Source organism: Myotis myotis, unplaced genomic scaffold (assembly GCF_014108235.1).
Source record: "Myotis myotis isolate mMyoMyo1 unplaced genomic scaffold, mMyoMyo1.p scaffold_m19_p_17, whole genome shotgun sequence".
NCBI lineage: Eukaryota > Metazoa > Chordata > Mammalia > Chiroptera > Vespertilionidae > Myotis > Myotis myotis.
In genome coordinates, this window is record NW_023416321.1 from 39,196,539 (window position 1) to 39,267,959 (window position 71,421).

At 42.9% G+C, this 71,421-nt stretch overlaps 5 protein-coding genes, 1 non-coding gene and 3 pseudogenes across 6 annotated transcripts; 6 read left to right on the forward strand and 3 right to left on the reverse strand.

Moving 5' to 3' along the window:
* Positions 1-2,933: 2,933 nt before the first annotated feature.
* Positions 2,934-3,878, forward strand: LOC118672384 (olfactory receptor-like protein DTMT). Its single transcript, XM_036342035.1, has one exon. It carries the CDS (start codon positions 2,934-2,936, stop codon positions 3,876-3,878), a length of 945 nt encoding a protein of 314 aa, XP_036197928.1.
* An 11,188-nt stretch (positions 3,879-15,066) lies between these two features.
* LOC118671983 (olfactory receptor-like protein DTMT) lies at positions 15,067-16,011 on the forward strand. Its single transcript, XM_036341221.1, has one exon. The coding sequence runs from the start codon at positions 15,067-15,069 to the stop codon at positions 16,009-16,011; it is 945 nt and encodes a 314-aa protein (XP_036197114.1).
* A 4,304-nt stretch (positions 16,012-20,315) lies between these two features.
* Positions 20,316-21,014, forward strand: LOC118671538 (annotated as a pseudogene).
* Positions 21,015-23,258: 2,244 nt separating this feature from the next.
* On the forward strand, positions 23,259-24,209 carry LOC118671539 (olfactory receptor-like protein DTMT). Its single transcript, XM_036339820.1, has one exon. The coding sequence runs from the start codon at positions 23,259-23,261 to the stop codon at positions 24,207-24,209; it is 951 nt and encodes a 316-aa protein (XP_036195713.1).
* A 2,625-nt stretch (positions 24,210-26,834) lies between these two features.
* On the reverse strand, positions 26,835-27,405 carry LOC118672220 (annotated as a pseudogene).
* Positions 27,406-32,931: 5,526 nt separating this feature from the next.
* LOC118671540 (olfactory receptor 1E5-like) lies at positions 32,932-33,867 on the reverse strand. The gene has a single exon (XM_036339821.1). The coding sequence runs from the start codon at positions 33,865-33,867 to the stop codon at positions 32,932-32,934; it is 936 nt and encodes a 311-aa protein (XP_036195714.1).
* Positions 33,868-44,828: 10,961 nt separating this feature from the next.
* LOC118672609 lies at positions 44,829-44,935 on the forward strand. The gene has a single exon (XR_004973151.1). It is a non-coding gene; the product is annotated as a U6 spliceosomal RNA (small nuclear RNA).
* Positions 44,936-58,144: 13,209 nt separating this feature from the next.
* Positions 58,145-64,796, reverse strand: LOC118671541 (annotated as a pseudogene).
* Positions 64,797-67,212: 2,416 nt separating this feature from the next.
* Positions 67,213-68,172, forward strand: LOC118672339 (olfactory receptor 3A1-like). Its single transcript, XM_036341966.1, has one exon. It carries the CDS (start codon positions 67,225-67,227, stop codon positions 68,170-68,172), a length of 948 nt encoding a protein of 315 aa, XP_036197859.1. The 5' UTR covers positions 67,213-67,224.
* Positions 68,173-71,421: the final 3,249 nt, after the last annotated feature.

The following is a 71,421-nucleotide window of genomic DNA, read 5'->3' on the forward strand; positions in this document are numbered from 1 at the left end:
CCTGGGTAATTGCTTTGCCTTTAATGAATTCCTCCAGGATCTAGCTTCCTTTGGGATCCAAAGTTCCTTAGACCCAAGGATGTGTAGAATGGGAGATGTGAGAAGGGATGTTGCAGACACAGTGATGAGTACAGAGACTGTTACTCACATGCCTTAGTGAATAAAGAGGAGCAGGATCTCAAACAAGAGGCCTGGAATCACCCTCAGACAGACTGAGTAAGTTGGACAAATGACCCTTCTAACTGGAAGGTCTTGACTTCTCAGGTTGTGTGATGTTCTGCTGGAGAGTTTACAGGTATGATGACCTTCCTCTTTTCTATTTCTCAGCCTCCCTTGACTTTCCCAAGTTCTAGGAATATTTTGAATAATATTCATCAATGCAATTCTTTAGTTAATGGCAGCATTCATAAATATTACCTATTGCATAAATTTATTCCCACAAGATTATATTATTCCAATATAATGGCAGCTTTTAAAAAATGTATTTTATTGATTTTTTTACAGAGAGGAAGGGAGAGGGATAGAGGGTTAGAAACATTGATGAGAGAGAAACATCGATCAGCTGCCTCCTGCACACCTCCTACTGGGGATGTCCCCACAACCAAGGTACATGCCCTTGACCAGAATCGAACCTGGGACCTTTCAGTCCACAGGTCAATGCTCTATCCACTGAGCCAAACTGGCTAGGTGATAATGGCAACTTTTGAGATAGACTTTAATGCAATAGTTCTGATCCCTTGCTTTATTTTAGAACCACATAGAAGCTTTATAGAATTTTGCACAGGCTCCCTCTCAGAGATTGTGATTAATTTATATGAGGGCATCAGTAATCCATATTTTTAAAAGCATTATATCCTTGCAACCCCTTGTATAGTTTATGGACAATAGCATTGGTATTAGCTGGGTACTGAATTAAAAGCCGCTTTCCTACTGAATCATAATAAGTGTTCTCCTTGAACTCCAGGGTAATTGCATAGACATTCATTTCAGAAGGACTGCCCTAGGTTTTTTTTGTGTGTTTTTTTTTTTTTTTTTTAAATGTGAAGTCCAAGCTGAGAACTACAGACTTAATGGGCAAGGAAGTTGAGAGGCTTATTGCATTATCAGTGGTAGCATCTGCAAGTTCTGTCTCCTATTTGTCATCTCCAGCAAATATTGGCACAAGAGTCAGGTCCCACTCATTAACCTGGGAAACAAAATTCAAGGAAACCATGTGTGTGGTTCACCTGAGGTTCCCCCGCACTGTGCTGTCAGTGCAGATGTCCAAGTGTAAAACTGTCTATGTGGCTGGATCAAACAGCATCAGGGGCAACAATCCCAGCAACTGGACTCAGTTATATCTTTATGAAGGAGCTTCCCCTGTCTTAGTTCTTCTTTTCTGCTTTCTTTGTTTGCTTTTAGGCACATTAAGGTGTCTTAGTGAGTGTGCTCCAGAGAAATAGAACCAATAGATTATCTATCTATCTGTCTATCTATCTATCTATCTATCTATCTATCTATCTATCTATCTATCTATCTATCTAAATAGCTATATATCTCTATTATCTTTATAATCTCTATTAGTGACAAGCATAGTGAATCTGAGGTACCCTGACATTTTCCATGGGCACAAAATTATAACCAGCTATTCTGTAAATAATTGTCATATTAATGTGAAAGTGTTGAGGCCAGTGAGTTCTTGTTCTGGGAAAATTTAGGAGTAGTGACAGTCACTTACAAGAACTTCTGCTGACTTTAAAGTTGGAGAAGTGCATGTTTCTGCCTGAAGTACAGCCAATAAATATTTATGAAACATCAGTTTCATTGAGGCACTGTGCTAGCCCTTCGTCAGTCAGGGCCTTTTCTGCATGGACTTTACAATTTAGTAGGAAAGACAGCTGTAAACAAATAATCCCCATGGGACTGAGTGCTGTGGGGATAAGCACAGGATGCTGTGGAAACATAGTATTGGGTTCTCATCTGGTCTGGGGAGAGAGGGACTAAGTGGGGGCAAGCCAGGGGAAGGAGCAGAAGGAGCAAGCTGCCTGGCCAGGTGGAATGAATTGCTTTTTTTAAAAAAGGAAATTTGCCTGTATCTTCAGGGCAATGAAAAATCCAGGAAGACTTAAGGAAGAATGAGGATCTGTTTTTCATTTTAGACTTCCACAGTGTCAAAGAAGGACATCTTTCTTTGACAAAGGAGAGTGTCCAAGCATGGAAGCAGGGAGATGAATTAAGAGGCTGTTCCAATAGTACAGACAAGACATGATGCCTTCCTGGTCTAGGTTAGTGACATTTGAAATAAGGAGTTGAAGAGAAGCAGAAAATCTATAGGACAATTGGCAGATTGTATGATGGTGAGAGTAAGGAATGAAAACTCTCCGGTTTCTGACTGGAGAACCTGGATCTCTCTTACTGGGATATAGGAAATTAGAGGAGGTCAAGATTGGCAGAGGGGCGAGATGAGATCATGAATCCGCTTACTTTAAAATGTGTGTGATACATCCAAGGAAAGATAATCATTAAGCAAATGGGTACACAGTTTTATAAGTTAGAGAGTCATCTACAACTCAATTCTAAGTAGTAATTGAAGCCTTTGGAATGGTTGAGTTTTTCTTGGTGGTATGTGTGGAATTATAAGAGAACAATGTTTATGAAAAGCCCTGGAACCTCAACATGTAAGATATTGACAGGGCAGGAGCCAAGTACAGTTACTGAGGCTTTCTAGGCAGGCAGATACGAGGAAAAGCAATACCTATTGTGTTAAAGGAAATAGAAAAGAGTGTGTTAGAAAGGCTGGAATATTGTTACTTGTTAAAGAGAATTGATGAAAATAAGTGATATACTGCATTTTTGCAGACCATCTAAAAGACCACATAGTAAAAAATATGTTTTACTTAAATTGAGATTTTAATGGACACTGTTGTCTCTACTTAAAGGCATTGAAGAAGTATATGGCAGGAAGGAATCAAACTGCCATCACAGAGTTCCTCCTCCAGGGCCTGCCCGTCCAGTCAGAGCAGAAACACCTGTTCTATGCCCTGTTCCTGGTCATGTACGTTACCACTGTCCTGGGGAACCTCCTCATCATTTTCCTCATTCGCCTGGACTCTCAGCTCCATACGCCCATGTATTTGTTTCTCAGTACCTTGTCTTTCTCTGACCTCTGCTTCTCCTCTGTCACAATGCCCAAGTTGCTGCAGAACATGCAGAGCCAAGTCCCATCCATCCCCTACGCAGGCTGCCTGACCCAGATGTACTTCTTCTTGTTTTTTGCAGACCTGGAGAGCTTCCTCCTTGTGGCCATGGCCTATGACCGCTATGTGGCCATCTGCTTCCCCCTGCACTACACCACCATCATGAGCCCCAAGCTCTGTCTCTCCCTGGTGGCGCTGTCCTGGGGGCTGACAACGTTGCATGCCATGTTACACACTCTGCTCATGGCCAGGTTGAGTTTTTGTGCCGACAATGTGATTCCTCACTTTTTCTGCGACATGTCTGCTCTGCTGAAGCTGTCCTGCTCTGACACTCAAGTTAATGAGTTGGTGATATTTATCATGGGAGGGCTCATTCTTGTCATCCCATTCCTACTCATCATCCTGTCCTATGCACGAATTGTGTCATCCATCCTCAAGGTCCCTTCTGCTAGAGGAATGCGCAAGGCCTTCTCCACCTGTGGCTCCCACCTGGCTGTGGTGTCACTGTTCTATGGGACAGTTATTGTTCTCTATTTATGCCCATCAGCTGATAATTCTACTGTGAAGGAGATGGTCATGGCTATGATGTACACTGTGGTGACACCCATGCTGAACCCGTTCATCTACAGCCTGAGGAACAGAGACATGAAGGGAGCCCTGGGAAGAGTCTTTTGTAGAAAGAAAACTCCCTTTTCTGTATGATGATAAAGCTTATTATTTTTGAATAATTTTATCATGTAGACAAATTCATATTAAAAACCCATGGACACAGACCATAATGGGGTGAAGGACTTGGGAGGGGAAGGAAGTGGGGAGCAGGGGAGTTAATGGAGGAAAAAGAGAGACTTCTGTAATACTTTAAACAATAAAGATAAATTAAAGAAACTAATAGGTCTTTTTTGTAAAAAAATATTGTGATATTAACTTACTCTTTTTTTAGAATTGATGTTTTTAAAAGAAATTACATTCTTAACAATTGTATAGTAAGTAAAAGAGATGATGAGGAGGTGCGTAGTTTAACTCAGAAATGGGATCTCAGTGACTTGTTAGTGAAGTTTTCCTTTTTATTATTGCAGGTGATCCTGAAGAAGCATTATTTAAAAACTTTGAACTGATCTATGTGTCTCCAGTTATTGAAGCAATAATTTATCATGTGTTTTTTTAACCAAAACTCTGCTTTAAAAATATTTGTTCTCCCAACTAAATATTGACTAAAACACAAACTTCTCACTCTCTTGATTACCTCTGCTAAACTGGACTTTTTTGTTGTTGACTACAAATTCTTAACTTACCCTTTCCTCAGCAAGTGTTTACATTACTCTCTCTCCTAGGATTGATTTTGCTGTGTCCCAGTGATTTTGGGTTGTTGTCTGTTCATTTTCATTTGTTTTCAGGAAGGTTTTTATTTCTTTCTTGATCTTGCTTGTAACCTATTCATTGTTTAATAACGTGCTATTTAACCTCCATGTGTTTGAATGTTTTGCGGTGTTTTTACTGTAGTTGATTTCTAATTTCACTCCACTGTAATCTGAGAAGATGCTTGATATGATTTCAATCTTCTTGAACTTGTAGAGACTTGTTTTGTGTTCTAATATGTGGTCTATCTTTGTGAATGATCCATGTGCATTTGAGAAGAATGTACATTCTGCCACTTTGGGGTGAAATGTTCTATAACTGTCAATTAAATCCATCTGATTCAGTGTGTTCTTTAGAGTCATTGTTTCCTTGTTAAGTTTTTGACTGGAAGACCAATCAGTGAAGTCAGTGGGGTGTTAAAGACCTCTATTATGACTGCATTGTTGTTGATCTCTCTTTTAAAATCCTCTAGCATTTTTTTTTATATACTTAGGTGCTCCTGTATTGGATGCATATATGTTTACCAGGGTTATATCCTCTTGTTGGATAGATCCCTTTAGTATTATGTAGTGACCTTTGTTGTGTCTTGTGATGACCTTTATTTTGTAGTCTACTTTGTCAGATATGAGTATTGCTACTCCAGCTTTTTTCTTTTGCATTTGCATGGAAAGTGTTTTTTCAACTCTTCACTCTCATCCTGTGTGTGTCCTTAGTTCTGTGGTGGGTCTCTTGTAGACAGCGTATAGTTGGGTCATGTTTTTGTATCCATTCAGCTACCCTATGCCTTTTAAATGGAGCATTTAATCCATTTACATTTAGGGCAATTATTGATAGGTACTTATTTATTGCCATTTTAATTTTGTATGCCTAGATTTCTCTCTCTGTTTCTTCTTGTCATTACAGCAGTCCCTTTAGCATTTCTTTTTTTTTAATTAAATCTTTATTGTTCAGATTATTACATTTGTTCCTCTTTTTTCCCCCCATAACTCCCCTCCTCCCAGTTCCCGCCCCACCCTCTGCCCTCACTCCCCACCCACTGTCCTCATCCATAGGTGCACGATTTTTGTCCAGTCTCTTCCCGCATCTCCCATACCCCTTTCCCCCGCTCCCCAGGAATAGTCAGTCCATTCCCTTTTTATGTCCCTGATTCTATTATGATTACCAAATTATTTATTCACTTGATTCTTAGATTCACTTGTTGATAGATGCATGTTTGTTGTTCATAATTTGTATCTTTACCTTTTTCTTCTTGTTCCTCTTCTTAAAGGATACCTTTCAGCATTTCATATAATACTGGTTTGGTGGTGATGAACTCCTTTAGCTTTTCCTTATCTGTGAAGCTCTTTATCTGACCTTCAGTTCTGAATGATAGCTTTGCTGGATAAAGTAATCTTGGTTGTAGGTTCTTGGTATTCATCACTTTGAATATTTCTTGCCACTCCCTTCTGGCCTGCAAATTTTCTGTTGAGAAATCAGCTGACAGTCGTATGGGTATTCCCTTGTAGGTAACTGAGTTTCTTTCTCTTGCTGCTTTTAAGATTCTCTCTTTGTCTTTTGCTCTTGGCATTTTAATTATGATGTGTCTTGGTGTGGTCCTCTTTGGATTCCTTGTGTTTGGGGTTCTCTGCGCTTCCTGGACCTGTAAGTCTATTTCTTTCACCAGGTGGGTGAAGTTTTCTTTCATTATTTCTTCAAATAGGTTTTCAATATCTTGCTCTCTCTCATCTTCTGGCACCCCTATAATTCTGATGTTGGTACGCTTGAAGCTGTCCCAGAGGCTCCTTACACTATCTTCGTATTTTCAGATTCTTTTTTCATTTTGCTTTTCTGGTTGGGTGTTTTTTGCTTCTTCGCATTTCAAATCTTTGACTTGATTCTTGCGCTTCTCTGGTCTGCTGTTGGGAGTCTGTATAGTATTCATTATTTCAGTCCGTGTATGCTTAATTTCTAGTTGGTTCTTTATCATAACATCGAGGGTCTCATTAGATTTCTTGAGGATCTCACTACATTTATCGGCGGCTTCTAGACAGTTCTTGAGAGACCTTAAAAGTGTGGTTCTGAACTGAATATCCTCCATTGACAGTTTTGTCCTGTTTCTTTGTCTCCGAATTTTTTATGCTTTCTTGGTGCAACCCCTAGTGGTCTTTGTGCGCAGTCTTGTTGTAGTTAAGCCTTGATTGTTGTCGGCAATACCAGGGGTGATTTGACCTCCAGGCTAACTGGCTATGAGTCCGCTGTGTCTGCAGTGGGAGAGCTTCTGTGCTGGATCTCTAGGGCGGTGCTAATTTAACGTTTGCCTGAGGCTATCCGGCAAATGGCTCTGCGCAGGGTTTGGGCGGGGTGGGTCCCCGGGGATCTACAGGGCGGGCTGGAGCAAGCAGTTATGGCTGCTCTCAGTCCAGTCCCTAGGGGCTCTGCCTCACAGAGTCCCAGCAACTGCTGCAAACCTTGGAGAGAAAGCTGCCTTCGAGTTCCGACCGAAGCCAGACAGTCCCGCTTCTCCCGTTTGAGTCTGGGTCCCTAGAGACTCGCCCGGATCTGGAGCTCAGAATCTGAGACTCCCTCCTGATTGAAAGCACCAACTGCGCCCTCCCCCGCCAGCCTGCTCCGCGCACACTCCGTACCTGAGTATTTCACTTCAGCACTGCGCCTCCTCTGAGTCTGGGTATGATATTCTCTTTCCTCCTAGTTGTAGAACTTCCACTCAGCCAGCCTTCCTGTGGTTCTGGATGATGTCCATTCCGTCTTTTAGTTATTTTTTGAAGTGGTTGTTCGAGGCAGCAATCTCCAGCGTTAACCTATGCTGCTATCTTGGTTCTCCCCTTTAGCATTTCTTATAATGCAGGCCTGGTGGTGATGTAATCCTTTAACTTTTTTTTTTTTTTTTTGTCTTGGAAGCTCTTTATTTGACTATCTATTTTGAATGATAGCCTTGTGGGGGGAGGGAGGAGTAATCTTGGTTTCAGATCCTTGCTTTCCATTACCTTGAGTACTTCATGCCATTCCCTTCTGACCTGATGGGAAATCAGGTGTCAGCCTTATGGGAATTCCTTTGTAGGTACCAGTTTGATTTTCTCTTGCTGCCTTTAAGATTCTCTCTTTGTCTTTAATTTTTGGCATTTTAATTATTATGTGTCTGGGTGTGGCCCTATTTGGGTCCTTCTTTTTTGGAATTTCTCTATACCTCCTGAACTTGTGTGACTTTTTCCTTTACCAAGTTAGGGAAGTTTTCTGCCATTATTTCTTCAAACACGTTCTCTATCCCCTTTTCCTTTCTGCCTCTTCTGGCACACCTGCTATCTTAATATTGTTACATTTCACATTGTCCCACAGTTCCCTTAAGCCAGTGGTTGGCAAACTGCACCTCGGCAAACCATGGCTTGCGAGCCACATGCAGCTCTTTGGCCCCTTGAGTATGGCTTTTCCACAAAATATCGGCTCTTCCACAAAATACCGACTTCTGCACATGAGCCATTAAGTTTTAATCGCACTGTACGTGCATGCCCCCACGTGGTATTTTGTGGAAGAGCCACATTAAAGGGGCCAAAGAGCCACATGTGGCTCGTGAGCCGTGATTTGCCAGTCACGGCCTTAAGCTGTTCTCCTGTTTTTTAATTGTTTTTTTCTTTTTGGTTCTCTGATTGAGTGATTTTTTTCAACTGTGCTTTCTAATTCACTGATCTGATCCTCAGCTTCCCCTAATCTGCTGTATATTCCTTCCAATGTGTTCTTTATTTGTGTTATGTCATTCTTTATTTCGAACTATTTTTTTCATACTTACTATATCTTTTTTCATGTTGTTGAGCATCTTTACCATCATTACTCTGAACTCTGTTTCAGACATTTCTTATCTCTGCTTTATTTATCTCTTCCTCTGGAGAATTCTCTTGTTCTTTCATTTGAAATGTTCTTTCGTTTGTGGGTTGTTTCTTTGTCTCCTCATTTTGGCTGTCTGTTTGGGTTTGTGACTATGTATTAGGTAGATCCTCTGCACCTCTCAATCTTTAGTGCAGGACCGCATCATACTCTGTTTTTTACTAATTAGATCAGGCAAAGACTCAAAGCCTCCAGAGACAGCCTCTGCCTATAGACTGATAGGATTCCAACTTGGATGGCCCCAGGCAGTCATCTTCAAGTATGGCAAGAGTTTTTTTCAACAGGTGCTTCTTCATGGAGGCTAATTGTTATTTTTAGTTTCTTAAGTGGCCTCAGGGCAAGGTGTTTTTCAATAGGGTGGGTCAGCAGTCTTTCCTCCAGGAAAGGGAAATGTCTGTATGGGAAAGATGTCCTCTGCTGTGTGAGGGAATGACTCAGCACAGGAAACTGGGGGTGTCTGCCTAATGAGTTTTAACACCCTAGTCCCCAATCCTGGCTTCTGCTCACACAACTCCAGTACATTCCACACTCCATCTCAGAGCACGGGGATGGGAGGTGGGGGGGTTGGAGAGGACTCCTCAGGGAATTTTGTGTGTTGGCCCTTTAAGAGGGATCCTCAATTTTCCACTGTCATTCCCTGGCAGACAGCAACCCTGCTGCTTTTCACAGCCAGATGTTATGTGGGTACCCTTCTCAGTTGTGGTGCTCTCTGGTGGGGGTCTAACTTGGGGATTAGATCCCAGAGTACTTAGTGGCAACCCCCCACAGCTTAGTTATTTCTCTGAAACTTCAATTGCTGTCTGTGGGTGCCCAGCCAGCCCTTTCATATCTCTGCCCCTCCTACTAGTCACTATGCACTCTCCACTTTTGGTCCTTGGGCATCAGGGTTCTCTCCTCCAAGTCTCCTATTGACTATTCAGGAAGTTTTTCTGTATTTTAATTGTAATTCCAATTTGTTCCTGGGAGCATGTCTATGCAGCATCCACTTACTCTGTGTCATTTTTAAACTCTCCCATATATTTGTTAAGCCCAGATTTCAGGATCCCAAAAAGACCACCAGGGAGTCAGCCAAGTCCGATGCAAAAGCAAAAGAGTCTTTATTCGAGCTAGCTCAAGCTCCCTATCCACCACACTTGCCAATTCAGCCACAGGAGGCAGAGAGAGAGAGCTCTGTGGGGAGAGGGGTTTTATAGGGGGGTTGGAGTAAGTGGAGGAGAGAGGACTGTGGGCCCTGCCGATTGGCCAGGCGCAAGTCGGGGTCTTGTTATACAGGATGTGGTTGTGTCTATGGCATGCACTTCCCTTGATTATCATTGGTTAGTTTAAATAAATCCTAGGTGTGGCTAGCAGAGGCTTGGGCTTCTGGGAAGAAGCTCCTTGCTGAGCACATGGCTAATGGCTGCTGCCCCAAAATGGAGGATATGGTGCAAGATGGAGGGCGTAGCCCTCACCCTTTCAATATTAAGTTTTTATTCTGTATGTAAATAACAAAATATTAACACATTATAATTTATATTAATATCAACTAGTAATCAAGATGTAGAAAGCGAAGAAACACTTTAAAGTACCATTTATTGTAGCACTAAATAATTAACTACTTAGCCTTAAATCTTACATAATATGTGTAAAGATTTATCTTGACACTCTCAAAACACTGATTAAAGAAATCACAGATGATCTGAAGAAATGGATAAATATAATGTGAGATATTGGAAGATTTAATACTATTGTTAAGATATGGCCATTTTTGAAACTAATCTAGAGATTCCACACGTTTCCATTAGCATTCCAATGGGGGTTACAAATAGACAATCTGATTCTAAAATTTATATATGAAGAAACTAAAAATGCAAAGTTTATTTTGGATACAAAGTAGGAGGACTCATATTGCTCTGGTTTCCAGATGTACTATATAGTTAAAATCATCAGGAAATTGTGGTATTAGAGAAAAAATAGATAGGTATAGAGACTATAGAATAGCTTATAGAGTCCAGAAATAGATCCACTCATGTATAATCCATTGATCATTGACAAAAAGCTAAAGACAATTGAATGGGAAATAGTATTTTTAACCATTGGTAATTGAGAGATTGAATTTCCATATGCAAAACAGAGTCAAAATCTATAGGTCACAACTCTATACAATTCACTCAACATGGGGCAGAAACCAAAATATTTTTATGTGAACTTAGGGAGTTCCCCCAGGACATCCTGTGTCATGGAGTCAGAGAAGTTCGAGAGCAGCAAGTCAGGAGCTTGTAGAGCATTAATGAGATGAAGTGGTTTTCGGTTGCATCCCCTAAAGCTAGTCGAAGTCAGTGCAGAGTTGGTTACTGCACCTGTGGCTGGAGGAAGAGATGAGGCTGAGAGAATTAAAAATGGCACACAAGATGTGTTTCATATAGTTCTCAAGGGAAAAGTGCTTATAACAATGGTTTCATTGTTTGAGAAGTTGAGCCTACCACTTGGACATTTTTAAGTTCTTATGTGAACCGATAGACAAAGAGCAATATTGCTATTCTGCTTAGGGTGACAATATTTATTACAGATGGAAAACTAGGATGCTTTAAACAACTGGATCAAAGAAGACCACGTCTGAAATACTGTGAAATTCTATTGTTATAGCTTAGTATTGTGATGTCTAATAATGAATGTTATGAAGATTATAGCAACCAAATAAAAGCAGAATCAATGCGGATGCAGATATCCCAGAAATGAAAGTCTGCATAATATCACTATGTAAAAAAACCCTATCCAGCTAAGATGATGGTCAAGGAGAACATGAAATGTGTGGTGAAAAAAGGAATTATAAGTCAACCATGGTCTTGTGATCAATTGCAACAAAGGGAAGATGTGGAGACTAGGAGTTAATCTGACACACTTGTAGAGTAGTAGAGATAATGATAGCGGCCAGTGTATTAAGGTTTTCTTAAAGAAGTAAGGAGATGCAAGTTCCTCAATGAGATTAAAACTAGTTTTCCTTTTCAACCTTTGATTGAGGAAGATTGAACATGATCTGGGAGAGTTTATCTTTTCTTTTACTCTAAGTTTTCCACATACTTGTATATGGTTGGGTCCTAGAGATCTAATCCTTGTTAGCTGCTGATATATTTTTCCCCTAGGATATGCTTATGAGGTCTTGGGTTGTAGTGAGAGATTCTACCATCTAATAATCTTTCCAAAATATGGATCTTTCATGGCATTTTGCTCAAAGAACATTGATTGCTTCTAATTGGCCACCAGGTAAAGTCTCCTACACTCCTAAGATATTTTAGGAAATTCACACTCTGGTCCCTGATAGTTGGCATCTCCAACCATTTTCCTTCACCTCTGAAAATGTAGGCTCCAGCCCCATAGGCCTAATGTCCATTAAACAGATAGTGTTTAATCATCCATACATGAGCTTCTCTCCTTCTTTTGCTTCCCCCAAAGCATAGTCAGGTGTAATCAGTGACTATAACCAGTCACTGTTGCAGGACTCTGAGATCATCGTCCTAGAGGACCTAGAACCATCCTGGATAATTACTTTGCCTTTAATGAGTTCCGCCAGGATCTAGATTCCTCTGGGATCCAGGGCCCTTTGGTGTAGCGTTGTGTAGAATAGGAGATGTAGAAGGGATGTTGCAGGCACAGGTGATGACTACAGAGGCTGTTACTTGACATGGCTTAGTGTATAAAGGGGAGCAGAATCTCAGACAAGGGTCCAGAAATCACCCTCAGACAGACTAAGTTGGGCAGCAGGTGAATGAGCTAGTCTCTTGGGGCCATTCTAACAGGATGGTCTTGCTTTCTCAGGTTGTGTGATGTTCTGCTGTGGTATATTCAGGTATGATGACCCTCCTCTTCTCCACCTCTCAGCCTCCAGGATTTCCCCAAATCCTAAAACGTTTTGTTGAATGTCCACCAGTTATGATCTTTTCTATTAATAATAGCATCCATAAATATTACTTCTTATGTAATGTATTCCACAGTGTAATATAATTTTAATATAATGACAGATTTTAATGCAATAGCTCTAGCCCTTGTTATATTTTAGAGCACCTTGAGTTTGAAAAACCTTGGCATAGGACCCTTCTCTAAATTTCTCTTAGGGAGACCAGTGATCTTTATTTTCAATAGCATCATAGTTACTAGTACCTGCAGTTCACTGTGTCATTAGTGGACAACGATGGGCATCATCAGAATGATAATTTTAAAAGTAGCTGCTTTCCTACTGAGTCAGAATCAGTGTTTTCCTTGAACGCCAGGTGATTTGCATGGACATTCATTTCGGAAGCACTCCCCTCGGAGATTTTTATGTGAATTCCAGGCTGAGCACTACTGACTTAGTGGGTGAAGAAGATGAGAGGCTTATTGCATCATCAGTGGTAGCATCTGCAAGTTCTGTTTCCTATTTGTCATCTCCAGCACACTATTGGCACAAGAGTGAGGTCCCACTAATTTACCTGAGGAACAAAATTCAGAGAAACCAGGTGTGTGATTCCCCTGATGTTTCCCCCCACTGTATTGTCAGTGCATAGTGTTAAAGTGTAAAATCTATCTATGTGGCTGCATCAAACAGCATCAAATGGTGGAAATCCCAGCAACTGGAGCTTCCCACATCTTTTAGTACTTCCCCTCTGCTTTCTTTGTCTGCTCCGAGGCACAGTAAGGTGTCTTAGTCATGGTGCTCCAGAGAGATAAGACCAAAAGGTGATTATCTGTCTATCTACATATCTACATATCTATCCATCTAGCTATATAGCTCTATTACCTTTATCATTTACATTAATGGCAAGAGTAGTGACTCTGTGGTACCCTAATGTTTTCCATGGGCACAAGATCACATTCACAAATTCTATAATAAAGTGTCATATCCAGTGTTAAATGCTTGAGGCTAGAGGCTTCTTGCTCTGGGAAAATTTAGTAGATGTGGTGACTCTTACTGAAAAGGACTCCTGCTACCTTTAAAGTTGGATACTTGTCTCAGCCTCAGTCAGTCATGAGCAGACATGACCTTTTCTGTATGGATCTTACAGTCTAGTAAGGGTCAGATATAAACCAATAATTCAATGGCTCTGAGGGCTATGGGAGCATGCACAGTGTGATGTGAAACACAGCAGTGGTTCTCATCTGGTCTGGGAGGCAGGAAAGGTTTAGCTGAGTAAGTGACATGTACTATACCTGGAGGGTAAGTAAGGGCTAGCCAGGTGAAGAGAGAACAGGGGGCGGAACAGTTAAGCCAGAGGAACCATAAGTGCAAAAGGCTGGAGGCAAGAAGTTGTGACATTGAGGTTCAGCATTGCTGGAGAGAAGAATGTGAGTACAATTGGGAGGCCAGATGAAACTGTGGTGGCAGAAAGGGTCACTTCTTAATTTAAATATATTTGACATAAAATATTATTTTAGTGTCAGGTGTACAATATAGTGATTTGACATTTATATACCTTACAATGTGATCACCACACTACCTCTAGTTAAGCATCTGTCACCATGCACAGTTATCCCAATATTCCAATATCATTGGCTATATTCTCCTTTACTGGATGGGTGAAAAAGATGAAGCATTATTTGAAAGGAATGTTGCCGTTATCTTAAGAACAATGAGGCTCCATTGTTCTCAGGGTCAGTAGGGAGAATGATGATCAGATTTTCATCTTAGAGTGCCACAGTGAGACTATTTCAGTAATATAAATAAGGCACGAGGTCAGTTGGTGTAGGGTCATGAAAGTGGAGATACGGAATGGATGAATGAGAATTAAGTGGCAGAATCTATCAGACTTGTTGAAGGAGTGGATGTTGATGATGAGAGAAAGGTGGGAATGAAAGAAAGGCCTCGGGTTGATGGCTGGAGATCTTGGAACTATTTTAATGAGATGTGGTAAATCTGAAGAGGTGGAGAGTGGAAGATGAGCAGGGTAAGGTCATGATTTTCTTTTGGGATCTACTGAGCTTAAAATGCTGTGATACAGCCAAGGGAAGAAAATCATTAAGCAACTGTGTATACTCTTATAGATTAGAGGGACATATATATCTAAAGCAGTGGTTCTCAACCTTCTGGCCCTTTAAATAGAGTTCCTCATGTTGTGACCAAAACATAAAATTATTTTTGTTGCTACTTCATAACTGTAATGTTGCTACTGTTATGAATCGTATTGTAAATATCTGATATGCAGGATGGTCTTAGGCAACCCCCCTGTGAAAGGGTAGTTCGACTGCCAGAGGGTTCACGACTCACAGGTTGAGAACCGCTAATAAAGTTTAAATGGTAATCAAAGTCTTTGAAGTAGAAGAGTGTTTAGGAAAAAGCCCTGAGGGAACAGCGTCATATAAGATTTTGACTGAGCAGGAGACAATTATAGTTACTGAGGCTGTTTGGTCCGGCAGGTATGAGGAAAACTGAAACGTTATGTGTCTTAGTAGCTAATGAATGAGAGAATTTCAGAAAGGTTAGAACATTATTATGTATTAAAACAAAGTTAATAAAAAACGAGTCATTTTCAATAAGAGTTTCTGATGATAGAGATTTGAAATCTAGAGATTGTAATGATGGTGAAAGGGTGATGTAAAGTATTTTTGTAGAGTACCTACAACATCATGTCTCATAGAAATGTGTTCATTTTTAAATTCGGGTGTTAATGGACACTATTATTTCTTCCTAAAGATACTGGACACAGATATGACAGGAAGGAATCAGACTGCCATCACAGAGTTCCTCCTCCAGGGCCTGCCCATCGAGCCAGAGCAGAAACACCTGTTCTATGCCCTGTTCCTGGTCATGTATGTTACCACTGTCCTGGGGAACCTCCTCATCATTTTCCTGATTCGCCTGGACTCTCAGCTCCATACGCCCATGTATTTGTTTCTCAGTAACTTGTCCTTCTCTGACCTCTGCTTCTCCTCTGTCACAATGCCCAAGTTGCTGCAGAACATGCAGAGCCAAGTCCCATCCATCCCCTATGCAGGCTGCCTGACCCAGATGTACTTCTTCCTGTTTTTTGCAGGCCTGGAGGACTTCCTCCTTGTGGCTATGGCCTATGACCGCTATGTGGCCATCTGCTTCCCCCTGCACTACACCACCATCATGGGCCCCAAGCTCTGTCTCTCCCTGGTGGCTCTGTCCTGGGGGCTGACCACGTTGTATGCCATGTTACACACTCTGCTCATGGCCAGGTTGTGTTTTTGTGCCGACAATGTGATTCCTCACTTTTTCTGTGACATGTCTGCTCTGCTGAAGCTGTCCTGCTCCGACACCCGAGTTAATGACTTGGTGATATTTACCATGGGAGCGCTCATTGTTGTCATCCCGTTCCTACTCATCGTCACGTCCTATGCACGAATTCTGTCATCCATCCTCAAGGTCCCCTCTGCTAGAGGTATTCGCAAGGCCTTCTCCACTTGTGGCTCCCACCTGGCTGTGGTGTCACTGTTCTATGGGACAGTTATTGCTCTTTATTTATGCCCATCAGCTGATAATTCTACTGTGAAGGAGATGGTCATGGCTATGATGTACACTGTGGTGACACCCATGCTGAACCCGTTCATCTATAGCCTGAGGAACAGAGACATGAAGGGAGCCCTGGGAAGAGTCTTCTGTAGAAAGATATTTTCTCCTTATTTATGATTGTAGCACTTGATATTTTTTCATAATTTTATTCCTCAGATATATTAATGTTGGATTATTATTCCAGATATTTTCCCTCACCATGTTAACTTCAATTAAAATGACATGCTGTACAATTGCTCAGTATGTAAAAGAGATACATTGGAGCTGAACTAGGTAAGTGAGTCTTTGTGACATCTTTGTCTTCCCCATACCCCGGCAACCTTGGCAAAGCACAGCTTAAGAAGTACCATTTTCAGTGATCTTTATGACTTACATTCTTAGCTATTCATTACAGTACATTATTTTTAAAATCAGAACTCTGCTTTGATGGCAGTAGCATTTAAAAATAAATCTCTATACTTTTAGGTCAATACTAAATATTTCAGCTCTCAGTTTCCCTCTAAATGCCTCCTACATACCTCTCCCTGCACAAGTCACATAGTTTATCTGTTAGCCATTTTCCCTCTCTTATTTATTTTCATGTCTACCTTGTGTTTTCCAACCTGAAATTGATTTTTATAACCCTTTTACTGCATGCGTAGATTTTGTCTTTACATGGGAATAATGAATTCTAGGGGCCCTAAAATTTATTTCTCCAGGAATGGGAAAAGATGGTAGAAGCTAGTATACAAATTCAAAGTGGAAGGATGCTTCTCTTCTGTGTGGTAGTTTGGACTTCATAAAAGAACTTTTTATCTATATCTTTATTCTACCCTTATGGCAATTGTACATAAGTATAGATGGTATTATCACTATTTCGCAGATGGAAAAATATGGCATTCAATTACCTGTCAAGTCACACTGTGTGTCAATTGTTGAATGTATGTAAGATCCCAGACTATGTGATTCTATGGGTTCTTCTCATTTTCTTCCACTTCAATGAGAAGGGGAGCAGGACATCTGTAACAGTGTCAACAATTTAAACAAAACAAAACAAAAACCTTAGCTCTGTTTGTGGCACGGACTAGGTTTCCAAACTTGGTCCATTTGTATCCTTAATTGTTCCCACTAAGTGATGGCATCCAAACCTACCACTTTAACCTTTTTGCATATTCTGGCAACCTCCACATCTCCATCTGAAGCCCAGACGGTTCTCCGGAACTCCCAGGTGTTAGTCTCATCTGCTGATGGGTATCCTCACTTGAGGGTCCATGAAAGTTCAATCTCAACATGCACATCATTGAATGCTTTATGTTCCCCCAAGTGTGCTCTTTGTCCTTCATTCTATACTTTGATTTTTTAAAACTGAATTTATTGGGGTGACATTGGTTAATAGGATCATATTTTGATTAATACCTTTGTTGGATTGCATCTTCAAGCCATTTTTTTTCAGTTTATTTTTATTGTTGACACTATTACAGATGTTCCCCTACCCCCCTTTTACTTGCCTCCACCCAGTCCCTAACCCCCTTCCCTCCAGCCATCTTCAAGTCATTTTAAAAATAAGAATGGTACCTGAATACTGTATTTATTAAAGTTTCATGTATTCTAGATTTTTCTTTTGTATTTGTGTTTACATTTGAAGGACAACTTGGCTAGGTATAGACTTTTGAGGACATTTGCTTTCCTGCTTACAATCCATTTTCCAAAGTAACTGTGGAAAAATCTGAGGTAAGGCTGACTACTCCCTCTTCCCCCCACCCCTTACATGGCCATCTTCTTTCCCCTTGAAACTTGTAGGATTATTTCTCCAAACGTGAAGTTTAAGAATTTCATCAGATTTTGTTTTTGTGTCAATTTTCTTTTGTTACAATTTTGTAGTAACACACCAAATGCCTTTTGATTTACAAGTCTTTCATCTTTCTTCATTTCAAAAGAGGTTTCTACTATTATATCTTGGAATATTATTATTGTCCCATTTTTTTTCCATTCTCATTTAAGACCAATAATTTTGTTGTTGTTGTTAATCCTCACCTGAGGATATTTTTTCCGTTGATTTTTAGAGAGAATGGAAGGGAGGGGGAGGGATACAGAGAGACAAACATCTATGTGAGAGAGACACATCTACTGGTTGCCTCCCACAGCTTGCAACCAAGGTACGTGCCCTTGACCGAAATCGAACTTGGGACCCTTCAGTCCACAGACCGATACTCTATCCACTGAGCAAAACTGGCCAGGGCAAGAACAATAACTTTTATAGCCGGTTTGAAATTATGCACTACAATCTATGTATATAAAAATGATAACTTTATTTTATACAAATTAAAAAGTGAAGTAGAATTTATAATATTATGCTTCTATAAATATTATTAGTGCAGAAACAAGATTTATATTTGAATTTATAGACTGAAAAAAGGGAAAAATATCATAACACATACACAAAAATAAAAAATAAAATTCTATATCAATTAACCTGTGACATTCGAAAGAAAAGTTTAATTTCAAATTAGCTTGCCTTTCTTATACTGTATTAATTGCTCAAGTCAGTCCACATTTCATTTGCTCATATTTTTATCACATATCAACCTCTTTCTCTCCCTCCCTCACGGCCTCTCTTCCTCTTTCTTCTATTTTTTCTCCTTTAAAAAAAAATAACTGAGCCATTTGAGATAGTTTTCAAACATCAAGACACATAGCCTCTAAATTCAGCATTCAGAATCTCCTAGAAACAAGAACATTCTCATACATAATTACAGTGTTATTATTGCAACCAAAATTGTAACATTAGTACAAATTTCTCCAATGATAGACTTCTTTATATGAGAGATTTGTTAACATATAGTTTCCCTGCCATACTATTTATTTAAAGTATACAACTAAGTAGATTTTTGTATGTTTACAGAGTTGGGCAACCATCACCATAATCAATGTAAGAACATTTTTTTACTCCCAGAGAAAAACCATGTCCATTAACAATCACTACTCATTTCCCTCTATCAATCACCAATCTATGTCTCTATGGATTTGCCTGTTCTTGAAATGTCATGTAAATAGAATCATATAATAGGTGGGTTTTGTTACTAGCTTTTTTCAATTGGCATAATGTTTTCATTATATGTTGTAATATGTATCATTACTTCATTTATTTTTACTGATGAATAATACTCCATTGTATGGCTACATCAAATTTTATTTTTTATTTTATTTATTTATTTTGAAAAACAATTCTTTATTGTTGAAAGTATTACATATGCCCTCTTTTCCCCCCATTGACCCCTCCAGCCTGCCTCCATCCCCGCCCCAGGCCTTCACCACCCTACTGTTTGTGTCCATGGGTTATGCACATATGCGTATAAGGCCTTTGGTTGATTACTTTCCACCCACCCAACCTCCCCCCCACCCCGGGCCCGTTTCATCCAAGTTTCTGCACTCTGTTTCATGCTTCCATGTCTCTGGATCCATTCCATTCATCAGCTTATTTTGTTACTTAGATTCCACATATGAGTGTGATCATGTGATACTTGTCTTTCTCTGACTGACTTATTTCATTTAGCATGATGCTCTCTAGGTCCTCCATGCAGCCTCAGAGGGTAAGAGATTCTTCTTTTTTACTGCTGCATAGTATTCCAGGGTATAAACGTACCACAGCTTTTTAATCCACTCATCTACTGATGGGCACTTGGGCTGTTTTCAGATCTTAGCTATTGTGAATTGTGCTGCTATGAACATAGGGGCGCATATATTCTTTCTGATTGGTGTTTTGGGTCTCTCAGGATATACTCCTAGAAGTGGAATCACTGGGTCAAATGGCAGATCCATATTTATTTTTTTTGAGGAAACTCCATACTGTTTTCCACAATGGCTGCACCAGTTTGCATTCCCACCAGCAGTGTACCAGGGTTCGCTTTTCTCCACACCCTCTCCAGCACTTGTCATTTGTTGATTTGTTGATGGTAGCGATTCTGACAGTACACCACATTCTATTTAACCAGTCATCAATGAATGTTTATTTGCTCTTTGGGCCTATTCTGATTAGTGCTGCTATGAACATTCATGTACAAATATTTCTTGAGTGCCTCTGTTTTTTTTAGGTGTGTACCTAGGGGTGTAATTGCTGAGCGAAATGGTAATCCTATGTTTACCTTTTTGAGGAATCACTAAACTATATTTTTCACCTTCCCCCCTCTCCCAATAACCATCCCCCCATCCTCTGCCCTCCTTCCGGAACTCGTGAAAAGCTCCAGGCTCCCTCACCTCTGGGCTTTTTCATATACTCTTTCTTCTCTCTGGACACTTTCATTCTTTTTTCCTAGAAGACTCCTTAGATTCCTCTTAAACTTTATTGAGAAAAAAAAGGATGTTTTGCCTTCTACAGCAGGCTTGAGCCCCATGCTCCTCGCCCTCTTTCTGCCACCTTCCTAGTTCCATGTTCTCTGCACGAAATGCCCAGCGAAGCTGCAGAAGCCGGCCCTGCTACAGAGCAGGAGTTGCTGGCCCCAGGCTGAGCCAGGGTCAGGACCAGAATCTGACAGTGAGGAAGCAGCACCAGAGCTGGAGGAACAAGACTCCACACAGGCAACCGCAGCGGGCCCAGCTGCCAGCTGCAGCTGAAATTGACACAGAACCAGTCAGTAAAGCAAAATAGGAGTGAAAAGAGGGCATGGAAGGCTGTGTCCAACTGGGTCTTTGACATTTTATAGGGGTTTTTAGGGTCACTATCCTGAAATTTAAGACTCTTCTCTTTGCCAGCACAAAAGCAGATGTCTACAAGAGCCCAGCTTCAGATACCTACATAGTTTTGGGGGAAGCCAAGATTGAGGCTTTATCTCAGCAAGCACAGTTAGCATCTGCTGAGAAATTCAAAAGTTCAAGGTGAAGCTGTCTCAAACCTTCAAGAAAACACACAGACTCCAACTGTATCAGAGCAGAGTGAAGAGGAAGAGGCTGATGAAACAGGCATGAAAATGAAGGACATAGAATTGGTCAAGGCACAAGCAAATGTGTCAAGAGCAAAGTCAGTCTGAGCCCTGAAGAGCAACAGTAATGATATTATAAATGCTGTTATGAAATTAAAAATGTACAAAAGAGTACTGCAACTTGGTTTGAAATTTGTTCTGTTTATATTATTAATAAAGTTATAGCTTCTTATGGGATAAAAAAATGCCTGACCTGCTGGCTGAGGTTAGGTGTTCTTACTCTTATCACATCCTGCATTTCCCCCCAGACAGCATTTGTGACACTTGGTAGTAGCTTGCCTAGTTGTCATGTGTTCCAGTTAGATTGTAAGCTATCTGAGGGCAGGGACCATATCTACCTAACCACAGTTTTCCCACAGCACATGGTAGTTGCTCATAAAATATTTCTTGAAGGAATGCATTAATGAACTAATGGATTATGTATTTTGGGGGTGAATTGATCAACACATTACTTGCTAACATAGGGCTTGAAGTCCAGGTGAGGAGAGATGATTGGCATATATAGAAGCAATCATTGGACAGCATAAGACAGTGGTGATCCCACTTCTAGGAATATATCCCAAGAAACCAGAAACACCAATCAGAAAGGATATATGCACCCCTATGTTCATAGCAGCACAATTCACCATAGCTAAGATCTGGAAATAGCCTAAGTGCCCATCAGTAGATGAATGGATTAGAAAACTGTGGTACATCTACATGATGGAATACTATGCTGCTGTAAAAAAGAAGGAACTCTTATCATTTGCAACGGCATGGATGGAACTGGAGAGCATTATGCTAAGTGAAATAAGCCAGCCAATGAAGGAAAAATACCACATGATCTCACTCATTCATGGATAATAAAGACCATTATAAACTTTTGAACAATAATAGATACAGAGGCAGAGCCGCCTCAAACAGATTGTCAAACTGCAGCAGGAAGGCCGGGGAGGGTTGGGGGGCAGGAGGGAGGGGGTAAGAGATTAACTGAAGGACTTGTATGCATGCATATAAGCATAACCAATGGACATAAGACACTGGGGGGTAGGGGAGGCCAGGGGATTGTCAAGGGCGGGGGAAAAAAAGGACACATATGTAATACCCTTTGTAATACTTTAAGCAATAAAAAAAAAAAGACAGTGGTGATCAAGTGCAATAGTATTTGGTTCTGATAACTGCACATGGTAGTTGCTCATTAAATATCAAAGGCCAGAGCTGGGCCGGCATGGCTCAGTGGTTGAGCTTCGACCTATGAACCAGGAGGTCACGGTTCAATTCCCAATCAGGGCACATGCCCAGGTTGCTCATTCAATCCCCAGTAGGGGGAATGCAGGAGGCAGCTGATCAATGATTCCCTCTCATCATTGATGTTTCTCTATCTTCCTCTCCCTTCTTCTCTGAAGTCAATAAAAATATATTTATTTAAAAAATATTGAAGGCCAGACACTGCAGAAGATGGGGAAGGGGGATATTAGCATGGGCTGTGATGGTCAGGGAAAGCTTTCCTGTGAAGGTCAGACTTGGGGTGAATCCAGAATTCTGTTTCTGGACACGATTCATTTAGAAACATGCCTGAGGAAGGCAGGGTTGGGGGCAAGCTCCGGGTTTGTACTAATGGGTTTCTTTGGGACCCAGGGATCCCAGGGGGCAGGGAATTGTAGAAGAGAAGAGCCAAAACACAATGGCAGGGACTCCGGCTGGAAATGCAAGACGTGGAAGTAGCAAACAGGAGGCAGGCTCTGAAGCCACGCTCAGACAAGCGAGGTAAGCTGGGAGGGAGTTCAGAAGAGGCAGTTATTCTAAAACCCTCTTTAACAGATATTGGGTTTCCATAATTCTATAGTGCAACTCCGTTAGGATGATTTAGAAGTCCTCATCCTCACTGTTTTCCATTCTCACAGTGATTCCCATCTCCAAATGCAACTGAGTCTCACCCGAGTACTTTATACTTTGTAAATATCAGTCATTCCAAACCCACAATTCTGTGAGGTGTGTAAGATTCTCTGGTAAAGTTGGAAAACGTCAGCAATTTGCCAACATCACAGGCCAGTAAACAATGACACCTGACTCCTCTTGGCTCCTGACTATTTTGCTTGGGGTCGAGGTAAACAGAGACTAAGGGACCACCATCCTGGGAGCCCTTTCCATGAAGCCAGTTTTCCTCACCCTCCATCGAGCTGTTCTAATAATATACATTTCTAGGTAGAGGTTTAACTCATCATAAGTTGAGAGGAGATCCTCACTATGGGGTTCCAGTCTGTTCCTTCAGGGCCAGGAGCTTCTTCCAACCCACAGTGCTCCTTCACACCTTCCCCACTGGCACCAAGTACAGGGCTCATTGAAGGGGAGCGGAGTTGGGCAGGGGTACTTGGGAGAATACTGTAATACAAATTGTTCTTAATTATGAAAAGGTAAACCAGATGCAACATGAAAATGGGAAACCAAAGCATCATTTCAGAATTCCTCCTCCTGGGCCTGCCCATTGAACCAGATCAACGAGACCTGTTCTATGTCCTGTTCCTGGCCATGTATCTTACCACCGTCCTGGGGAACCTCCTCATCATCGTGCTCATTCACCTGGACTCTCACCTCCACACGCCCATGTATTTGTTTCTCAGCAATTTATCTTTCTCTGACCTCGGCTTCTCTTCAGTGACCATTCCCAAATTGTTGCACAACATGCAGAGCCAAGTCCCATCCATCCCCTACGCAGGCTGCCTGACCCAGATGTACTTCTTCCTGCTTTTTGCAGACCTGGAGAGCTTCCTCCTTGTGGCCATGGCCTATGACCGCTATGTGGCCATCTGCTTCCCCCTGCACTACACCACCATCATGAGCCCCAAGCTTTGTTTCTTCCTGGTGGCACTGTCCTGGGTGCTGACAACTTTGATCTCTTTGTTGCACACTTTGCTTATGGCTCGGCTGTCTTTCTGTGGTGACAATGTGATCCCTCACTTTTTCTGTGACATGTCAACTTTACTAAAGTTGGCCTGCTCTGACATTCAGATAAATGAAATGATGATATTTATCTTGGGAGGGCTTGTTATTATTGCTCCATTCCTGTTGATCTTTGCATCCTATGCACGAATTGTGTCATCCATCCTCAAAGTCCCTTCTGCTAGAGGTATGAGGAAGGCTTTCTCCACCTGTGGCTCCCACCTCTCCGTGGTGTCACTGTTCTATGGGACGATCATTGGCCTCTACTTGTGCCCTTCAGCCAGCAATTCTACTGTTAAGGAGACTATCATGGCTGTGATGTACACTGTGGTGACACCCATGCTGAACCCCTTCATCTACAGCCTGAGGAATCAGGACATAAAGGGAGCCTTGCAAAGAATCTTTACTAAGTGGACAATTCAGTTTTCTTTGAGACAGTGACTCTAAAGATTAAAGTATGCTTTCAAACAGGAGGTGTCACAATGATGAGGAGTAGTATTCTAAAGTTCTAGCAGCACTCAAGCGTGGCACCGCTAACGCAACCCCCAGAGCACTTCCAGGGAGGAGTTCCCCCACATGTCACTAGAGGTGGGTCATTGTGCCTCTTGGGTTTATCACTGTGTCTTACTTGTGATGTAGCACAAGGCTTGATGTGTAGCAGATGCTCAGTGATTATTATTCAATCTTGAAGAAATACCACTCAACCTTGGTATTTATTGTACTTAAAAATTGTACAGTGGTTCCTAATTCTCCAATAAATCCAAATGACTCTGCCACTTCAGTACCTTGCTTCTGCCAAACATATCTATTCCATGAAGAATATCTTCCAGCCCTAACCGGTTTGGCTCAGTGGATAGAGCGTCGGCCTGTGGACTCAAGGGTCCCAGGTTCGATTCCGGTCAAGGGCATGTATCTTGGTTGCGGGCACATCCCCAGTAGAGGGTGTGCAGGAGGCAGCTAATCGATGTTTCTCCCTCATCGATGTTTCTAACTCTCTATCCCTCTCTCTTCCTCTCTGTAAAAAATCAATAAAATATATTTTAAAAAAGAGAATATCTTCCAATTTCTTATGTGCATGCTTTTTAGATTTGCAGTCTCCAGGATCATCATTTCTCCTCTTGCTAATCTATTTGGTTCTCAATTTTCTTAATTTACCTAGTTATCGATCACATTCTAAAATTATCTTTTTTCTTTCATTGTACCAATCATTTGCCAGTTAATGACAAATTACTTCTTTTGATAATATATTTTTTGGAAGAGAATTCCTCATTTGAATTAAAATCATATGATATGGGATGGACCATTATGTTTTGTTATGAATTGCTTAAGTTATAGACATTAAATGGTAGCCCCTAAGTTAAAAAAAATAATGACAGAAGGATTAGTATCTCTTTATGACGTCCGGATCGATTATTTTCCCTCTGGAACATGATGCTGAAATTATTTGGTGCCTCCTTTGTTTATTTCCTTTCTTACCAAGTGCTCGCTAATCTCTACAGTGCTTTGTTTAGTACCCTGTGTCAGCTGGATGTAGAATAAATATTTATTGATTTGATTTGAATGCATTTTCAAGTGTTTTGAAATTAATTTATACCTTAAAAAGCTCACCTTTTATAAGGTTTCTTAATAATGACAAAATTGACTTCATTTGTTCTTCAAAAATTATTTCTATTTAAAAAATAATACATTCTCACTGGGAAATATCCAAACAATAAAGAAATAATAATAAGACAGAATGTGAGGATCATTCATGAATTTGAGGACTCTGTTTCCTCTCATGAGGCAGTTAAAAGTTGGGAAATATTTAGTGAACAGACTAACATTGCATATAATAATTAAATAGGGCTAACTTATACATGCTACTTTCTCACTGTTTTCATATAAAATACATTTTGAATTTGTATTCTCATACAAGGTCATGTAACTCTTTTAGAAGCTATGTAGTGTGTTGAGTGGATGCATTAACTATAATTTATTTAAATGATCTGTTCTTGATGCACATTTGGATTGTTTTCAGTTTTTCATCAATGCTTAGATTTTATTTTCTGGTCCATATGTTTTTGGTGGACTTGGGCTGTGTTTCTAGGGACATAATCTTAGAAATGGGTGTACTAGATCAAAGGATATGAACATTCTATAATTGGGTAGAAACTGCCGAATTGCCTCCCTGGAATTCTCCTAAGGTAAACTCCCTCCAAAAGTAAAGGAGAATAGCTGCTTCATTATGATGTTTTCAACACTGGGTACACTTTACTTTCAAAGTATTTATCAACCTGATACCCAAAAAATGAGATTTTACTTTTTAAATGTTTAATATATGTTTTTATTGTATGTTTTTGTTTGTTTTTAAGAAAAAGAAAGGGAGTAGGGAGAGAGAGATAGAAACATTTATGAGAAACATCAGTTGGTTGCCTCCTGCATGCCTCCTACTGGGGATCAAGCCCATAACCCAGGCATGTGCCCTGACCAGGAATCGAACCGGTGACCTCTTGGTTCATAGGTGATGCTCAACCACTGAGCCACATCAGCTGGGTGAGATTTTACTTTTTTCTAAACTGAATTTCTGTATGTGTTAATAAGATCAAACACCTCTTTGTATTGATTAGCCATTTGCCTTTGGTGTGCTATTGTGCATGTTTTTTGCTTTGAGTAGATTTGTTTTTTTGTTTTTTTTAGTCAACAGTGCACTTTATTATACATCTTAGATTTAACATTTCGTATATGGTTTTAAAGCTTCAATCAATATATATATATATATATATATATATATATATATATATATGCAGCAATGGTTCTCAGGCATAAAATTTAGGAGGAGATTGGGGATTTTTCCCCCTAGCATATAGTGAATATTATGAACTATGATAGTAGAATGTTTCCATCTGACTTAGCTGCCTTTCTGATTGAATTTTATTACAGTGGACGGCTTCAGTAGGTATGATGTTGCTACCTGGAAACAATGAAATTTAAAATATTTTCTTGAAGTCTTTAAGATCTAAATGAGTACTTTTCTCTAACAGAACTCTAATGTCATCCAATGAAAATAATATTGTCCATAAAATATCCGGAGCATCAACCTAAGAACCACTGCCCATGGTTATTCAATGTCTTCAGGTCTCACAGGATGAGGTAATGGTATGATGGATTTCTTCCCAGTGTCCCTGGAAAGTGCTCTCCTCATGCCATAAGCATCCTCATCGGGCTCCCCGCTGCTGGCTGAATGGTACTCTATGACCGTCCTGTACACACTGTAGCCCAACTGCTTGTACATGTCAACGGCAACTTGGTTAGATACTCTTACAAAGAGATCAACAACAAAAAAATCCACCTTTTCTTTCTGAAATTTCCTCTAATGACTCCATAAGTTTAGCAGCCAAACCAAGGCGTAGAAATTCTGGGCAACAGACAGAGCTGTGACATGCCCATGCCATTCTTTCCTAGCAACTGAGCCTTCTGCTTTACCCATAACATAGCCCATTAACTCTCCACCAGGTGCCTCTGCAACAATGAAGTACTCTGGCCAATGGGCAAGATACTGTAAATAAAAAGGAATCCCATAAGTTTCTGTAAGTGGATTCAAGTTAATGTTGTTGAAGCGGAACAGGTCAATGCAGGTGAAGGCCTGGAGCGTGGTCATTATGCCGCCGCCACCAAAGCAGGCTCACTGCCCCGCTGGAAGTCCTGAGTAGATTTCTTTTTTCTTATTATGGATAGTCTCACTTCATCTTGTAGGTGACATTTCCCTCAGTTTTCTGTTTATCTTTTGACTTTGGTGGTGGTGTATTTTTTCTATACTGAAGATTGTAAAATTCAAAGTAGATAAGTAAGCTTATTTTTTACTTCAGGATATATCTTTTTTTCTTTGACATGCTTAAAACAGGTTTTTTATCCTGCCGGGGTTCTTGTTCTGGCATTAAGAACGGTTCAGCAGCCCTAACCAGTTTGGCTTAGTATATAGAGCATCGGTCTGCGGACTGAAGGGTCCCAGGTTTGATTCTGGCCAAGGGCATGTATCTTGGTTGCAGGCATATCTCTGGTAGCGGGTGTGTAGGAGGCAGCTGATTGATGTTTCTCTCTCATTCTAACTCTCTATCCCTCTCCCTTCCTCTCTGTAAAAAAACAGTAAAATATATGTTAAAAAAGAAGGCCTCAGCAATCTGGAGAAGGCTGTGTGTAACTTAAAGAGTACAGAGATGAAATATAATTTATTAAGTATTCATATATACTTGAGTCTATTTCTGGACTCTATTATATTGATGTCATCCTATTTATGTACTAGTCTACACTAATAAAAGACAAAGATGCTAACTGACTGTATGTTCACTATGCCCACCAGCCAATCAGAAGAGTATGCAAATTAACCCGACAAAGATGGCTATTAAATTTGCATACTGTAGATGGGGTGGGCAGTGCCAGATGCCGACTACAGGATATGGCTGCATATTAGGGATGGGGAGGCTGGGCGGGCAGCGCCAGAAGCCACCCGTGGGATCCAGGCCACATATCGGGGACCAGAGAGGCAGAGCGGACAGTGCCAGATGCCACCGGGGAGGCGGAGCTGGCGATCGCCTGGACAGAAGCCTAAGGCCTGGGCAGGGGCCAAGCCGGCTATCGCACAGGGCTGGGGGTCCCCTGCCCAGGCCTAATGCCTCAGCCAGAGGCCTGCGGCCTGGGCAGGGGCAGAGCCTGCGATCAGAGCGGGCTGGGCATCTCCTGCCCAGGCCTAATGCCCCAGCCAGAGGCCTGAGGCCTGGGTAGGTGATCAGAGTGAGCTGGAGTTCCCCTGTCCAGGCCTAATGCCCTGGCCAGAGGCCTGAGGCCTGGGCAGGGGCGAAGCCTGCGATCAGAGCGAGCTGCAGGTCCCCTGCCCAGGCCTAAGGCCCTGGCCAGAGGTCTTAGGCCTGGGCAGGCATTGAAACGGACTGGGGGTCCCCTGCCCAGGCCTAACGCCCCTCCTAAGGCCTTAGGCCTGGGCTGGGGCCAAGCCGGGGATCGGTGTGAACTACAGAGGAAACACCTTTTCTGACTGCTCATTGGCTAAGCTCCCTGTATGCCACTGGTAATATTCTTAGTAACTTAGTAAGTAGGGCTTTTCCACCTCACTCCTGGAGAATAAAACGAAGGTCTGCTGCTGGAGGGGCTAAGAAATATCATATTCTGCCCTAGCCGGGTTGGCTCAGTAGATAATGCCTCGGCCTGCCTACCACAGGGTCTGGGTTCAATTCTGACCAAGGGCATGTACCTAGATTTCAGGTTCTTCCCTGGCTGAGGCCCAGGTCAGAGCTCATGCAGGAGGCAACCAATCAAAGTGTTCCTCTCACTTTGATGTTTCTCTCTGTCTTTCCCTCTCTCTTCCACATTCTCTAAAAATCAATGGAAACATTTCCTCAGTTGAGGATAAAAAAATAATAAAGAAAAGTCATATCCTATGAAAGACACATCTTGAAAATGCCTAAAGAAAGTTTTCATCTTTTCATGGTGAAGGGACTGGAGTTCATGTTGATGAAAACACCTTGGTGACTGCAGTGACTGGCAGTGGCTGCAGCAGCGTGGTGATGGGGCTGGTGCCTTCCCCTGATCAGCCTGGTCGACTCCCACAAAGGGAGGCCAGACTGTGGCTTAGGCCCGCTCCCCAAGGGGAGCAGGGAGCGGGCCTAAGCCGTCAGTAGGACATCCCCTGAGGGCTCCCAGTATGTGAGAGGGGGCAGGCTGGGTTGAGGGACCCCCCCCCCCCAATGCACGAATTTCATGCACTGGGCCCCTAGTACTATATAATTATACATTTTAAATATGTTGTTTGACAAGCCCTCCTCAATATACTTATCTTCCAAAACTTTCCCAACACATACATCTTTTCAGATATGTTTCAGATCTATCTTATTAGATACTAACAAAAATATGTTGGGAAATCAATTGGAATGATATTGAATTATTACATTGACTTATGAAGGAGAGTTAGCTATTTATACGGTTGTCTTACAAACTATAAATAAGGACTATCCATTAATTCAAGTTTTTTTTCTTAGTTAAATGCTGTAGATTTCTTAATTTGGTACCTGTATATTCTATATTTAGCCCTAGATATTTAACATCTTCAAAATGTTTGGGGCAGTCACTGTTGTGCTTTTAGAGAGGTAATTATTTTTGCACTTAGAAGAGTTATTAATTGTTTTGTATATGAACTTTACAACAGTCCATCTTATTGAATTCTCTTATTGTTTTCTAAGGATTTTCAGTTGGGTATTGGAGACATACAATCAAAGATAATAAGAATATTGATAAGTATACATACTCCTTTCAAATATTTAGCTCTGTTCTTTCTCTTTTCTAATTGCTTTGAATACTACTTCAAGAATAATGTAAAATGAGCATGTTTCTATTGAGAATTGAAACATTAGTGTGGGGCCCTGCTCTTTGTTCTCCAACAACCAAGGGAGAGAATGCTAGAACCTTTCAAATGGTTTGGGGCACGGTGAACTGGGAAGGCGTCGTGTAATTTCTGTACTTGTTGGCTGGTTCTCTGGGAGGAGGCAGCTTTGCAGAAGAGCCCACCGTTGCATGGGGCAGCCACATCATGGCAGCACTGAGCTAGGTCACAGTGTCTATAATTCCACTCTATTCCACATGCACACTAACATGAATCTTCTCCACCACCTTGGGCCATGAAGATCTGAAAAGTTCTTACATGCACTGGTGGAGCCCAGACAGTCGCTGGGAGGTGAGGGCCAGTGTGTCTCCAGAGGCTACCAGAATAAGGTACGAAGGACCCTGTAGCAGCAGCTGAAGTCAGAGCCCAGAACCAGATGGAAGACATGGCTGAGTTTAAGAGAATCAGCAGAAGCAGAGAGTCCTGAGAAGGCCACCAGCTCCCTTCTCCAAAGAAAACTCACGTGCTGTTAATGCTAAAAGGAGAGATGCCAAGATCCATCAGCAGTGGACATTAGCAGAGACACCCGCCCCCTCCTGAAGTCAGAGGATATATAAGCCTCAAGAATCTAGAAAAATGTAACAAAATCAATACAAGGAAAATAGGAGGAAGGATTTACTAACTATGAAAGTGAAAAATTAGTGTGGAAAATCAAGAAACAATAGAGTAATAATAACAAAGTTAATGTTGGTTCTTTGGAAATACTAATAACAGATAAAGTGTTGGCATCCTATATAATAAAGAGCTAATATGCAAATGGTCATCATGCCCTCGCACCCTCACGTCCTTGCGCCAGGGCCAGGGGACCTGAGGCTGGGCTGGGAGACCTGAAACTGTGGCCCCTGCCTCAGCAATGGGCCGGGGGAACTGAGGCTGAGCCCCCCACACAGCCAGCCTTGACAGGGGGCCTGAGGCTGTGCACCCCCTGGCCCCCCCTTACCCAGCGGGGCTTGACAGGGGACCTGAGGCTGCACCCTCCACCCTGCGGGGTTTGATGGGGGTGGAGCTGGCTGGGTCTGGGTCTTGAGCGATTTCAAGGCACATGCAGGTGGGTGGGGACTTGACTCTGAGTCCCGCAGCACACCCCAGACTCTGACAGGAGGGAGATTTTCATACACATCTTACTAATTTTCTTTCATCTCTGACACTTCTTTATAAAATAGAAAGGGCAAATAGCAATATTTAAATATTTCCTCTATTTAATTCCCTTTTAATGTGCATGAATTTTGTGCATGGAGCCACTAGTATAAAATAAGAAAAAAAGAGAAAAACATAAATACAGAACTCTAGAGGTGGAAAATGAGCAAAAGAACAGCTGGAGAGGCCATTTAAAACCATGAGAACACTATATACAATTTTAAAAGAAAAAATTGAAAATGTGAGGAAAATTACATTTTAAGAATTTAAATATTACTAAAATTTTCTCAGTATCGTGAAAAATTGAATAGACTAAAATCATTGAAGAAGAGGAATGTCTTAGCCTTATGACTTCGGGAAAGCTGCTTGGTTTCTCTAAGCCAGTTCCTCTCTGTGCGATGAGAATAATAATCTCCCCCCGGAATCGTGTGAGGTTTAAACCAGACATGTGTGTAGAGCACTGGGAACAGTGCCTGGCACATGAGCATTCCTCACTAAATGCTTTCTTTTATCATTTTTACTAGAGGCCTCATGCATGAAAATTTGTGCACTGGAGGGGGGAGGGGTGGTCCCTGAGCCCGGCCTGCCCCCTCTCACAGTCCTGGAGCCCTCAACAGATGTCCTCACAGCCGCTGGGCTCACAGCTGCCTGAGCCCATGGCTGCCGTGAGCCCACGGCTCCTGTGAGCCCCTGGCCTAGCAGCCACTGTGGCTTTGTCCAGATGGACGTCTAGAAGACGTCCGCCCTAATTAGCATATTTCCCTTTTATTACTATAGATTATAAGGATATCATTACATTATTGTGAAACATTGGGAAAGCATAAGTATTTATCAATAAGGGAATGGTTAAGCTGTGGAACATTAGAGTATAGGGTGCTATATCGTGAAGTTAAAAATGAAGATATCTTCTTTGTAGTGATATGAGATTTCCAAGACATATTGTTTCATGAAAAAGGGACATTGCAGAATAGTATGTAGAGAATGATATTATTTATGTTTCAAACCTGGGGAGGAAAGATGGAGGCAGAGATGGAGAGAAAGGGAAGGACTGAGCTGATCACTGGGTTGGGAGTGGAGGTTGCATTGGGCAGTAGTCAAGGAGAACTTAATCTTTATCTCTGTCTTATTCTTTACCATGAATATGATGGATATAGTATTTAGGGAATTGAATATTTTTAAAAATACAAAGATAGCTATATCTTTCCTGAAGTTCCCAAAAGAGGAGTGTGCAAGGGTGTGGCTACACTGCAGCACGCCCCATAAAACCTCGTTATAACCTCTCCCTCTCCATGCGCTACAAGGCATGTTCCCGGCTCCCCTATCGGACCCCCCCCCCCTTCACTTCCCCAAAATTTAAAAAGTGGACCCTGTTTCAAACATTCAGGCAAAACAGAAGTGAGTTTAGTTTATAGTTATGCACCCATCCCCATGAACAAACACATTTGCTTCCGATGCAATTTTTGATTTAACAGGAAACAAGACACTGTAGGATCAAATGGATAGCACTTTGGAAAGCTTAAAAAGGAGGGGGAGGGGGAGGGGGCTTTTGTTATTATTATTACCGAAATGCCAGTGAACACAGACCTGCCCTCACACCTCTCAGGGTGCAGCCCTCCGTCTGAGCATCCTTCTAAGGGCGCCCTTGACCTCTTTGTTGCGCAGGCTGTAGATGAAAGGGTTCAGGGTCGGGGTGAGCACCGCGTAGACCACGCTGGCCAGGCGGTTGTAGCGGGCCGAGTAGGCAGCCGATGGCCGGAAATAGACGGAGAGGACAGAGCCGAAGAAGAGCGACACCACCACCAGGTGGGCCCCGCAGGTGGAGAAGGCGCGGCGCCGGCTCCCCGCCGACCGCAATCCCAGCACCGCCACCAGGATGCGCGCGTAGGAGAGAGACACGAGGAGCAGCGGGGTCAGCACCACGGCCAGGCCCTCGGAGAAGATGGCAGCCTTCGGGGCCGTGGTGTCCGAAGTCGCCAAGCTCAGCATCACCGTCATGTCGCAGAAAAAGTGGCGCACAGAAGAGGTGCGCGGGTAGCAGAGCGCAGAGAGGAGCAGCGTGTGCAGCAGCGCGTGCAGCTGGGACAGGGCCCAGGACGCGGCCACCAGCGCCGAGCAGCGCCCGGGCGTCAGGACCGCGGGGTAGTGCAGGGGCTGGCAGACGGCCACCGCGCGGTCATAGGACATGGCTGCCAGGAGGTAGCTCTCGGTGATGCCCAGAGCCAAGAAAAAGTACATCTGGGCAAAGCACTCCCCGAAGGGCACGGGCTGGCCCGGGTGGAGCAGGCTGGCCAGTAGCCTGGGGACCGTGACTGTGGTAAAGCTGATGTCCACGAGGCTCAGGTGACCCAAGAAGTAATACATGGGGGAGCGGAGGGCCCCGTCGGACCGCACCGCCGCCACCATGCCCAGGTTGCCCAGGGCGTTGAGCAGGTAGATGCCAAGGAAGAGCAGGAACAGCAGCGGGTGGGGGTCTGTGCTGTCCATCAGGCCGAGGAGGAGGAACTGGGGGGCGGAGGTGAGGTTGTCCAGGGCCATGCATTGGCCAGGCAGGTGGGGGTTCCGGGGGGACGAGAGGAGGCAGCTGGGCCAAGTTCTCGCACCTCTAGGTAGACTTCCGCTTGTCGGGTTCCATGTAATAGTTTGAACTGTCTGCTTGCTAAGAATGGCTTGAAAACCACATTGCTCTCACCCAGTAATCCTAATTTTCTGCAGAAATTGAACCTCAGAAGGGCGTCCTAAGGCAGTGGGCAGTCTCAGGCTTTGGAGTAGATCAGACCAGGCTGAGTCTGGCTCCACCACTCAAGTGGTGGGACCTCTTTGAGCCTCAGTCTCTTCTTCTTTTCAACGAGAAACGTGCTAGTAGCTATCCTGGAGTTGGTCGTGAGGATAAAGTTGATAATAAATTTAAAATACTTATCATAGTATCGAGTATATAAAAGCACTCAAAAGTGTTTCTATCTATCATCTATCTATCTATCTATCTATCTATCTATCTATCTATCTATCTATCATATATCTATCCATCTGTCATTATCATTTGCTTAATCAAATAAGGAGTTAGGGGCAGAATTGGGCCCCAGGCCACCTGAACACCCTTCGAAGTTTACTCACAGAGCACCTTGCTGAATTCATTTATTCACCACATATTATGAGCTAGCTCGGGAATTGGCAAACCAACTGTAAGGGATCATATAGTAAGTATTTTAGATTTGTGGGTCATATGGTTTCTGTTGCAGCTACTCAACTCTGCTGATGTAGCATGAAAATAGCCATCAAGATATGTAAGGGAATGGCCATGGATGTGTTCCAATAAAACTTTATTCACAAAACATGTGAATGATTTGGCCTTTGTGACATAATTTGGTGACTCCTGCGCTAGGTACTTGGGGAATAGAGATACGAGTGAGTCTTAGTTTCCGCCTGCAAATAGTTTGACCTAGTGTAGCTTACAGAGTATTTCATGCTTTACTAATTTTATGAACTAAGTGAGGGTAAATTATTCTGTCAGGAGGAGTTTGGGAAGAATTCAAAGATTTGAACTGGGTCTTGGAAAACAAACAGGGTTTTACCCAGCAGGCACAGCATGGCGTGGGAGGGGGAGGGCATCCGACCCGGGGAAGGGATTGTGTGCGGTTATTGTTAGAGGCTTGGGATTATTGTTAGAGGCATGGGGTTATTGTTAGAGGCATGGGGTTATTGTTAGAGGCATGGGGTTATTGTTAGAGGCATGGGGTTATTGTTAGAGGCTTGGGGTTATTGTTAGAGGCATGGGATTATTGTTAGAGGCATGGGGTTATTGTTAGAGGCATGGGGTTATTGTTAGAGGCATGGGATGACACAGAAAAGGTTTGACTTTGCTCTGACCTCATTGACAGAAAACTTCAAATTGAGTCAAGTGGCTTCAGTGATCTCAGAAACAATTCATTCATTCAGTCCCCCACTCAATCGCTTCCTTAAAACACACTTTTTTCCCTTCCATTGCTCCAAAACTTCTAGAAATGTTCTCTCACTAGCCTAGCCTGCTTCCGCTTTGCCAGGAAAGAGGGCCAAGTTTTGGTGAAATCCCAGAGATGGACTGTCAGCCCTTAGCAGGGACGCTCTTCAGAAAGGAGCTGCAGCTCACTGTCTTGCCCAGTGATCTGTCCACACAGTTTATCCATAAATATCATTGAGTGAAGCGTTTAAAGAGCAATGAGTGAAAACAGGGGTAAAGGGAGGGTGGAAATGAGGAGATTGTGGGCAAACTGCCGTGTCCTCTCCTGTCACCTTCCAGGAGAAGCCCTGGCTAGTTCCTATTTTTTTCATTTTTCTGCCTCTCTATCTCTACCACCCATTGGCTGATAAGATTTCCTAGAGAAATGATCTGCTTATACCAACCTCATCCTTCCCTCACTCCATCATAGGCAGGAGTGTGGAAAAGCCAGAACCTTGCACATCTCCAATCCATCCTCCTGTGGGGTGCAGGGTTCTCCTCTGCAGAGCCCTGACCCTCACTCCCCACCTCCAATGGGCAGCTTTGTGACAGAGAGGACAGAGCACTGGCTTTGGAGTCAGAGCCATCTGGTTTTAAATCCTGATTGGCTGTGTAAACATGGACCTCCCTTCATTTTTTTTTTTTTTTGAGAGAATGCCTCTTAGTTTATTTATTTATTTATTTATTTTGGACCTCCCTTCATTTTATCTCTGCTCTCCTCATCTAGAAAATGGGGATTATTCCCCTTACATAGTTGCCATCAACATGAAATGAGGTAATGTGTGTATATGCACATAGCGGAGAATGGATGCTCAGTAGACATTTGTCCCCTTTCCCTCAACTTCTGATGGCTTCTCCCTGCTCCCTGAGGCTACCGGAGGCAATCCAGTGCACTGCTGGAAGGCCATAACTATATACCTATTTTTTATGTTTTTATTGACTTCAGAGAGAGGAAGGAAGGGGGAGAGAGAGATCGAAACATCAATGATGAGAGAGAGAATTACTGATTGATCAGCTGCCTCCTACACCTCCCCCCCAATTGGGGATCAAGCCCACCACCCAGGTATGTGCCCTGACCCGAAATTGAACCGTGACCTCATGGGTTGATGCTCAACCATTGAGCTACACTGGCTAAGCTATATACCTATTTTTTCTTAGTCTCAGGTGAAATCTGCTTCCCTGTAACTTCTACAAGTTTTGGCAACTGAGCGCTATATATCAAATCTGTTTTCTCTGCAGCTTTTCACATAGTGCTGGAAAGAATTTATTCTAGGTCTAGGAAGTCTTTTCTCCAACCCAAGCAGCCCTAGTGCCTTACATTCTTTCTTAAAAGACCCAATTACCAGATCCTTTTTCACTGTGGTCACCCTGTGCTTTGTCAGCATTTTTCTTCATTGGACACAGTGCTCCCGCTGGAAAAAGGGCCGTGTGGACTTCCCAGGTGGCAGTATAACCACTCAGCTCTACACCTCACGCTTGTTTATTGAGTGCCTGCTGTGGGTGAGGCGTTGTGTTGGTCTCAGGACCCAAAGGTAGGTCAGCCATTGTCCTTGACCCCCAGCCATGCTCAACGTAATAAACACTACACTACCTGCATGGACAGAGCACCAGCGATTTCCTTTGCTTGGCTCATTGGGAGGGGATTCCCAAGAAGAGGTGAGATTTAAACTGGGGTTAGAAGAATGAGTGGATCACCAGTTAGAGACTTGGGGGTGGGAAGGGCATTTCAGGCAGGGGAGAGAATGTGGAGGCAGAGGATGATGCTTTGTGGGTGGGGAGAGCTAAAATGTGGCCTCTTCTTCTTTACTGCTGTAAGGTGGAGTGTGGTGGGATGGGAGGATGATAGGACCCAGGTGAGAAGACGCAGAGGAATGTTGGGTTTTCTCACCTGAAGGGCAGCATGCCCGGCCTCCAGTCTGTCCGCAGAGTGTGTGGGCTGGTCTCCCTCCAGGCTAGAGGTCCCAGGTCTTAAGGACAGATGCATTGTCTCCACCCAGAGACTTCAGCGTGTTTCCTGTGGGCTGGGGCAGCAGCCTTAGGGAGAGAAAAAGCCAGAGCTGTAAGGCCCTGGGAATTCTGAGACATGTACTTTCTATCTACCGTAACTGCCCTGCCAGGCTCCCGGTGGCCGGCCGGGTACAGTGCAGGCTGCTCAGCCGGGCACCTGAGGCTTTCCACCCTTGCTCCCAGCTTCCTTCTCCAGTCTTAGCGCCAAGGGTTAGCTCCCTCCGTCAGCTGTCTCCTCCCCTCCTCCCCTGCTAGAGAGACTGAGTGGACTAGAGGGAAGGAGGGTGTCTGGGAGCCCAGAATTGGGATGGACAACCCTCAGTGCGGTGACCACCTGTGCTGGCCCACTGTGCTCAGAGAATGCTATCACTCCTCTGCCTCTTTCTGCTGAAAAGGGCAGGGCTGGTGACAGATCACACAGCCAGGGGTCCCTGGCTGGACCCGTGCTGAACTGCAACCATTACCCCTAGAGCTGCGACTTCACTGTGCTTCCTTTGCTCAGGGAAGAGCCCTTTCTTCTGATTCCACTGTGAGCAGAGCAGGGAAGTGAAGCTGGGGACCCAGGTGCCCAGTGTCCCAGCACGGGCCCCCCTCTCCCAAACCCTCCCCTGAGCCCCAGGCCCACCTCAGCCCCAGAGATGTCACCTGACTCAGAAATCAGAGGGAAAAGGGGCTGAAATTGCTGGAAGGTTCACCCCAGGACAGCAGGATCAGGGGACACTTGAGGAGTTATGTTTGATGGATTACAGGGGTGCTGTTCTCCATCTCCCCATGGCCGAGGTCAGAGATGCCAGTATCTCAGCCCTGCCCAGTTGGTGCCAGGGCAAGATGATTACTGCTCCTTGTTCTGAAAGCTTTTGACGGTTCTGTCCCCCTCTCTGGCTTGGCAAAGCAGCCCTCCTGAACCTGGTGGGCAGACCTAATTCCCAAGCTAATCAATGTCTCCTGGCGATAGTCTCCGTCACCCCCCCCGCCCCCCCCCCCCCCCCCCCAACTACCTACTCTCTCTTCCTCTCTCTCTCATCTGCCCTTCTTCTGCCTGGTGTGTCTTTTAATGCTCACAGAACTGGTCGCCACATCCCAGGGGATGAGCCTCTCTTGAAAACATTGTTCAGCAACTTTGGGGCGCCTGGTCCAACTGGGCTTCAAGGGAGTATCAGAGAAGTCATGGAACGAGGGAGGTATCAAGTCCTGACCAGCTGAGGGAGATCAGACCAGTCTCCCTTCCCTTCTGCGTCTGTTTCCTTACTGGTACACGGAGAGGGATGAACTGACCGAGTCTGATGATCCCTTCATGTGGGAGGATGGGACATTCTGAGGATGTACCCTGGATGTTGACATTCTGGTCAGGGAGAGATTTGGGTCTTAGAAGAGAGCTGTGATTTGGGTGTTCAGGGAGCATTTCTGGGAGGAGCTGGGGTTTAAATGGAGAAGGATGGGAAGATTTGGATGTGGGGGAGGGCAGTGTATCTTGGAAGCACGCTCTATGCAGAGGGGGCACCGGGAAGTACAAAGGAAGGGAAAGGCTGCCTGTACACGTTTGCAATAGGAGAGAAGGCCCATCTGTCCACTTCCCTGGGACCCTGGCATCCAGCTCTTACTGGCTGCTGTGAAACCTGGGGGAAGGTGCTCAATTACCTGCACATCAGTGTCTCCCCTGCAAAATGGGAAGATAGCAGAACCTCCTTCACAGGGATGCGGGGAGGACCAGATGGGTTAGCGAATGTGAAGCCCTTACAACAGTACCAGCACACAGCAGGCACGGGCTACAAGTTGGCTGTTACTGTTATTATCTCGGGACGTTTCTACGGTGTGTTTTAGGGTTTGTTCTTTCACCCTCTGGATCTGGATTTTTTTTTAAAGGAACCACTTCGAATCTTTCCATGCCCCTGTAAACATGAAATGAGATTGAGACCCCAGAAAGAAAATCCAGGGCCAAAGAGGTGAACATTTCTGAAACTCCTGATAAATGTGGAGAAGGAATTCATCAAGCAAGACTTTTACTAATTACGCTACCATCAGCAATGTCTGAACATGCCTTCTCCCGACTGTGAAATACTATTATGGTTTTCAATATTAATTTTCTTTTTTTGATTTTTGGCTCTGAGAACACAGGTCTTCCCCATATTGCTTATTGGAGGTGTTTCCAGCCTATTTATATCTCACCACCACCCCATCCCCACTGGGACCCCCCTGAAACTGCACAGAAGCTTAGGGAACTCATGCGTTCTCACTATGCTGCAAGTTAGAACTTTTACAGGAAGGGATCAACAAATGGAGAAGGTGAGTAGACAGCCAGGAGGGAGAGCCCAGCTGAATAATCTGAATAGATGGTTCTCATTGGAACAGTGTTAATAGAGTACACAGGAGAGGCTAAAAAGTTCCAAGGCATATTCTCAGTGAGATCCTGCACAATCTTGTCTTGTTAAACCAAGAGAACTTTGTAAAGAAAGGTGCTCAACAGGAAAGAGTTCTTGGGAAAACCCCCTTCTCAATTTTTAAAATAAAAAATTAGTGTTATCACTGTAGAATATGGAATAAGTCTCTAAAACCAACTTCTATAACTTCTCCAACATCATTATGCACCCACAGTGTGTGGCGATCTTATTTAATGCAGGTGTTGATTTAGAAGGTCTGGGGATGGCTTGTGATTCTGACTTTCCCACAAGCTTCACATAATGCAGATGCTGCTGCGTTGCAGCCATACTTTGAGTAGCAAGGTTCTAGAAAATTTGTAGGAAGGATTCTAGAAAAAAAGAAAAAAAATTAGAAATAATTTATTAAAAATATAAAGAAGACTATAGTGGGCACCCTCCCCCCATATTTACCATTCATTCTCTCTTAATTCTCTACCCATTTCCTTTTTTGGAATTTTTCTCCCTTCCTTTGTGGATAGGTTTGATGGGTCAGAATCCCAGTGCCAGGCTCTCCATGGCTAAGGAGTGAGCCCAGGATCCAAGACAGGCCAGGTGGACACCCTTTCCTGAGGTCCATATGGATATGGAGTTCACATCATCTATATATTCTCTTTTCCTTAAAATTATGTTTTGAGATTCTTCCAAGTATTCAGATGTTGCTTAAGTGCATGCTCATTTCTGTGTCACATTCTCTCATATTAATATACCACAGTATATTTTCATATTTTAATGATGATGGGCATTTGTGTTGTCATGGGCTATTATGAATAATGCTCTATGAATATTCTTGTGTATGTGCCCCTTGGTATTGATTTAAATGAGTTTCTGTGATCCTATTTTACATTCTCAAGCGCTCTTTTCTGATATCTATTCCTTTTTAAGGCCTCTTGTTTTTATTTCATGGGTTCAAAATCTCCTTTGTTTTATAAGGATGTTTATTATAGTTTTCTTTTTCTTCTCCCCCACCCCATGTTACTTCTTTTTGTTTTCCCCCCTTTTGCTCGCACTTTCTGTCTTGTTATTCCTTTCTCACACATGATATTGACTGTCCTCATTACTTAAGGCAGAGGCCCCCAAAAGACAATTGGAAGTTCTGTGACAGGGTGAGGCTGTGGGACAATAGACAGGACTGGACTATTTAATTGGCTGATCTCTAACTATTGGTATAGGAATGCATTTATCTTGTGCTTGTCCTTGGAGCTTCCTGAGAAATAAATCTTCTAATTGAAAGGGCGAGGGCTACGCCCTCCATCTTGCCCCGAATCCTCCATTTTGGGGCAGCAGCCATTAGCCATGTGCTCGGCAAGGAGCTTCTTCCTGGAAGCCCAAGCCTCTGCTCTTTAAACTAACCAATGACAATCAAGGGAAGTAAGTGCGCGCCATAGACACAACCACATCCTGTGTAACAAGACCCCGACTTGCACCTGGCCAATCGGCAGGGCCCACAGTCCTCTCTCCTCCCCTTACTCCAACCCCCCTATAAAAGCCCTCTTCCCACAGGGCTCTGTCTCTCTGCCCACCCCGCTGCTGCGTCGGCGAGTGTGGTCGGGGAGCCCGAGCTAGCTCGAATAAATACTCTTTCTGCTTTTGCATAAACTCAGCTGGCTCCCTGGTGGTCTATTGGGGATCCTGAAATCTGGGCTTAACACTAATGATTTGCCTGGGCCTACATCTTTCCACCGAATTTATCACCCTATTGAGAAAGGAAGTGGTGCTTCAGCTTCTCTGATTCAATCAGTGACCAAGAGAGAATAATGAGCTTTTCTACATTTTCTTACTGAGGCACAAACCATGTCTATCTGCTACAGTTTCAATACTCCAGCTCAGTGATTACAGATAACAGTGCCTGTGTCACTGGTCCAAAGTCTGTTCTCTAAGCTTCAAAAAGGCCCAAACTCAAAATGTCAGAGTTTGGAGTAAGGAAAGGTTTATTGATTGAGAAGGCATCAACAGAGAAGATGGGAGGTCTAGAGGTTTCTCAAATCCATTTTAATAAACTACAGAGCTCAGGCTTATTTTATGCCAAGAGAAGGGGAAATGGGAGGAGCAAAAGGTGATGGACCGCCACAGACATCTGGGTGCTAGCAAGGATCCAGGAAGACTGTGCTAGTCACTGTGAGTCTGAGTCTCAAAGTTCTTGTAAATCTTTGATTAACAACATACTTCCTTTATCTCCTCAAGCCACAAGCAGAATTCCTCTGATGATTAGCATGTCTATATGCAAGACTAAGCAGCAGCCATTAGCCTGAGGCCATGGGAACAAAGCAGGCTTGAACAAGATGGAATCAGAGAACCCAAGCATTTCATTCTGTTACGCCTGTTCTTTCTACATCCTGATAAAAATCACCTCAAAGAGTTTGAAGTAATTTTATTGTTTCCAGACACTAATTAAAATGTTCTAACACCGGGGGTTTGGCAACTCAACTTTATCTTTCTATTCATTCCTTCCATTTGATGTAAAACTCTTCATCACTGAACTGCATGATGGCTGCAGCAACTCTCCCTATTTTGTCTCTTGGGAGACAAGGAACCCTAACTGAAACCGCTAACACACCACCCGGTGTACTTTTTGCTCACCCCTCTGCCTATATAAGCATCCCGTCCCCTTTGTGAAGTTAGAGCCCTGTTTCACAGCGTCTGGAAGCTCTGCTCCCAAGCTAATAGTCCTCAGCAAAGCCCATAAATAAAAATTTTTCTAATATTTTAAAAGATTCAGTTTTTTTTTTCATTGACACTATCTGCATCAACACCATGGCATCTTCCCTCACTCCTTTTCTTCCTTCCTTCCTTCTTTCCTTCCTGGCATCCACCTCTCTACTTGTTGTCTGGATTTCATCCGCCCTTGCCTGCCTTTTAGAGACTGTTCGCTCTTCTTGTGAAGAATGAGGAAATCTCTCTTTTTTTTTAAGTCCATTTGAGGATGAAGCCAAAATAAAAAAAGGCAGAGTTTTTAAAAATATTTTATTTATTTTTTTTACAGAGAGGAAGGGAGAGGGACAGAGAGTTAGAAACATCAATCAGCTGCCTCCTGCACACCCCCTACTGGGGATGCGCCCACAACCAAGGTACATGCCCTTGACTGGAATCGAACCCAGGACCTTTCAGTCCGCAGGCCGATGCTCTATCCACTGAGCCAAACAGGCTAGGGCAGAAAAAGGCAGTTTTAAGACCTAGAGAGAAACTGAGTTCTAGCAACTTTGATCCCTTGGACCTGTGAGAGGCTTTCTCCTCGGGATGGCAAGATGGCTGCAGCAACTCTCCCTATTTTGTCTCTTGGGAGACAAGGAACCTTTCCCTCTGCATGGCTCAGCATGAGGTCTAGGACTCACCCTGGTTGGACCAACCTGGGTCACATGTCCTTCCCTAAACCCATAACCTTGGAGGGTTGAGGACACTGCTTGGCCATATCTAGAGCTGGGATGCAGCCCAACCCAAGACTCATGGATTAGAAATCCGTGGGATATGCATGGTTATTTGGAGGATTTGGGGACTGAGCAAGGGAAAAGATATAACCACAAGGTGGCAGTAGCACACACATGTTCACTTGGGCCAAACTGACAGGTTTGCATGCATGGCCATCCTCACAACAGCAGACTGGACAGAGGCTACAGCCCCCGCCCCAGAGTTACTGCTCAGAAGGGCAGGAGGGCAAGGCCACTCCCAGGGGAGAGAGTCATCTTTATTTTAAAAATAATTGGATGTGTACAAATTTGAGTTTGATGTCAGGGGGCTTTTGAGCGAACAGGTCTCAGCCTGCAGTGAAGGCAGAGCAAACAGCCCAGAAGGCAACACCGACAGGTCACAGTCGTCTCATTTATCTAATAGGTTACCAACAGAAGCCGCCCCAAATCGAGCTGCACATGTGCCGACAGGGCAAGGTCTCCTATGTATTAAGTGGAAAACAAAAGAACAAGGGAAGAAACACTGAGGTGTATTTTAAATCCTGGATAAGGATGAGAAAAGGTCCCTAGACAAAGTAGGATCATAAACCTCTCCTTCTGCTCCTTTGATTATATAGGCTGCCAACGGCGATGGGAGAGAGTTTCAATTGGTGAGTGGTTACCTGGACCAGTCATGAGGTAAGGGGGCTGGGTGGGGCTGGACTCACCTTCTGCCGAAGCATATGGGCTGCATCAGGATGGGTGAGGTATGACGAACGTTAGATTGCTGTGAAGAAAGGGAAAAGGGTGACATGGACACTGAGCAAAAGAACGCTGTAGTATCCAAAACAGTACTGACAACTGGAATACTCTCTCCCCACTTTCTTTATCCCATTTTCCTCACCTTGAACCCGGGTTATTGAGTGCATGTCTTAGTTTTCCTCATGACATGTGATTGGAAGGCAGAGAGGAGCCATAGTTTCTATTTCTTTTTATCTATCATGCATGACAATGAAAGCAAGAAGAAGCACATTAAAAGCTTAGCATTCTTGCCCAGCCAGCATAGCTCAGCATAGCATCATGTAGTATCTGCTGTTTGATCCCCCATCAGGGCACATGCCTGGGTTGTGGGCTTGATCCCCTGCGTGGGACGTGCAGGAGGCAGCTGATCAATGATTCTCTCTCATCATTGATGTTTCTATCTCTCCCTCTCCCTTCCTCTCTGAAATCAATAAAAATGTATTATTTAAAAAGCTTAGCATTCTTCAAAATGAGTCATTGGGTAGGGCATATGGAGTCTATTTTGGTAAGTTAAATTTTTATGGTTTTTGTAACTCTCTTGATCAAAGTAGGTCAGCATTGGCAAGGAGAGTTTTAAAAATTTCTGCTGGAAATATACTGGAGGGCTCTGTGTATTTCAGCAGAGATGGGCAGCGAGTTCATATTTTTCCAGTTGTGAAGGGAGTTGGGTGAGGCCATCTGGGTGGGAATATGGTGACAGTTTAGTGTTGGTTATGCACTGGCCCCTCCGGCAGCTCTTCTGCTGACCTGGCCCCTGACCCATTTGAGAGGTGCAGCAGGAGAGGCAGTGTGGGTGCTCTGGAGGGTGCCTAGTAACATAACTTGGGATTGAGAGAAGCCAGGTGATGTACCCTTAAACAAAATAGAAAAAAAATTAAGACAATAGTACAATGTATTTTCTATCAGAATTAGAATCCCGTGCTCGCTTCGGCAGCACATATACTAAAATTGGAATGATACAGAGAAGATTAGCATGGCCCCTGCGCAAGGATGACACGCAAATTCGTGAAGCGTTCCATATTTAAAAAAAAAAAAAAAAAGAAAAAAAGAATTAGAATCCCCCCCTTCCCCCCCAGCCCCGCTGGGGCTTTTGACATCTGTAAAATAAAAAATTCTAACTATAAGAATTAAATGAGATAATACCTGTAAAGCCTAGTCTCTGGTTAGTTCCTAAATAAATGGAAATAAGTAGAGGTAATTATTATTATTATTATTATTAACAATAATAAAACATACTGAAACTTATTTAGAGACATGCAATTGATGGAGTGGAGGACACAGACCATAATACATTTTTTGGATTTAAATTAATTTAATATGTGCTGAAATTGAGCATTAAAAATCAGTGGGACAGGGGATGGAATATTTAACAGATAGTGTTAAGGCAATTGATTGTTCATTTGAAAAATAAAGACCTCTTAGGCCCTGGCTAGATAGTTCAATTGGTTAGAGCAGTGCTCGGCAAACTCATTAGTCAACAGAGCCAAATACCAACAGTACAACGATTGAAATCTCTTTTGAGAGCCAAATTTTTTAAACATAAACTATATAGGTAGGTACATTGTTATTAACTTAATTAGGGTACTCCTAAGCTGGCCTTTGCGAAAAACGTCCTCAATCTGATTGAGGTACGTTCGCTGAGGTCGACCCCTTCCAACTCTCCCATCCACACTCATCTTTTTTTTTTTTTTTTAATATATTTTATTGGTTTTTTACAGAGAGGAAGGGAGAAGGATAGAGAGCCAGAAACATCGATGAGAGAGAAACATCGATCAGCTGCCTCCTGCACACTCCCCACTGGGAATGTGCCCGCAAATGCCCTTGACCAGAATCGAACCTGGGACCCTTGAGTCCGCAGGCCGACCTCTATCCACTGAGCCAAACCGGTTAGGGCTCACACTCATTTTGTATACTTGTTTCGTCTATCTCCTTTCGTTCATCCTTTCTATATGTCCACCCCCCACTTCTTCTAATGCCACTTCTTCAAAATAGACTTGTCCAGGCCAAAAACCGGCTTCTGCGCATGGGCCACGAAGTTTCAATCCCACTGTATGTGCGCGCCCGCACGTGGTATTTTGTGGAAGAGCCACACTCAAGGGGCCAAAGAGCCACATGTGGCTCTCGAGCCACGGTTTGCCGACCACTGGGTTGGAGCATTGTTCCGATATACCAAAGTTGCGGGTTCAATTCCTGGTCAGGGCACATATAAGATTCAACTAATGAATGCATAAATAAGTGGAACAACAAATCTCTCTCTCTATTCCCCGCCATCATCTCTTTCTAAAAATATGAAAAATTAAAAATTAAAAAAAAAAGAAAAAGAAAGACCTCTTGGATGCGTATGTTACACAATGTGCCAAAACAAATTCAGCGTGAATTTAAGAGTTAAATACAATTGAAAAGACCAAGGGAACATATATGTGAATATTTATCAGAACTATTAATGATGCAGAAAATCTAGGAAAACAATGGAAGGAGGCACAAAGGAAGGGATCAATGGACTGGATCACATAACATTTTAAAAAACACATAAAAAGTTACCCAAATTAAAAGCCAAACAACAAACTTGAAGAAAATTTTCAGAAACTATGAAAAGGTTAATATATTTACCCTGCATTTATTATCTATTAGAAATATATACAAAAAAATTGAAGAAAAAATGAAGTGAAAACATTGAGATCTTGTTGGATAAGTAAACCAAGAACATTAAAGGCAATTTACAAAAGAGAAAAATGCAAACATAGATAACAGACAGGAGAAAATCCTCAGTTTTATTAGCAAACACAAGAAGCAGAGTAAAATGATTACATATGTTTGTCTCTCAAATTAGAAATGATTAAAAATAATTAATATTTGTGATGATATTAAAACAGGAATTTTAGGGGTAAAATAGGACAGGTTTAGGAAATTTTAGAAATTAAGGGGACCATGGAGGAAGCACATGGCTGCAGAGCAGCAGAAGGTATATTTCCATAGAATAGGGGAGCTGAAAAGCTGCAACAGGCACATTTCCATAAAATGCAGGAGCTTGGAACAGCAAAAGGTCTATATTTACAAAATAAAGAGAAGGAAGCCACCATTCAGAAGGAGAGGAGGAAAGCCCAAAGGGAATAGGAAAACAGTAAGGAAGGGGGGGGGGTAGGGGAGAACCTCACATGTCCCACGTGAGGTTCTGAGGTTCGACCTTTGAGCCCAGAAGTTACTACAGTAACCAGTCTAAGGGAATAGTGACCAATCAGAGGGGATATCAAGGCACCAGGATCTGCAGCCTTTATAAGCCATAGGGAAAAGGAACTCAGTGGGACCCTTTCCCCCTCCCTATTTGGGAGTCCATTCTGTGGGACTCTTTCCCTCTCCCCATGCGGGAGCCTGTACAAGTTCTTCAATAATCTCCACCTTTGCCATACCACTTTCTGTCCATGGATTTATTCTTCCATTCCGGTGGACAAAGAATCCAGGTTCCAGTTCAAAAATTCTGTTTCAATATGGTGAAGTGGACATGAGTCATTTTTAAATGGGGACTAAGTTGCCACTTTCTTGTTGCTAGTGCAGACTTACAAAAACTTTAGTATTGTAACTTATGATCCAACATTTGGATTTTTGCAACTTGAACTCTGAAGCTGCTTACAAGACATGATTTCGCCCTTTTGGTCTCCAAAACCACCTGTAGGGCAAGCAACCCCACCCTATGCTGATTGTACTGTTTGAGAAATTGTACTCTTTGTATCCTTGATAAATAACACTTCCTGTACTGTAACTGTTTGATTTAAAAAAAGATTTTAAAAAAAGCATTTTGTAAAGGCCTGGGGTGGGAAGCAGGGGAGGCCTAGAAGAGATCAATGGGGGTGGGGGAGAGGGAGGAAGGGGACATATTCCAGGTATAATACGTTCAACAATAAAGATTAAAAAAGAGAGAGAGAGAGAGAAAAAAAACCTTCGTTCTGCAGGCCTGGGCTGAAACTAGGATGCTGATAAATGCTTAGTCATATGTGTATTACCCATTGTTCTCATCTCATAAACACCACTTGCTTGACCACTGAGTCAGCTGACCATTGCCCCTACCAATCTGAAAACGAACGATCGGTTTGAGATCTTGTTTCTCCTACCAAACCATCTCTTTAGCTCCTTGCAACTTTGCCTTTAAAAACTTTACCTCCCACTCCAGAAAGTGTCTTCAGTTCATACTGAGGGCTACGTCCTTGATTTGCAGATCATATATGAATAAAACTCTTTTAATTTCTTCTGTAATTTTGTTAACAGTAGATAGATTAGCCATATGTATTGTTTTTTATGTATATTTTTTATTGTTGATAGCATTACAGATGCCTCCCATTTATACCACCCCTTTATTCCCCTCCTCTTCGCCCCTCCCCTACCCACCAGGTCTTCACCATCCTATTGCCAGAGTCCATGGGTGATGCATATCTATCTATCTCTATCTATCTATCTATCTATCTATCTATCTATCTATCTATCTATCTATGTATATAAGCCTAAGCCACCGGCTGGTAGGTATGACACACACTGACCACTAGGGGGAAGATGCACAACACAGGAGCTGCTGAGGAACAGCAACTTTGCAGAGTGCCTGCTCACACTCCAGGACCCCTCGGGGGATGTCGGACTGCTGGTTTTGGCCTGATACCCACAGGCCAGGCTGAGGGACCCCACCTGCCAAAGGAACCCCGCTCACTCCGCAGACGCCCGTAGAGCCCTGGCACCACCCCAGGTGCAGCTGGCCAGGGAGGGACCTCAGGAAGTTGTCTGCAGGGCGTGCCCGGACTGTCTTGCTCAGTCTCACCCCACTGGCCACCTTCTAATTAATTTCCTTTCAATGTGCATGAATCCGTGCACCGGGCCTCTAGTAAGTATGTAAGTTCTTTGGTTTATCTCTTCTCATCCTCCCACCCCTACATCAACAATGTGTATTGTTGATGAGTAAAGATTCAACAGAGTACACGGGGGACATAAATGGGGATGGAAAGAGACTTTGCTTTGGGCAATGGGCCTATGATGCAGTGTGCAGATGATATTTTGTTGAGTTGTACACTTGAAATCTGTATGGTTTTGTAAACTAATGTCACCCCAATAAATTCAATTATAAAAAGATTCAACCTAGTAAATTTAAAGACCCAATTGACTTTAATGAATGAATAAAGTCAATTACTAGGCAAGCATCCCACCTAGTAAGTAGAGGTGTTCTGAGAAGCTGTATAAAATGGAAGGTTTTTAAGAGCAGAACTGGGTGGGACAAGAGAGTTATTAGCAAAAAAAGAGAGAGGATTGTTCAGGCAAGGTCACTTCCTTCTGGGGGGAAGGGTGGCAAGGGTCTTGTCACGAAGATTACCTCACCAGAGTTTGATCAGAAAGTTCCAGAATGATTGCTTCAAGTCTCATTCCTGTGAGTGGCTGAAACTGCAATTGTCTTAGTTGGCTGTCCTGGGGCAGTGACTCTGAAGCAGAATTTTTGGACTGGAACCCAGATTCTTTGTCTGCCAGAGTCAAAGAATGAATCCACAGACAGAAGGTGGTATAACAAAGGTGGAGATTTATTGAAGAACAAGTACAGACTCCCATGTGGGGAGGGGGAAAGGGTCCCACTGAGTTCCTTTTCCCTACAGCTTATAAAGGCTGCATATCCTGGAGCCTTGATATCCCCTTTGATTGGTCACTATTCCCTTAGACTAGTAACTCCTGAACTCAAAGGTTGAACCTCACATGGGTTTCCCCCCACCTCCTTCTTATTGTTTTCCTATTCCCTTTGGGCTTTCTTCTTCCCTTTCTGGATGAAGGGCTTTCTTCTCTTTATTTTGTAAATATAGACCTTTTGCTGATCCCAGCTCCCTCATTCTATGGAAATGTACCTTCTGCTGCTTTGCAGCCTTGTGTTTCCTCCAAGGTCCCCTTTATTTCTAAAATTTCCTAATCCTGGTCTATTTTACCCCTAAAATTCCCATGCCAACTCCACCAGGGGCTGCTGTTTCTTTTTTAAAAAAGTACTTAGAATCTTAAAATATTCATATCTCACATTAAAATATCTACTTCAGCCTGGCTGGCGTGCAGTTGAGCATCAACCTATGAACCAGAAAGTCACGGTTTCATTCCCAGTCAGGGAACATGCCTGGGTTGTGGGCTCTATCTCCAGAAGGAGGCAGTCAATCAATGATTCTCTCTCATCATTGATGTTTCTATCTCTCTCTTCCTCTCCCTTCCTCTCTGAAATACATAAAAATATTTTTAAAAATCTACTTCATAGTAGTAAAAATACCCCTATTATATACTTAGAAATAAACTTAATAAAAAGGTGGAAATCTAGCCCTGGCCGGTTTGGCTCAGTGGATAGAGCGTCAGCCTGTGGACTGAAGGGTCCCGGGTTCTATTCCAGTCAAGGGCACATGCCTGGGTTGTGGGCTTGATCCCCAGTGGGGGACGCGTAGGAGGCAGCCGGTCAATGATTCTCTCTCTTCCTCTCCCTGCTTCAGTGAAATCAATAAAAATATATTTTTAAAAAAGGTGGAAATCTAGTGAAGGGGAGGGGAGGGGAGGGATGGCTGGGTGGAGGTGGACAAAGGTAGGGGAATGGGGACATCTGTAATAATATCAACAATAAAAATAATAATAAAAACAAAATAAAAGAAATGCATTGGGGAAAAAAGGTGGAAACTCTCTTTTTAAAAGCCTATAAAACTCTTTCCCTAGAAATAATACTTGAATAAATGGACAGACCATACCATGTCCTTATCTGGAAGGATCGAATATTGTAAAGCTGTCAATTATTTTCAAATTATCTATAAATTTCATGCATTCTCAATAAAATTCCCTTGGTAGAAGATTTTAATCAGAAAAATGAGTCTATAGTTAAAAAGGTAGAGAAAACATGTGAGACTAGTCAAATACATATGGGAGGAAAGAGAGTGGTGATGAGATTTTGAGGATGGGATGTGAATAGAATAGTTCCAGAATGAAATGTGAATATTTACTCTAAAGCCCCAGTGGCTGAAGCACTGTGGTACCAACACAGAAAGGGGCAACAGAATATAAAGTTCAGAAATAGACACAAGTATATAAAAACATTTCATGTTTGACAAAAGGAAGTACTTCAAATGACTGGGAATAGTTGTGGGACACAAGCTCAAGAGTTATAAACACAATGTTGTATTCCTTGTCACATCATGTGCTAAAATGAATTTTGGGTGTCAAAAATGTAAAGCATAAAATGAAAAAATGAAATCAGAAAATAAACAGTAGAAAATATATATGAAAAATATATAAATAAAAAATATAAATCTTCTGCTTACTAAACAGAGGATGCCTTAGTAAGCCAAATTTTGGAGTCTTTATTACACTAGTGGTCTCAGAAGAATTGTTTCCAGTATCTGAGCAAAATAACATGGAGAAAACTTTCCCTTTATACCTTCCCAGCTTCTTTGTCTCCCAAATATGGAATGGGGCTTCCAGACCTTTCGCAGGCTTTGCAAAAAACCCTATGTGCTGGGATGGGGCAGTGAGACTATATCTCAAGGCCTGGCCTGGCGCCAGTATTGATAACTCCATCTGGGGGTTGTATTGTTCATGATTTATGGCCTTTCTAAAATGGGAGTAGTACTTAAGTAAACTGGTCTTGCAGGACCAGATAAGCGAGCTCATTTTCCCTGTTATGCAAGCAAGCGTGTTTACAGACGCCAAGAATACCAGAGTTAATTCACAGAACAAAGGACCATTTTAGTAGAAACTTTCAAACAGTAGTTTTTACAGCATAGAGGTAATTACTGGAATAAGGTGGCCGATGCTTCATATATAGTTGCAATGGGGAAAATAATTCCAAGTGTCACAGCAAAGACAGAAGTCATAAAGTAAAATATTTCAGTGCTTGGTTACATAAAATAAAACAGTGAGGATGTCAAAAACAGCATTAGTATTAATGAGACACAATCACACAGAAGGAAAACCTTTGCAGTATAGATGAAAAAGAGATAACACTTGCATTAACACAAGAAAAGCTCAGTCTTCTTACAATCAAAGAAATGCAAACCAAAACAGCCATGGAAATAGAGATTCACATTGTAAAGTCTTTTTAAAGATGGTAATAGCTAAGGTTGGTTGGGGTTAGGCAACTGTTCAATCTGTCTAGCTGATAATTTGTTAAAATTCATAAAAGTGTTGAAAATATATACATGCATCTGATCCATTCAAGGAAATAGCTATGCAAAGACATATCAAAACTTTGCCTTTAATAGTGAAAATCTGGGAACCACCTAAAGGTTCCACATGGAGAGGCTGATTAAGGAAATGTTGTGCAGTTATAAAATGATGCAAACACACAAACAAGGAAGCAGGTGCATTTATTTAATATGGAATTGAAGGAAGGCAAGGCTGGGATGGGAGGAGGCATGGGAGAACAGGAGAGTCCTGGGGTGTGGAGACGGGTGGAAGAACAAAACGCCAAAAATCAGACACAGGTGAAGAAATGGGAGCCCAGTGTTTGCTGGGAGGCTGAGACCCAGGATGATATTTCCTCACTTCCCAAGTTTGCTAATGAGTCTGCTAAGGACGCTATTAAAACCGCTCATCATCACTAATTGGCCTCCTACGCTCTCCTCTCTAAGGTCTAGTTCCTTTCTGTCTAAAGGATCAAAAAGAAAGCAATATTTCCCCCCTGGCGTCCCTTCCCTCTGGCCTTATTAATAAGCAGAGATGCCAAAGTCAGTCAGCAAATCCCCAGTCCCCCAAGCCCCGACCGATTATCCTGAACTCACGTTTGGAAGCTAATTAGAGGATTCTGTTTGTGGAACTTGCGAGGACTTCATGCCCCAATTCCGGGCCTGGCTGTTTCTGTGGGAGCCTCCATTAGAAGGGTTTCCGGAGGCATGTGCCCCCTGGGGCCCTGCAGAGCTGGGGAAATTAGCAAAGTTTATCACATAGCAGCCTCTTGTCTAACAGACCAAAAGTTACTGAAGTGTTTGGGGGCCCAAGAGATTAATTATGGCAGAGGGGCGGGGCAGCAGCTTCTACAGATCTGAGTCCTTCCCTGGCTAATGGTAAGGAAAGTGAGGGCCAGTGTGATTCAAAGGGCATAATGCTGGCTGGAAGGCTGGAGTTTTGGGTGGGTGGGTGGGTGGGTGGGGTGTAAATTAATGTTTTGGTCCTTATTAGAGAGAGAGCACAAACTCCAGAATATGCCAAATCTTACTTGAAATCCAACATAATTTTAGCATTTTTTACATTATACTTGTCAACTCAATCATTCTGCATTTCAATTCATTTAATCCTCAGAATAATCATTTGAAATATGATGATTCCCATTTTAGAGATGAGAAAACTGAGCTCACGGAGAGGAAATGACCTGCCCAGCCAGTGTCACACAGCTAGCCAGTAGCAGTGGTAGCCCACAAGCCAGGCCTGCCAGCTCTTCAGCCGAATGCCATCTTCACTTGACCACAGCTGCTTTAATGCATGGGCTTCTCAGCTCGCTGCCTGGCACATAGGAGATGCTTGATTCATATTTGCTTTTCCTTATATCCTGGCTTAGACAACTACCTGTAAATACCAAATAAAGGTTTAGACTTTTAAGGCCTTGCTACTATTTCCTCGGATCCTACAAACATAAACTCTGAAAACAAGGGTAGATGTTTTCTGGCCGAGTTCCGAGTTTCCTTCCCAAGGTCACTTCTTTCAATTTATTATTATTCCCTTCCAGGCCTTCACATCTCGGCCTGGGTCACTGCTACCACGTCCGATCTGGGCATCTCTCCAGTTGCTGAAGCCCAAGAGCTCACTTTTTCTCATCAGAGATCCACTGTGCGTGAATTGTTCCTGGTTTTAAACCTGTTCGCAACCTTATTACCTGTCCATATAATTGCCCATGATCCATTATTTCCCTCCAGCCTTCTGCATCCTGTGTGTTGAGTATTAACTATGTTAATTGGTGAATGAAAAAAAAGCTCAAGATACATGCAAGGGACCAATTTTATGGATAAAGGAATTAATGCTTAGAGAGAACATTCATGTAGACTTAAGTAGATGAGACTGGTTAGAACCCAGGTCTCCAGATGTCCTGTCCAAGGCCCTCTTCACTCAACAGTACTGCATTTCTACTTTCAGAGTTTCTTTTCTGAGACTCATTGCATCCAGAGTCAGTATTGCTCTGTTAGTTTAGAATTCTTAGGTGATTTATTAGAGACAGGCAGGCAGGGAGGCAAAAATACAGGGCTAGGACTCAGCCCTTGGAGGCTGTCCTATCTACTAACACTATATGCCGGGAGCCGGTCCATGCTTGCTGTTTCAAGGGACCTGGCATAGATGGCATACTGTTCTTAATATGTTTGCTCACCTTCTTGGCACTATGTGTTTTAACCAAGGTCTCTGAGAAAGGTTGTTTCCCCAGGTAGGGATTTTCCCCTGAAGTTAGGGAGGGAATAAAACCTCTTAACTAGTGCCAGGTGGGTAATTAATCACTAACTACGAACAATCATGCTTAAGCTACATAATCTTTACTCCCTGGAATGGAGATAAGAAACGCCCTAACCTTTGTAATAGAGATTGATAGGATTGAATCAACTGGTATAAATACAGATGTAATAAGACAGCAAGACACAGAACTTAGAATACAGAACCAGGAGAGACAGAACCTAGGCACAGAACCTACACAGAACGTTCTCTAGAGACAGAAGAACTTCACTGGAGAGAACATGGCAAAAGATCCTGGACAGAAACTGGCCTCAGAACCTAGAGACAGAACCTAGCGAGAGAACATGGCAAAAGATCCTGGACTGAACCTGACTACAGAAATTGGCAAGAGAACCTGACTAGAACCTGGTGACTGAACCTGGCTGGAGAACCTGGACAGAACCTGGCTGGAGAACCTAGCGAGGGAACATGGCTACAGAACCTGGCTGGAGATCCTAACCAGAACTTCTCTGGAGATCCAGACCAGAACTTGGCTGGAGATCCTGGCTGGAGATCCTGGCTAGGCTGCTGATCAACTGAAGACTGTCTCCATGTCCTTCCTTCTTCGCCGACTCTGTCCACACCTTTGGGGACCCCTGGACCCGCTGGGGTTGGACCCCGGCATCTGGCGCCCGAACAGGGACCCCTAGGTAAGCACCCCGCACTCGGGACGGATTGGACTCCACCATAGGAAGAGGGAGGATAGTCTTCGCCGGCTCCGTCCACACCTTTGGGAACCCCTGGAACAGGATTCCCCTAGGTAAGCCCCCTCCATTGAGAACCCCCACACTCGGGACGGATAGGACTCCACCAGGGTGCTACAGACCCCCCTATAGAAGATAAGTAGGGTAAGAAGGTGGATAGTACAGAACTTAGATTGAGAAGATGTACCATACTGAGTCCAAAGAAAGAAGACTCTGTATTGATCCTTAGATTGAGAAGATGTGCCATACTGAATCCAAAGAAAGAAGACTCTGTATTGATTCTTAGATTAAGAAGATGTGCCATACTGAGTCTAAAGAAATAAGACTCTGTATTGATCTTTTAACACATATGCTTGCTAGCAGAGGAATTAAGGTTACTCCCAGTCAGATGGAACATTTTATACAAGAAATACGTCCATGTTTTTCTGAGGAAGGAAAGGTGCCCGAAAGGTAAATGTAAAGGCATGGGAGAAGGTAGGCCCAAGGAACCTTATCCTTAACCCCACTGCAGCCTTTCCACCCCGGGAAAGTGCAGGATTGGCAAGCTCTCCCTGGGGTGATAGATCAGGACTCAGGTAATAGCAGAAAGCGCCAATCCTACTCTTAAAATGGATACAAGAGAGCATTTCAGGTTTTTCTTTTTAATGTCTGCTTTTTAAAAAATAAAAAAGGGGGAATTTGCTGGAAGCCAGTCCATCCTTGCTGTTTCAAAGGACCTGGCATATATGGCATACTGTTCTTAAAGTGTTTGCTCACCTTCTTGGCACTATGTGTTTTAACCAAGGTCTCCTCTCTGAGAAAGGTTGTTTCCCCAGGTAGGGATTTTTTTTCTGAAGTCAGGGAGGGGATAAAACTCCTTAACTAAGTGCCAGGTGGGTAGTTAATCATTTTAACTACAAACAATCATGCTTAAGCTACATAATCTTTACTCCCTGGAATGGAGATAAGAAACGCCCTAACCTTTGTAATAGAGATTGATAGGATTGAATCAACTGGTATAAATACAGATGTAACAAGACAGCAAGAGTCAGAACTTAGAATACAGAACTTAGAACACAGGACTAAGAAGACAGAACCTACACAGAACCCAGAGACAGAAGAACTTCGCTGGAGAAAACATGGCAAAAGATCCTGGACTGAACCTGACTACAGAAATTGGCAAGAGAACCTGACTAGAACCTGGTGACTGAACCTGACTGGAGAAACTGGAGAACCTGGCTGGAGAACCTAGCAAGAGAACATGGACACAGACCCTGGCAGGAGATCCTAGGCAGAACCTCTCTGGAGATCCAGACCAGAACTTGGCTGGAGATCCTGGCTGGAGATCCTGGCTAGGCTGCTGATCAACTGAAGACTGTCTCCATGTCCTTCCTTCTTCGCCGACTCCGTCCACGTCTTTGGGGACCCCTGGACCCGCTGGGGTTGGACCCCGGCAGCTATAGACTTTGAAAAATCATTTAGCCTCTCTGTAGCTCTGCTTTTTTTTTAACTGCAAAGTGAAGATAATAAAAGCTGGCCTTCTTACTGTCTAATCCTGGCCCTGGTTGTGGGTGGCACTCAGCTGTGCAGTTGGAATATTCAAATGAGAACATAGATGTCAAAGTGCTTTGTAAATACTAGTGGGATAATAAGAGAAACTGTACTTTAGTTATAATTATCTTCAATCATAAGAGTGCCTTTCTCTGTGCTGAACACGTGTAAGCCTGCAGCCGGTAGAATGGATGTGGGGGTAGGAGGCATTGTTGAGATGTGTATGAGGGCATCTCCAACTAGACATATGCAGATGACTGTTGAACTTGACAGATGGAGCCATGTCTTCCTTCGGCTCTGGCTTCAGGCAGCCTTAAGGGTTCCATGCCTCCCTCCTCAAGCAATTAATAAGCCTGTTGGGTAAGGTCACTCTTCTTAGACTTCCAACTTGTTGGCTGGGAAGTGCCTGAAATGGTTCTCAGAAAAATTATAGAAATGGTTCAAAAGCACATGAAACCTCTGAATTGCCTTAGTTTCAACCGCTTGGTAAAATCTTGATTTCCAGTATTTATTCATTGGTAAATTCCAAAAAGTATGTCCCTCTATTTTTCTTTTCTTAATAGTCTCCTCCCTTTAGTAATCACCTATACATACATATTAAACAGAATGTCCAATATGAACCAGTGCATTTTCCACTAAAAATAAAAACAAAACTTAATATTCTGAATACTTTTCCTCATGACACACAGGATTATACATTCTCATGTTTTTAGCAAAGAGTTGTGAGAGTCATCCCATGAAGTGAAAGGAAAATGTGTTGTTCCTACTGATGATCGATCAGGAAGGGGACATTGGTTTTGGGAACAGATATTTGATAACATTGCTCTGAAGAAGGTGCTCACATGTCCCAGTAACCTGCTCCTAGGGTATGTTAAACCCCAATTTAACTCCACAATCTCAGGTTTATTTTATTTTTTTATAAAAATTGATTTGAAAGAGAGAAATATTGATGTGAGAGAGAAACATCGATCAATTGCCTCCCACACATGTCCCCACGGGGGATCAAACCCAAAACCTGGATGTGACCGGGAATTGAACCTGCCACCTTTTGGTGTATGGGACGATGCTCCAACCAAGAGAGCCACGCTAGCCAGGGCCCAGGTTTATTTTCTGAAGAACAATCTTTAAAGACCAGACCCCATACTCTAGTACAAATATATTTTATCTTAAAAGGGAAGGGCAAGCATTTTGTTTTTATTAAGATTTCAAATATATTTCAATTGCACAGTCATTAAATTAAAAAAAATACAAACTAGTTCATTTGTGTCCCATTTCCTGACTCACATTATAATTTTCTCCCATCTGTCTTTAATTCATCTTCTACCAGCACCTTAAACATGCTTTTACTTAAGCGTTAGCCTGTCTCCCTGGTCCAGGGCAAATCATATTCTATCCTGACCTATCCTATCTATCTTCCTTGCATCCCTCAACCCACCCCTGAAATTCCCCCTGCCCACATCAGGCTTTCAGCATAAGAAAGTGGGGTGTCTGAATGCCTTCTCATTCAGGGGGCCTCTTTCCTGTCAGCACCTACCAATCAGAATAGATACCAGCCTAGAGTTTAGGACTGTAGATGACTGGGTTCAGCATTGGGCTGAGAATAGTATTGAGGATCCCAATCCCCTATTCCTTGTCTAAGGCTGAGACTGAGCCCAGATGCGTGTAACTGAAGAAGCTGGTTCCATAAAAGATACAGACCATGGTGAGGTGGAAGCCACATGTGGAGAAGGCCTTCTTCCTCCCCTCAGCTGAGTGGATTCTCAGACAGCAGCTGGGACGTGGGCATAGGACACTGAGATGAGGATCATGGGGATCACACCCTTTAAAATACCCCTCCCCCCAAAAAAAGCAGTTGCCTTTTGAGGTGAATGCTGGAGCAAGAGAGCTGGAAAAGGGGTAGGAGGTCACAGTATAAGTGGTTGACTTCGTTAGGGCCGCAGAAGTCAAGCATGGACACAGCCACTGTGTGTGTCAGAGCATTGATGAAGGAGATGGTGCAGCAAATGCCCACCAAGGCACCCTGGACTTCACAGCTCATGCGGGTGGTATAGGTGAGGGGTTGGCAGATGGCCAGGTAATGGTCATAGGCCATGGCTATCAAGAGATGACAGTCCACACTGGCCAGGAGGTAGAAAAAGAAGAGCTGTGAAATGCAGGATGCATAGGGAACTCTGCATTGGTGGGCCAGGAGACATGCCAGCATTGGGGGAATGGTGACAGTGATGCACCCAATGTCCAGCAGAGACAGGCTCCCCAGGAAGTAGTACATGGGAACGTAGAGTTTGGGTTCCACAGAGATGGCAGCCAGAATGCTGACATTGCTCCTGACTGTGACTACATAGGCAAAGAGGAAGACAGCAGAAAGGATGGGTTGCTTCTGTTGGGCCAAGAAGGATGAACTCAATGACACGTGTCCTGTTCCCCCAGGCACCTGGCCACCGCTGAGAGAGGTAGTGAGAGGCGATTTGAACCTGCCAAAGGCGGCGAGAGGCACACAGTGGAACTTAATTTGTGTCTACTGAATGCTGAGATTATGTGCCCTGAGCACCCACCAATCAGAATAGATACCAGCCTAGAGTTTAGGTCAGTGATGGCGAACCTTTTGAGCTCGGCGTGTCAGCATTTTGAAAAACCCTAACTTAACTCTGGTGCCGTGTCACATATAGAAATTTTTTGATATTTGCAACCATAGTAAAACAAAGACTTATATTTTTGATATTTATTTTATATATTTAAATGCCATTTAACAAAGAAAAATCAACCAAAAAAATGAGTTCGCGTGTCACCTCTGACACGCGTGTCATGGGTTCGCCATCACTGGTTTAGGAGGCTCCTGGAGGCCCCTACCATGCCAGACATTGAAGAATAAAGATATAAAATCTTTAAAATAATCTATGAAACATCTTCATGATCTTCTAGGAGTTCAATCACATCACTCACTCTTAAAGAAGTCCAAAAATGTATTAACCATAAGAAATTTACCCTCATAAAAATTTAAAACCTCTACTCATCATAGGACAACACTTTAAGTGGAAAGAAAATGACAAATTAGAAGAGATTTGCAGTACATATAGCTCTCATGGAGTATCCAAAATATATCAAAAATGTCTACAACTGGTAAGAACAATGCAAGAAACCCAGTAGAAAATAGACAAAAGATATGAACAAGGATTTCACAGAAGAGGAAACACAAATGTTCCAGCTCTGCTACATTCTAGATGTACAACATCAGAGGAGTTACTAAATCTCTCTGAGCCTCGTTTCCTCCTCTGCAAAGTGGGGCAAATAATGAAACTACATCAAAGAGTTATTGGGAGGATTAAGTGAGATCATGCACTAAAATACAATAAATATAAGTGATCACTATTATTATTAATTTGTTGATTCCCTACCAAGTACTGTAAACATGTTTTAGTTTAATTTTCAGACCAACCCTGTGTGGTCAGAGACATTGTTCTCATTTCACAGATAAGAAAACTGAAGTCCAGAGGAGTTTAACATCTGGTCCTAAGTCACACATAAATAATTGAACTATACATCATGCCCAGCTTTTCTTATCACACCAAGCTGCCCTGGCAAAGTATGAGAAGTTGGGGTCCTGCAACTAAGGAAATTCAAGGTCTACATGTATTTGGTGAGCAGTAACTTTTCATCAAGGAGCACAACAGTGAGGGAGGGCTAGATACCTCAATATATTCTGTTCATTAATCTCATCACTAGGACCCTCAACGTCTAAGGGCCTAGACTAGAAAATCAGAATGGGGGATGACATCTCTGAGGACCTCATGGTCCCTTCTGGCACACCCAGTTTTTCCACTGTCACTTCCAGAATCATTATGAGATATCCCCCCCCAACCCCACCCAAGATGCAATTCTAGTGGCCCCCACTAACAAGGCCCTAATGGGGAAGACATTGCATTCTTTTTTTTTAAAATACATTTTTTATTGATTTTTTTACAGAGAGGAAGGGAGAGGGATAGAGAGCTAGAAACATCGATGAGAGAGAAACATCGATCAGCTGCCTCCTGCACGTGTCCTACCAGGGATGTGCCCGCAACCAAGGTACATGCCCTTGACTGGAATCGAACATGGGACCCTTCAGTCCGCAGGCTGATGCTCTATCCACTGAGCCAAACCGGTGCTGGCGACATTGCATTCTTGATGACTCATTAGGAAACTTTGTGGAGAAGGCTTCTTTTCTTATGCCTCCTCTCATCTCCAGATCAAGTAATCTTTAGGGTGGGCTGCTCTCTACTCAGAGCCCTTCTCTGGGCCAAGAATCTGGTAGAGCAAAGCACTCAGTCTGGACTGTGGTTGAGTCTCAGTTCCACCATTAGCTCCAAGGGTGACTTTGAGAATATGGATGAACTTTGCACTGTCCTTGTGTGATAAATGAGATTAATAACACTTCCTAGTCACCCTCATGAAACCAATATGAGAGGTGAAGTAAAGCTGGATGTGAAGCCCTTTGGAGAAAATCAAAAGCATTACAAAGTTGTGAAGCATCATTACTGGGTTCATTAAGGGCTGGGCTGTTTCTAGGTCTGTGGCTTCCCAAACCCCCAACTTTTCCTGGGAGGGCTAATTTTGAGGTCCCCAGGTGATGGTACTGTAGAGGGTAGTGCCTCACAACAGAGATGATCTCATCTCGCTTTCACTCATTTCTTACATATGGCCCTTCCTAGCTTCCTGCGGCTCAGGCCCGCACAGTGCCTCACACTCTTCCTTTCCCTGCACTGCACCGGACACCTCTCTGGCTCTGTACCTGCAACAAGGTGAGTCAACTCCAGGGCCCTCCTTCAGCTCCCTAATAATAAAGAAGGAACTTGAGTTGTTACCAAGTGAGTCAGTGAGTCAAACCTATTTCACACAGGATTCTGTAGGGGGAAAGGGTCTTGCTCAGAGTAACACAACAAGTGAGGAAAAGAGCTGAGACCCTTCCATGCCTGACCACTTTGCCAATGCCGCTCATTCTTGGATGAAGTCTGCTTTCTGTTTTTACCAGTGAGTATGAGGACATTCATCAGATTCAACCTTCCTGCTGGACCCATTTCTCAGGCAGCAGCTGTGGGCCACACCTTACATCAGAGGCCCTGATTGATTCTTCATCATCAAAAGTATAAAGGGCCCTGACAGGTTTGGCTCAGTGGATAGAGCATCGGCCTGCGGACTGAAAGGTCCCAGGTTCGATTCCAGCCAAGGGCATGTGCCTTGCTTTCGGGCACATCCCCAGTGGGAGGTGTGCAGGAGGCAGCTGATCGATGTTTCTCTCTTATCGATGTTTCTAACTCTCTGTCCCTCTCTCTTCCTCTCTGTAAAAAATCAATAAAATATATATTTTTAAAAAAAGTATAAAGGATTTAGCTGGAATGTCAAATCAGGCAGCCTCGGCTCCTTCTGGACATCTGAATGGTAATCTACGATAGCCTCTTCAGTTAAGTTCACCAAGGTGATTTGTTTAAGATGGACTTCTTAGATGATAGACCAGTGGTCACCCCAGAATCTTGTTGGTAACCCTAGAATCTTGTTAGAAGTGTTATCTCTACAGAGTGAGGTTATATTGTATTTCTGTTATATTGTATTTCCTCTTCTTGCCTGGCCTTATTTATTTATTCATAGAGGCTATCCCTTCCTAGCTGCTAAATTCTTTTGGGCTGTTTTCAAGAAAAGACAGATGTCAGTGGATGGATTGTTTGAACTGATGTCTGAATTATTCCTGATGCCCCATCTAGACAAAGGCAGTGGAAACTCCTACAGAAGTACTTCTGGCCTTTTATTCAGACTTACACCTCCCTTAAATCATACCACTTCTTCAATGTCTTGCGGAAATGCCAGCTCATCCAGAAAGCCTTTCCTAACTGATAGCCCAATCTGATACCCCCTTTCACTGAAAACTTGTTTGTCTGATGGTCTTAGTTGCCAAGTTCATCCACTTATTTATTTCAGAAATATTGAGCACCTACTGTATGCAAAGTGTGATGGTGAGCATTGAGGATGCAGAGCTGGGTCAGGCATAAGTCTGTCCTGAAACCACTTAGAGTGGGTACAGCAGTAATGGGATGCTCTAGAGAGGTTAGCAGATATAAGCACTATGAAGTATACAAGTAAAGTGTTGCAGGAGTTTAGGGAGATGAGTTTGATAAGGAGAAGGATCAGGACAACTTTTATAGAAGAGAAACACTTTTAGTTGAATCTTAAAGGATTTGAGCACTTGTGGTTAGTGAGAGAACATTCCAGATAAAATGAACAGTTTGAGCAAAGATAGGGAGGTATGAAATGAAAGAGTGTGAAACCTTATAACTCAAGTTAGAGTGGATTTGGGAGGGCAATTGGAAGGCAGTTTAATTATGCTTTAATTATTTGATATGTGTGGGAGATGTTTGGCTCCCATTGATATGTCAATGCAGGTAGTGTTTATTGAACGAGTTTAGATCTAGATCTATAATTAGACCCAGAGGGTGACACAACAAGAATAATGGATTTCAGAGATTTTAGGAGACACAGCATCAGATTTCTCTCTCATTCACATGGAATCCTCTATGCAGGATCCCCTAAAACTGACAGTCATACAACATGGGGACCTAATTTGGTTTCTGGAGGCTTCCACCACCTATCCCAGCATGTCTGCAGTGCTGCTCTGCCTTGTTTGCATACGTAAAGCAAACCTTTATAGAAAAGAGGATGTCTGTAGGGTCTGTTGGCCAAGAGAGCAGCGGATGGAAGAAGACAGCCAGAGGCCTGGGGTGGTTTCTAGGGACTGTCCAGATAGAACAAGAGGATATTCATAGCAAGGACTTTGCAAGATACTCTAAACTTCTATAATTTGTCATTGTTTTTATGCACTATAAATAATTTTCAGAGAAACTGGTAACATGGGAAAGACTCAGGTGCTATTTTGAGAGGAAAGCAAGAAAGAGTGATGATTATGATGGTGGAGGGGTGGGTGCAAAGGCATGGGTGGGAGAGACTGTGGCCTACCTTCGACAGTGGAAGACCATGGGATACAGCATTGAAGAGGCATGAAAAGCAGGCGGGTGCCCTTTGGGCCAGCGGTCGGCAACTGGTGGTCTGCTGACCACTGGTGATCTGTGAGGTCCGAAAGGTTGGGGACCACTGCTTTGGGCAATCTTTGGAGAAAACAGAAAGCAGAGGGCTGGGAAGCAGGCTGTTGGTGCCTGAGAAGTGCCTTTAGGAACCTGCGGTTCTGTGCTATTTGGTGGCAGATTTAGAAAAACTGAATCAGACAGACATATCAGAAGAAAGGTTCTCACAGGATGGGTGAGGGAGGAGAGTCCCAGAGTTAACTGAGAAGCAGAATGAAGTGAGACAGGTGCCGATTGTAGCTGTCACCTACCTATCGAAAGAGCCTGCTTGTTCACAAGCTAGTTGGGACAGGTCTGTATGCGAACAAGAGAGCCTGAGTTTACAAGGCACAGCCACAGTGTGTGGGAACAGGTTTCTCAGTCAGAAGAGTGGTCCAGAGCAGCTCCAGAGAGAATTGCAGAAGAATGTGGTAACTACCAGGAGTGACCTTGGGGACTTGGTTGGAAGCAGCCATCTTGGGATGGTCCGACCAGTAGACACATTTCTGGTGTCCTCATACAATCCTTTCTCTGGTGGCTTCACAGTTGTTTGGGTTTTAGTAAGCATACAGCAGGATGGCCCAGCAACAGGTACTTAAAAAAAAAAAAGAAGACCAGACATTTGGTCTGGCCAGTGTGGCTCAATGGTGAGCATCAACCTATGAACTAGGAGGTCATGGTATGATTCCTGGTCGTGGCACATGCCCAGGATTACAGCGGGCTCAGTTCCCAGTGGGGAGAGTGCAGGAGGCAGCTGATCAATGATTTTCTCTCATCATTGATGTTTCTATCTCTCTCTCCCTCCCCCTTCCTTGCTGAAATCAATGAAATATATATATATATATATGAAAACCAGACATTTGATAAGTATATTTGATATTTATTCTAATCCAAACAAATCTAACCCCAAAATGCTTCACCATAGTTTCCTCATTAGTATAAAGAGGGAGCAGATACTCTCCAAGTTACCAACCAACCAGGTCCTTCTTTGACTCAGTGATATTATATACATCATGGTATACTGAACATAACTAATAAAAACATTATAGAGGTTATTGTAAAAATATTTAGTAAGCACCAGACTGCTACCCTGTACCAGTGGATTCTGGCTGAATATTATCCATAGTGGGTCCCACCGTGACTCAGGGCCTATGTTATTGATGGGAAACTGACATTGCATCTTGGATTTGTTATTTCTCAATATTTAGGAACTTATTTTCATTATTCCTACCTCATGATGAACACCGTTGCAGATATCACAGCTTTTAATTATTATTATTATCTATGATGCTTTTAATTACACTTTTTAAAAATTTACCTTTACTGTTGAAAATATTACAGATGTCCCCACCCTCCTCAATGGCTCCCTTCACCTGCTCCCGAACCCTCCCCAGGTTTTCCCCACACTATTTTCTGTCTGTGGGTTATGCTCATATACAGATAAGTTCACTGCTTAATCTCACCCCACCTCTCCCTTTTCCCTCTGAAATACGTCAGTCTGTGGCATGCTTCAGCGCCTCTGGTCTTTTTGTTAATCAGTTTATTTTGTTCATTACATTCTACATATAAGTGAGGTCGTGTGATATTTGTCTTTCTCTGACTGGCTTATTTTGCTTAGCATAATAGTCTCCAGGTCCATCCACGCTGTCTCAAAGGATAAGAGATCCTGTTACAGCTGCATAGTATTCCATTGTGTAAATGTACCACAGATTTTAAATCATTTCATTTACTGATGGGCACCTGGGCTGTTTCTAGATCTTAGCTATTGTAACTAATGTTGCTATGAACATAGCAGTGCATATATATTTTTCTGATTGGTGTTCCTGACTTCTAAAAATCCTAAGTATTTCCAGGTACTAATAATATTTTTTTTAAAGGAAGTACAGTGGAGCAAATGTTATTCCTTCATAGAGCAGTGAGGCAAATTTGAATCCATATAGCAGTCTAAACCTTTATTTAATCTGCTGGCTAGCAGCACCTTGAACTTTCTGGAAACATGACAGAGGGGAGCTACTGAGCTCCTATTGCCAGCCTTTGAAGATCTTTATAATCCGGAAAATAGAGAACATTAAAAGTATATGTTTATTATTATAAAAGTACTCAGGTTCATTCTAGATCATTTGAAAGCAAAAAAAATAAATAAATAAAAATAAAAAAATCTCTCATATTCCTACTAGTCAATGGTACTGGGTCATTTTTCTAGGAACCCGCATATATAATTCAGGTATAAGCTATTTCGTGCTTTACCTTTCATTTCATATGATGAAAGTTATCTTACAATTAGGACTTTTGGGTTTTATAGCTGACCCTTGTTGGCATATAAGGTACCTATTGACTTGTATATAATTTTAAAAATTTAACTTGCTAATCCTATATGATAAAAGGCTAGTATGCAAATCGACCAAACAGCAGAAAGACCGGTCACCATGATGTGCACCGACCACCAGGGGGCAGACGCTCAATGCAGGAGCTGCCCCCAGCTTGCAGGCCCCAGGCCAGCCAAGGTGGGTGCCAGCAGGGGTCCCCAAATCGCCCTGCTGTTTGCCCCGCAGAGGAAGGCGACCTTTGGTGGTGGTGGTGGTGGGGGGGCAGTGAGCAGCTGCGTGCCAAGCATGAGCTGGCTTCTGGCTGAGCAGTGCTCCCACTGTGGGAGCGCACTGACCACCAGGGGGCAGCTCCTGCATTGAGCATCTGGTCCCTGGTGGTCAGTGTGTGTCATAGTGACTGGTCGTTCTGGTGGTTCGGTCGTAATGGTCGCTTAGGCTTTTATATATATAGATTATCAATGAGAATAGTGTAATTCCTTTTTTTGGCTGTTAGTATTAAGATTTGCTAACTTTAAAAAATGAGTTGAAAAGCTTCCATTTTTTTCTAAGTAAGAAAAGTTTGTTGCATGATAATTTTATTTATATTGATAATTTAACATAATTTGTATAAGAAATATGTGAGCCTGGAGCCTACATGTGGAAATACATTATTGACCACATATTTTCCCCTTGTAACTAGTTTATGTGGTGTGGGGACTGTCCTTGAATTGATTGTTAAAATTTAGGAGTAGGTAGTATTCCATTATTATTTGATTTATTTTTTGTCTGTGGTTATATCACCTTTCAATCCCTAGTTTTGTGTATTTTTACATTTTTATTGATTAGATACTTTCTAGGTATTTATTTCTTTGTACTATTTTTTTTAAAAGGACTTATAATCAATTCTTTAATTCCTTTTTATTTTACCATCTGTTAATTTCTACTTTTCCCATTATTTCCCTCCAAAATCTCATATAGGTTGTTGATGGGAGGACCTCATTTCTTGAATCTAGGGAACAAAGGAAATAATAATTTATATATCTTTCACGAGGTCCTGGGGGTGGGGTGCCCAAGGCACCAGGCAACTCACCTACAAGCTGGGTAAAGACTGAAGTGAAGACAGAGAGAGGGTTAATAAGTGAGGCGCAGCCCACAGGTTGGGAAAATAACCACTAAGACACTTGAGAATTTACTAAATTGGGAAGCCTCATCCCTTCCACTATGAGATGTCTTCTTACAGGGACCCATGGAAGCAGAATCTGGGGCCAATGGAACAGCCGTTACTGAATTCATCCTGCTGGGCTTGGTGGACACACCGGGGTTCCTACCACTTGTCTTTGTGCTCTTCCTCTTTGCCTACCTGCTCACAGTTGGGGGCAACCTCAGCATCCTGGCTGCCATCTTGGTGGAGCCCAAACTCCACACCCCCATGTACTTCTTCCTGGGGAACCTGTCACTGCTGGACATTGGGTGCATCACTGTCACTGTTCCCTCAATGTTGAGTCGCCTCTTGTCCCACAAGCGTGCAGTTCCCTATGGAGCATGCCTCACACAGGTTTTCTTCTTCCATCAGTTGGCTGGTGTGGACTGCTTCCTGTTGACAGCCATGGCCTATGACCGGTTCCTGGCCATCTGCCGGCCCCTCACCTACAGCACCCGCATGAGCCAGATGGTCCAGAAGATCCTGGTGGCTGTGTCCTGGGCTTGTGCCTTCACCAATGCACTGACCCACACTGTGGCCATATCCACACTCAACTTCTGTGGTCCCAATGTGATCAATCACTTCTACTGTGACCTGCCACAGCTCTTCCAGCTCTCTTGCTCCAGCACCCAACTCAATGAGCTGCTGCTCTTTGGTCTGGGTATCCTCATGGCCGGTGCACCTGTGGTTCTTATTGTCACCTCCTACATCCATGTGGCAGCTGCAGTCTTGCGAATACGCTCAGTGGAGGGCAGGAAGAAGGCCTTCTCCACATGTGGCTCCCACCTCACTGTGGTTGGCATCTTCTATGGGACAGGCATCTTCAGCTACATGCGTCTGGGTTCAGTGGAGGCTTCAGACAAGGACAAGGGGATTGGCGTCCTCAACACTGTCATCAGCCCTATGCTGAACCCACTCATCTACAGCCTCCGGAACCCTGATGTGCAGGGTGCCCTGCGCAAAGTGCTCATGGGGAAGCGAGCCCCTGCCTGAGAGGTGTCTCAGGAGGGTAGAATCACAGCACCTGGTCCTTCCCTTCCATAGATCCTTGAACCAGATGACTTGATAAGAGTGAGACTTCTTGCCCTGACCGGTTTAGCTCAGTGACTAGAGCGTTGGCCTGCGGACTGAAGGGTCCCAGGTTCGATTCTGGTCAAGGGCATGTACCTTGGTTGCGGGCACATCCCCAGTAGCGGGTGTGCAGGAGGCAGCTGATCAACGTTTCTCTCTCATCGATGTTTCTAACTCTCTATCCCTCTCCCTTCCTCTCTGTAAAAAACCAATAAAATATTAAAAAAAAAAAAGAAAGAAAAAAAGGGTGAGACTTCTTGTTCCCCAGGAGGCTCTCCCTGATAAAGGGTGTGCAGGTTCTGTAGACCAGAATCCTTGGCTCATTGCCATTTTGACCTAGCTACCCTTTTCACTCCAGATGTGCTTCCCTGCCATGTGAGGACACAGTGGGAAAGTGGCTTTCTGCAACCCAGGAAGCTCTGTATCTTGGGAGATTGGTGGTCCTACAGGCAGCCCTTTGTTTATTTTCTGCCTGGGTCCCCAAAAATGCACCAACAAAGATTCTCTCCAAACTGGAATATGGAAAGTCGCAGCCTAGTTCCAAGTATTAGCACCACCTCCCGCCAGCCTTCCCCTGAAACAGCTCCCCAACTGCTCTTACATGGGACTCCCCTCAAGAATTCAGACCTAGTGCAGTATAATTTGAGACACTGATTTCCAGTGCCCTGCCTACATTGCAAGATGCTGGGGTATTTAACCGTGCAGAGTTTATATTTCGTTTTAGGTGCCTTCTTTTTTTCTAAAATGGAAATACATATTGATTTAAAAGTTTTCATTAGAAATTATGTTTATAAAAATAAAAACAAGACAAAATTTTAGCAGTGAAAAATGTAAGTAAAAAACTTCACCCCATGTGTTCTCATCCTTAATAATTTAATTTTCAAGAAAAAAGAAACCACTGGTAAGAATTTGGTCCTTTTCCAATTTTTTGTACATATATAAACATGTTTATAATTTCTATGTTAACATTAACATGTTTATACAATATAAACATATTGTATATTTTCTATCAATAGGGGCATGTTATGTCATGTTTTATTGTTGACACGGTAGACTTTTTCACCTGTCAAATACCTAAAACTTACTTTATCCATTTTAATGACTGCCTAATGTTAATTTATGAACCAATCATAATTTACTTAACCATATTCCTTTTGTTGGAGTTTAGACTGTTTCTAGATTTACTGCAATTATGATCAATAATGTAAAGAATAATCTTTAAATATGTGTTTCCATTATCTTGTAAGAATTGCCATAAAATAAGTTCTAATTAATAAGATTACTGAATTGAATAAATAAAAATTCCTAAATAAAAATTTAGATTTTTGATAAATATTTCCTTCTTAGCATACAAAAATTTGCATAATTTTATTATTCCAGTGGTGAATGAAAAGGTTCCCTATACCTTTGTCAACAGAGGCTATTGTCAATAAATTATTCTAATTTTTGAGAATATAGTGGTTGAAAATTACCAACTATTATTTTAATATGCATGTCTTTGATGTTCACATAAGGTTGAGTACATTTTCAAATGTTTATTATCCATGACATGGACTGAATTGTGTCCCATCAATTTCATATGTTGAAACCCTAGCTCCCAATGTGAGATAGGCATAGGGTCTTTAGTAGGTAATTGGGGTTAAATTAGGATGGGGCCCTAATCGATAGGACCATGGCATTAGACGGGAGGAAGAAATAGAGAGGAACGCTCTCTCCCCTGCCATGTGAGGACACAGTGGGAAGGCAGCTCTCTGCGAGCCAGGAGGAGAGCTCTCACCACAGCCTGACCTCACTGGCACCCAGATCTCAGACTTCCAGCTTCCAAAACTGTAAAGAAATATGTTTCTATTGTTTAAAATACCCAGTCGATGATATATATATATTTTTTAAATAGAGGCCTGAGCTGACTAATACAATCCATTAGTATTTCCTAATTGGAAATTATTTTTTCCCCGATTTTTGAGGAATAATCAACAAATATTCCTTCATGTATTATTAAATGTAGTCACTACCCTGTACATTAGATTTTCAGAACTTATTCATCTTATAACTGAAAGGTGTACCCTTTGACCTAGATCTCCCCATTTCCCTCCTTCCATGTTCCCCCCACCACCCAGTTAGTTCCTGGCAACCAAAATTCTACTCTGTTTCTATGACATTGGCTTAAAACAAAAGTTTCCACATACAAGTGATATTGAGGAGCTAGAAGAGGGGATTGGTAGTGAGGGACGGGACCATGGGAGGAAAGGAAAATAGGGAAGTCCAAGAATAACAGGATACAGCAGTGATGGCGAACCTATGACACGTGTGTCAGGTGACATGCGAACTCATTTTTTTGGTTGATTTTTCTTTGTTAAATGGCATTTAAATATATAAAATAAATATCAAAAATATAAGTCTTTGTTTTACTATGGTTGCAAATATCAAAAAATTTCTACATGTGACACGGCACCAGAGTTAAGTTAGGGTTTTTCAAAATGCTGACACGCCGAGCTCAAAAGGCTCGCCATCACTGGGATACAGCTTGCTGACTAGTTGCAAAGGCACTCTGGCTGGGCAAAAACCCAGCTAGGAGGGAGTTGCTGGGACAACCCAACTGGGCAGGGAAGACCAACACCCCTAGACAGAGAGTTTCCCCTACCCCTAGACCAGCGGTTCTCAAACTGTGGGTCGCGACCCCTTTGGCAGTCGAATGACGCTTTCACAGGGGTCGCCTAAGACCATCCTGCATATCAGATATTTACATTAGGATTCATAACAGTAGCAACATTACAGTTCTGAAGTAGCAACGAAAATAATTTTATGGTTGGGTTACAACATGAGGAACTGTATTTAAAGGGCCAGAACCACTACCCTAGACAGAGAGTTTCCCCTACCTCTATACAAACAGCCTGCCTTAGCTACCTCGAGAGCTTCTGCAGAAGAACCAATCAGAAGCCAGCAGGGCGCATATATATATCCCTCCTAGACAGAGTGCTTCGGCAGCAACCCACTTGGGTCCCCTCCAAGCTAGAGGGAGTCTGTCTACCTCTCAGTAAACTTTCACTTACCTCTTTGTCCATGAACTCATTGTTCAGTTTTGCAAGACAACAAACCCGGCAAAGTCTGAACACAGCAATTTGATTTCAATACCATACAGAATTTGTCTCTCTCTGGTTGGCTTATTTCACT

What these genes read in the sequence shown, in the direction of transcription:
- LOC118671539 (XM_036339820.1), top strand. Translation starts at nt 23,259, where the DNA reads ATGAAAATGGGAAACCAAAGCATCATTTCAGAATTCCTCCTCCTGGGC.
- LOC118672339 (XM_036341966.1), top strand. Translation starts at nt 67,225, where the DNA reads ATGGAAGCAGAATCTGGGGCCAATGGAACAGCCGTTACTGAATTCATC.
- LOC118671983 (XM_036341221.1), top strand. Translation starts at nt 15,067, where the DNA reads ATGACAGGAAGGAATCAGACTGCCATCACAGAGTTCCTCCTCCAGGGC.
- LOC118671540 (XM_036339821.1), bottom strand. Translation starts at nt 33,867, where the DNA reads ATGGCCCTGGACAACCTCACCTCCGCCCCCCAGTTCCTCCTCCTCGGC.
- LOC118672384 (XM_036342035.1), top strand. Translation starts at nt 2,934, where the DNA reads ATGGCAGGAAGGAATCAAACTGCCATCACAGAGTTCCTCCTCCAGGGC.